Source organism: Grampus griseus (assembly GCF_964374135.1).
Source record: "Grampus griseus genome assembly, chromosome: 6".
Classification (NCBI taxonomy): domain Eukaryota; kingdom Metazoa; phylum Chordata; class Mammalia; order Artiodactyla; family Delphinidae; genus Grampus; species Grampus griseus.
In genome coordinates, this window is record NC_139000.1 from 70,161,435 (window position 1) to 70,233,523 (window position 72,089).

Consider the following 72,089-nt stretch of genomic DNA (forward strand, 5'->3'; position numbering starts at 1 on the left):
GAAACCTGGAGTAGCAATTCTCATATCAGACAAAATAGACTTTAAAATAAAGACTATTACAAGAGACAAAGAAGGACACTACATAATGATAAAGGGATCGATCCAAGAAGATATAACAATTGTAAATATTCATGCACCCAACATAGGAGCACCTCAATACATAAGGCAAATACTAACAGCCATAAAAGGGGAAATCGACAGTAACACATTCATAGAAGGAGACTTTAACACCCCACTTTCACCAATGGACAGATCATCCAAAATGAAAATAAATAAGGAAACACAAGCTTTAAATGATACATTAAAAAAGATGGACTTCATTGATATTTATAGGACATTCCATCCAAAAACAACAGAATACACTTTCTTCTCAAGTGCTCATGGAACATTCTCCAGGATAGATCACATCTTGGGTCACAAATCAAGCCTTGGTAAATTTAAGAAAATTGAAATTGTATCAAGTATCTTTTCCGACCACAAGGCTATGAGATTAGATATCAATTACAGGAAAAGATCTGTAAAAACTACAAACACATGGAGGCTAAACAATACACTACTTAATAACGAAGTGATCACTGAAGAAATCAAAGAGGAAATCAAAAAATACCTAGAAACAAATGACAATGGAGACACGATGACCCAAAACCTATGATATGCAGCAAAAGCAGTTCCAAGAGGGAAGTCTATAGCAATACAATCCTACCTTAAGAAACAGGAAACATCTCGAATAAACAACCTAACCTTGCACCTAAAGCAATTAGAAAAAGAAGAACAAAAAAACCCCAAAGTTAGCAGAAGGAAAGAAATCATAAAGACCAGATCAGAAATAAATGAAAAAGAAATGAAGGAAACGATAGCAAAGATCAATAAAACTAAAAGCTGGTTCTTTGAGAAGATAAACAACATTGATAAACCATTAGCCAGCCTCATCAAGAAAAAAAGGGAGAAGACTCAAATCAATAGAATTAGAAATGAAAAAGGAGAAGTAACAACTGACACTGCAGAAATACAAAAGATCATGAGAGATTACTACAAGCAACTCTATGCCAATAAAATGGACAACCTGGAATAAATGGACAAATTCTTAGAAATGCACAACCTGCCAAGACTGAATCAGGAAGAAATAGAAAATATGAACAGATCAATCACAAGCACTGAAATTGAAACTGTGATTAAAAATCTTCCAACAAACAAAAGCCCAGGACCAGATGGCTTCACAGGCTAATTCTATCAAACATTTAGAGAAAAGCTAACATCTATCCTTCTCAAATTCTTACAAAATATAGCAGAAGGAGGAACACTCCCAAACTCATTCTACGAGGCCACCATCACCTTGATACCAAAACCAGACAAAGATGTCACAAAGAAAGAAAACTACAGGCCAATATCACTGATGAACATAGATGCAAAAATCCTCAACAAAATACTAGCAAACAGAATCCAACAGCACATTAAAAGGATCGTATACCATGATCCAGTGGGGTTTATCCCAGGAATGCAAGGATTCTTCAATATACGCACATCAATCAACGTGATACACCATATTAACAAATTGAAGGAGAAAAACCATATGATCATCTCAATAGATGCAGAAAAAGCTTTTGACAAAATTCAACACCCATTTATGATAAAAACCCTACAGAAAGTAGGCATAGAGGGAACTTACCTCAACATAATAAAGGCTATATATGACAAACCCACAGCCAACATCGTCCTCAATGGTGAAAAACTGAAAGCATTTCCACTAAGATCAGGAACAAGACAAGGTTGCCCACTCTCACCACTCTTATTCAACATAGTTTTGGAAGTTTTAGCCACAGCAATCAGAGAAGAAAAGGAAATAAAAGGAATCCAAATCAGAAAAGAAGAAGTAAAGCTGTCACTGTTTGCAGATGACATGATACTATACATAGAGAATCCTAAAGATGCTACCAGAAAACTCCTAGAGCTAATCAATGAATTTGGTAAAGTAGCAGGATACAAAATTAATGCACAGAAGTCTCTGGCATTCCTATACACTAATGATGAAAAATCTGAAAGTGAAATCAAGAAAACACTCCCTTTTACCACTGCGACAAAAAGAATAAAATATCTAGGAATAAATCTACCTAAGGAGATAAAAGATCTGTATGCAGAAAATTATAAGACACTGGTGAAAGAAATTAAAGATGATACAAATAGATGGAGAGATATACCATGTTCTTGGATTGGAAGAATCAACATTGTGAAAAAGACTCTACTACCCAAAGCAATCTATAGATTCAATGCAATCCCTATCAAAGTACCACTGGCATTTTTCACAGAACTAGAACAAAAAATTACACAATTTGTATGGAAACATAAAAGACCCCGAATAGCCAAAGCAATCTTGAGAAAGAAAAACGGAGCTGTAGGAATCAGGCTTCCTGACTTCAGACTATACTACAAAGCTGCAGTAATCAAGACAGTATGGTACTGGCACAAAAACAGAAATATAGATCAATGGAACAGGATAGAAAGCCCAGAGATAAACCCACACACATATGGTCACTTTATTTTTGATAAAGGAGGCAATATAGTGTGGAGAAAGGACAGCCTCTTCAATAAGTGGTGCTTGGAAAACTGGACAGGTACATGTAAAAGTTTGAGATTAGATCACTCTCTAACACCATACACAAAAATAAGCTCAAAATGGATTAAAGACCTAAATGTAAGGCCAGAAACTATCAAACTCTTAAAGGAAAACATAGGCAGAACACTCTATGACATAAATCACAGCAAGATCCTTTTTGACCCACCTCCTAGAGAAATGGAAATAAAAACAAAAATAAACAAATGGGACCTAATGAAACTTCAAAGCTTTTGCACAGCAAAGGAAACCATTAATAAGACCAAAAGACAACCCGCAGAATGGGAGAAAATATTTGCAAATGAAGCAATGGACAAAGGATTAATCTCCAAAATTTACAAGCAGCTCATGTAGCTCAATAACAAAAAAACAAACTATCCAATCCAAAAATGGGCAGAAGACCTAAACAGACATTTCTCCAAAGAAGAAATACAGACTGCCAACAAACACATGAAAGAATGCTCAACATCATTAATCATTAGAGAAATACAAATCAAAACTACAATGAGATATCATCTCACACCAGTCAGAATGGCCATCATCAAAAAATCTAGAAACAATAAATGCTGGAGAGGGTGTGGAGAAAAGGGAACCCTCCTGCACTGCTGGTGGGAATGTGAATTGGTACAGCCTCTATGGAGAACAGTATGGAGGTTCCTTAAAAAACTACAAATAGAACTACCATATGACCCAGCAATCCCACTACTGGGCATATATCCTGAGAAAACCATAATTCAAAAAGAGTCATGTACCAAAATGTTCATTGCAGCTCTATTTACAATAGCCCGGAGATGGAAACCACCTAAATGTCCATCATCGGATGAATGGATAAAGAAGATGTGGCACATATATACAATGGAATATTACTCAGCCATAAAAAGAAACGAAATTGAGCTATTTGTAATGAGGTGGATAGACCTAGAGCCTGTCATACAGAGTGAAGTAAGTCAGAAAGAGAAAGACAAATACCATATGCTAACACATATATATGGAACTTAAGAAAAAAGAAAATGTCATGAAGAACCTAGCGGTAAGACAGGAATAAAAACACAGACCTACTAGAGAATGGACTTGAGGATATGGGGAGGGGGAAGGGTAAACTGTGACAAAGTGGGAGAGCGACATGGACATTTATACAATACCAAATGTAAAATAGATATCTATTGGGAAGCAGCCGCATAGCACAGGGAGATCAGCTCGGTGGTTTGTGACCACCTAGAGGGGTGGGATAGGGAGGGTGGGAGCTAGGGAGACGCAAGAGGGCAGAGATATGGCAACATATGTATATGTATAACTGATTCACTTTGTTATAAAGCAGAAACTAACACACCATTGTAAACCATTTATACTCCAATAAAGATTTTAAAAAAATAATAAAGAAGGTTAATATTTTGTCACATGTGAACAGTATATGAAATTCAAATTTAAGCATCCATAAGGTTGTACTGGAATACAGCCAGGCTCATTCAATCAGATATTGTTTATGTTTTTGAGTTTCACACACTCCTCAATTTTTGCCTCTTTGTAGGCAAGGTTTGCAGACCCTTTACCTGAGGGCTGTAACTTTGTTTTATTGTTTCTTACTGATAAGCGTTCAGACTCTGGTGGTTGATATCTTGCTTGTTAAGATAGATAAGTGACAATCTTTTTTCGAAGTTGAAGATGCAGGTGGTATCTGTTCACAGACATGATAACCCCGAAGGCTAGAGGTTTATTGCCTTGTAAAATATATACCAGTTTTGTATCTAATTTTTCCATCTTATTCTAACATTCTCTTTTCTGCTGTTGCAGCATCTTACATCCTCCGTTGAATCAGCTTTGTCATCCTGCTGGTTCCTTTATTAATGAGTTAAATACATCTCTGACATGTGCCAACTATTTATTTGTTTGAATGTTTTTAACTTTCTGAAAACTTAATTTGACATGTTCTTCTAAAATCGATTCTTTTATTAAGAAAACTCTACAGTGGTTGTTGTCAGTTCAAATTACCTACAGCAGGCCAGTCCCATGCTTCTAATATTTGTATGCTCTTTTCTCAAAATGCATAATGATGAAAACTGCTAGAGTCCCCTTGGAAGGGGGATCAATTTGTCTTGAACTCCATGCCCCATACACAAAGAACAAAATAGTGCCTTACAGTCAGCTGGTGGGTGGGTGCCTGTTTTCTGAGAAGTTAAAAAATTGTTTAAATTTTGTCTAGAAATGCTAATTTCTTCCCAGAAATGGCTTATAAATTACATCACTGAAAAAACCAGACCAGACTTGGGACACTGTTCCCTTCACAGACATCACAAGTTCAAGAGCAAATGCTTGAGCCCTGTCCTGAAATTTAAAGTAGAAAAGTCCAGAAGTCCAGTTTAGCCCTGTTAAAAAGAAAACTACAAGCCCAAAATGGCATCACTTGCTTGTGCTAAAAGCCCATGAAACCAAAATTAGACTCAATACTTAACCTAACCGCAGTTTCGACCTTCCTCAGAAATAGTTTGAAATTTTCTGATCAGCACCAATGAGGTAATCTGTCACAAGGGTCCTCTCCATCCATCTCTCCCTCCTCCCCTCCCCCACTACAGAGGAAGAAGAGGCAATATGCATGATAAAACCCTTGCTGGTCCTTTCCATCCAAAAAGATGTCCTGGCCTAAAAATAATCATTTCTTTTCTTTTGCTAATAGCTCCCTGCCCCATCCTTCTTCCTATAAAAACCTTCCATTGTGTACAACACTTCTGAGAGCGCTCTAGTTCTAGCTAGGTGGGATGCTGCCCTTATGAATTGCCTAATAAAGCTAGTCAGACTTCCAATTTACTCAGTTGAATTTTGTTTTTAACCCTTCCAGGTTTCCAACTCCTTCTTTGTCTAGGGGTCTTCTAATGCTTACAGGATTTAACTTGTTTACAGGGTCTAACTAACTCTCCGCAGGGAGGCAGTGCTGAGTAGAAACTGGACTTGCTGGTCACATTAAAGCACATAAGTTGGTCAAGATCCCCTAATTGTGAAGCAGCCATAAAACCCAAGTACCTGTGTCCCTGCAATGGTTCCCCTCTGAGTAGTGGGCTACCAACAATAGGACAAGCAGCAGACAGGCTCCTAGGAAACTACATTTGGGAGGAACTCCCAGCCTCCTGCTCTTTCAAAGGAGCACCCCAATCTTCTACTTTTATTCTTTGCTATTTCATTTTATGACTTAAAAGAAATAGAAGAAAAATTACATTGCAAGAAAATTTAAACCTAGAGCAAATGATAAGGAGAGAGTGAAAGTCTTTACTGTTTAAGTGAACAGTATACAGGAAGCACCCAGTGATGTTTTGAATGAAATTATGCTTGCATCGTGTTTCAGTGTTTTACTGCTATAGGGAAAGAGGAAAGTCTACCCTTCCACAGCCATTCTCCCACCCCCAGAGTAATCTGCAAAGTTTCTGTATATCAGAACATCACTGTCACCCAGCATTTTGTTGAAGAGTTTAATCCATCCAGGGAGTTTAAATTGGATTATCCCAGTAGAGAAGGGATGGGGATTTTGAGAGTAAGGGATTATCCCAGTGAAGGGCTGGTATAACGGGGGTGAGGGGTGGGGGGTGGGTGACCAGCCAGTGCTGAGTGACGAAGACATGAGTCTGGATTCTGAAATCTAGTTGGCTTGGATTTTGGCTGGTGTGGGTAAGGTTAAAGATGGCCCCGGCCCTGTTGACCCAGGCTGGGAGTTAGGTAATATTTTATCCCCTTGAAAGCCTGACCTCAAACAGCCAGAGTTTGTAGGTCAGAAAGGTTATCCAGCAGCACGTTACTCTGTTTATTTTCTTTTTGCCATCCCTGAGTCTTGGGTCAACCCCTCCCCTGCTCTGTCCCCCACGAATTAACAGAAAGGAGCAAACCCCCGGTTGGGTCACGGTGATAAGAAGAGCCAACCGCGCCCCGCCCCGCCCCGCGTTAGCAGCTGGAGGTAACCTTGGCGAAGAGCCTGTTCCCTCCTCTCCACGATTTTCCCTCCCGCGAGAACTTCTGCACCGAGAATGGGCCTGGTTTTACAGATAAGGCCGAGCTTGCAGCTGAGACGAGGCGGAGCCGGAGTGCTGCTCTTCCTTCTTTGTAGCGTTCTTGTGATGGTTAACGGAGCTGATTAAAGTGCAAAGCACAGAGTCTGGAACAACATAAGTACTCAATCAGCGGTCTCCATTATTCTCACTATCATGAGCCCGTTAGTTATAACTGGGGGTCGAAAAAAAATCAACGGAGAAACAGAAAGGTCTGCAAACGGGGCGGGACACTGGAACCTCAAATTGAGGTGGGGGGGTGGCGGGGGAGAGCCCACACCAGCAGCCAATCCAGCTGTCCCGGGGAGGAAGAGGAGGAGCCACAGCCGCCCCCGGGCCCTCGTTGGTCAACCCCGGGCCCACAGCCTGAAACCGCTTCGCTCCGCCGCTGCACGTCTCCACCCCGCCCGAGGCCGTCGCTCCTTCCTTGCGCAGCCATGGCCTCAGGTGCCACTCCCGCGGCCGTGAAGGTGAGATTAGTCGTTCCGGCTGCTGCGGTCCTCCGTGCCCTGTACGATCCCGCTCCCGCTCGGGGGGACCGCGCCTCTGGGCCGTGCGCCCAGCCAGTGCGCCCCCGCCGCGGCGGGGAGGGTCTGAGGCCGGTTAGCCCAGGGGCGGCGAGCGGGGGAGAGGGAACAATTGCAGAGTCGTCCCCCAACCTTTGGTCTCAGCTGCATCCGCAGCGCGCAGCGGGTAGGCAAGCACTTAAGAGAGAGGGACAGCGGACCGGTGCTGCGCCCGCGCCCAACCCTTCCCGAGCACCTTTCTGGGCAGATGCGTCTGGCAGGGGCTAGCGGGTGTGCCAGGTGGGTGGGTACCTGCAGCCGCTGAGACGGACTCCTTGAGCCCTGACCGACTTCAAAGCTTCCGCTCTGACTTGGCTCTCTGCCCGCGGCCCACGTGGGAAAACTGCATGCTTGCTCTTTTGCAAGCTTCCGGCTTTTTTGTGTGTTCTAAACTTAGGCCTTCTCTGCTTTAGGAACTCTTGAGAGTTTTTTACAACACCGAAATGGAGTATAGGAATGCTGGGCCACTCTCTGGAGGCCTCTGGCTTTAAACTGCTTTGCTGGCAACCTTGAAAGTTAGGGATCAGTTTCCTTGTGCCCTTGGTCCTCACAGGTCTCGGTACAAGGCATCATTGTGCAGTGGGAGCTTTGGCCGGAGGAGGGCACGAGTTCCGAGGATTGCAACAAGTTTCCCTGGGGCTTTGACGCACTTCTTCCTGGTTGATGTCTCGCAGGGAGAGACTGTAGAATTCCAGTCCACAGAAATAAACAGGATCAAAGTTAAGATCTCTTCCAGGCTGTTTATGATCAGCTAAAAACTCAGTTGACTTGTTTGGCTTTAGAAATTCTTGGCCGTGAGATAGGAAGGCCCGTCGCCTTCAAGTCTCTCTCTTGACTCCGCGTTTTGTGTTCAGTTCCCCCTGGAGAAGGCAAATCTCTGAGATCAGTGTGTAATCAACCAGAGTGATTAGCTTAGTAGGCCCTTGCAGCTTTCAGACACTTGATGTCAGGGGGTGGGTTGGGGAGAGTTGCAGTCACATTTAGATACTGTATTCCCTTTGCCATTTTGAAAAGAATCTTGCATTAAACAAATATTGTAGAATGCCTCTTCCTTATCAGTCATGGAGAACAAAGCAGAATTTTTATGAAGCTCTTTTTCATTTCAGTAAAATGGGAACATTACTGCAGGGTTTGCTGGGACGTTAGAATTGTATTGTCTTTCTAGCACATGGCTGAAACTTATTAAATGGTAGTGCTTCTGAGTGAGGGAGATGAGATTAATTTTGAACATCTTTTCTCCAAAAATTAAATTATGATAGGCCACAGTTTTCAGTGGGCAGGCAGGAAACTATTGCCTTTCCTTTACAGGAATACACTTAAAGTGACATTAAAAATAGAGAGCGGTGGTATTTAAAACAGTCTCACTTTAACCTGGTTTTGCATTCTCCCTACCACAGTTTCCCTGTAAGATTAGTGCAGTGCATTTAAGTGCAGAATGGGCACTGTGATCAGAGCCCTGATGTAAATATTGAATGATGTACATTTTTGTTCTTGGCCAGCTGCTGAATATAAAATTAATAGATACAAATAGTGCTAGGCCTGCCTGCTGATTTCTCTCTTTGGGGTTAGAACAGGTGATAATTTTGCTGTTGCAAATCCATGATTCCTACACCACTTCTGCCAGACTGCTGAGGCAACATCCTATATAGAAAACATGAACTGCTAGTGTCCAGAGCAAAATAAGCTAATGGAAACCATATCCTATCCCCAGATCATAAAATATAGAGCTGGAGTGTTCCTTAAGACCATATAACCACACAAACCTCTTTTTGTGGACATAAAGCTGAGGCCCAGAAAGGTCACCTAAGGAGTCCAGAATTATAGTTGGACCTAGGTAGTGATAGAATTGGCCTAGAGCCTGGCATTCCGCCAACTACATGTTGTGAGCCATTTCTGAATCTGACATGTGGTCCCTGTGCCCTGTTTTATTCTGTTGACAAAGGCCATGCAGCCTTAAGGAAGGGGGAGTGTAGAGTGTTTGCATGAAGCAAGCTGCTTGCCGAATGCCCAGTGGATACTCTCCCATAGTATTAGTAGCAGCCACTGTCTGGGAGGACCTCAGGGAGACAGTGTCCTCCGGCAACAGCCACGGGCAGTGGCATGCTTGGCCATGCAGAGGGCTGAACCGGATCTCTGGCATTCCGGAGGGCTCCTGTAATGGGCCATGGCTCCCCTAGGCAGCTGCCCAGCTTTTACTCTGAGGGATTAAAAATAACTCTTGTTTACATGGGTGCTATGACAAGGAGGGGATATGGTCCCATCACAGTTGGGTAGTGGGCTATAAACAAAATGGTATCAATATTAAGGGGGACGGGCAAGTCTAGACTGTGGAGAACAGGCCTTTGAAACTCTCCTTTTCGATGGCTGAGTGCGGCCAGCAAAGGCCTTCACACTGAAAGTCCTTGAGTGACCTTCAGAAACTGGTAGACAACCCACAGGCCCCAGTCAGAAACCAAATGACCAATGAGCCTTCATTTTTTGCCTAGAGACACAATGCCATTTGGGGTACGACAATTCCTCCCTTAGTATAACTGTCCTGAGCATTGTAGGACATAGAACACATCCTGGGTCCCCTCTCCCCACAAAATGCTGGTAGCACTCCCTCCAGTCATTGTGGCAGCCAGAAATTTCCCCGTGGATTTCCAGGCACCTCTCAGGAGAGCCTCAGCACTTGGTTGAGGACCCCTGGGCTGTAAATCCCTGAGACAGAGACCGCCTGGTGAGGAGATGAAGCAGCAGCCAGGTTGGTGTCCTGAGCAGCAGAGAAAAACAGAGATGGGGGCTTTTTTGCTGTTGTTACTTTGAGAAAGGGTGTGTGTGTGTGTGTGTGTGTGTGTGTGTGTGTGTGTGTGTGTGTGTGTGTGTGTGTGTGTGTGTGTGTGTGTGTGTGTGTGTGTGTGTGTGTGTGTGTGTCTGCTTTGTGTCTTCATTGTGTTGCGCGGGCTTCATCTTGAGGTGGCTCCTCTTGTGAGGCACGGGCTCTAGGCACACAGGTTTCAGTAGTTGTGGCACGTGGGCTCAGTAGTTGTGGCTCATGGGCTCTAGAGCTCAAGCTCAGTAGTTGTGGCGCATAGGCTTAGTTGCCCCGCGGCATGTGGGATCTTCCCAGACCAGGGATTGAACCCGTGTCCCCTACATTGGCAGGCGGATTCCTATCCCTTGCACCACCAGGGAAATCCCTGAGGAAGGTTTTTTGATTGTGATTATAATCATGGTATTCTAGTCTGTGCCTCAAAAGCATCTAAAGCAGTAGTTCTCAAAGCCTGTGCTGCATCTGCACCCTCCTGGGAATTTGTTAGAAATGCAAATTCTTGGGCCCTTCCCCAATCCTGCTGAATCTGAAATAGGGAGGTGGGCAGCAAATTGGATTTTCAAGAGCCTCAGTATATTCAGGTAGCCGCTAAAATGTGATAACCATTGGCCATGGAGCTTTGAAAAGGCTGGGCATCTGCATTTTTAACAAGTTCCTCAGGTGTTTCTTAGTGAACTAGTTTCCTTGGCTGCTCTCACAACCACCACAAACTGGATGGCATAGAACAACACAGGTGTAGTCGCTTAACAATTCTAGCAGTCACAAGTCCAGAATGAGTCCTATGGAGCTAAACTCAAGATGTCAATAGGGCAGGTCCTCTTGGAGGATCTAAGGGAGAATGTTTCCTTGCTTTTTCCGGCTTCTAGAGATCACCAGCGTTCCTTGGCTCTGGGCCCTACATTACATCGCCTTTTCTCCCCCTGCTTCCATCATCACATCGCCTTCTTCCTCATTCGACCTTATTAAAAGGACCCTTGTGATTACATTTAGGGTCCACCCAGATAATCCAGAATCATCCCCCCATCTCAAAATCATTAATCACACAGGTAACATGCACAGGTTCTCGTAATTAGAATGCTGACAGGCTCTCTTGCAGGAGCCATTATTCAGCCTATGATGCTCAGCTAGCCCAGATGTTAGAAATTGATGATCTGGGCCCTAGAGCAAGGGTGCTCAATTATGGCTACACATTAGAACCACCTGAGGAGCTTTAAGAAAAATAACAAGTCTGTCTTGCTCAATTAGAATATCTGGAATCTGGGACCTGGGCTTTGGTACTGAAAGCTCCCCTGGGGATTCTAGTATCCAGCAGCTGACCAGGAGCACCAGGAAGAATCCTATGTTCTTCTACAAGTGAAGGAGAGTGCTACAGAGTACAGTAAGCTTTGAGGAAAATCCTCCTCAAAAAGTCACTGACCACTTCCGGAAGTGAACTGTATCTTCAAAGAGGGTGTCTGCCCATTAGAATAATATCTTGACTTTGCAAGGAGAGGTTGGTTAAATAAAAACTACAGATGTTCTCAACCTGAAGTTATTTTGGATTAGCACTCCCCCCACCAAGACCTCATTTAATTTTAATTACCTCTTCAAAGACTCTATTTCCAAAAATAGTCAAATCCTGCCCTTTGATGATGGCTAATCATCAAAGAAAGGCAAACCAAAACCACAATGAGATCATCTCACACCTGTCAAAATGGCTATCATCAAAAAGTCTACAAATAACAAATGTTGATGGAAGCAACCTAAGTGCCCATGAGCAGATGAAAGGATAAAGAAGTGGTATATGTATACACAATGGAATATTAGCCATAAGAAAAGAATGAAATTCTCCACTTCATGGGGTGCTAGGTTTCTCCATGTAGTATAAAGTGATGGTGAGCGGCTGTTGAAACCAAGTGGGGTATGTGAAATCTCCTGTGGCTGGTACCAGGGGAAGTGGACACAGGGTAGGGGTTGGTGTGAACCCTTTTGGCATCGTTGGAAGTAACCATTCTGGCTGGGTAAGCCAACATTTAGATAAAATGCTTACACAGTCTCAGAGAGGAAGTCAAACCATCTCTTCTTTTTGAGGAGTTTGACTTGGTGGTCTGCAAGTGGAAAAGTGTGGGATGAATCAACTTGCTGTTAAAATCTAGCAATGGCCTTGATGGACCAGGGGGTCCTTATTTCAGAACTTTATCTTGTGTAGTGAAGAAGTCCTGGCTGGGCAGAATTGGCCCAGAAATTCCATCTCAGACCTTGAACACTTTTCCTAAGCATTCCTAGGACTGCTTGGACTGAGGGCGATGCCTCTGGCCTAGGAAGCCTGGTAAGTATGCATGAGATCATGCATGGACAGCCCCCTCCCTTCCAAGGTGGTTCACTCAGGTGCCCAGAGTTGCTGTTTCCATGCTTGCTCTGTGACCTTGGTCCAGAACTTGAACTCTGAGGATCAGTTTCTTCATAACATGGAGACAAATTTCTAATAGGTTGTGGTGTTTATCAAGGATTCCAGGGGATACTGGGAGGTAGTACATCATAGTGGTTGAGTATGAAAGACCTGGGTTCCAGTCCCAGCTTTGCTCTTTATAATTTGCTCTCTGGACAAATTTCTTTTAAGTTTTGTGTTTCTCTTTCCTCTTTTATAAAATGGGTGTTACACTATAGGGCCCATCTTACAGGGTGGTTGTGAAGATTAAATGAGGTAAGGCCCCTGGAGAACTTGGCCACAGTGCCTGTGACATGTAAATGCAAAGACACAGTTACTTTATCAAGGCAGGTACTGAGCTGACCATTTGAATTTAGAGGCTGGAGGGGAATGACAGGCCACTGGTGCTTGGGAGTTTCGTCCCATAGTTATACTTTACCATGGAGCCAGCAGGTGGCGACATTGCCATATCTTGGCACTGCTGGCCTCTGTCTGCAGCAAGAAAAAGGTTAGGGATTGAGTTCCCTGGTGTGGCTGTACTCAGTTGCTACACTTGTCCTGTGTCCCTTCCAAGATATGGGTTTTGAGAAACAGCTTGAGCCAGTTTGACTGGACGGGCTCTCCTGCAGATAACTCCAGTGCCAGAGAACACATCCTGGCCTTTCTGATGAGCTGTAACGGCTCTTGTTCTCACACTCAGTACTAAATATTCCTCACTGAGGGCTGAGTTAGCAGCTACCCAGTGCATGGTCATCATGCAGCCAGAGTGGTTTGGGCTGAAGCTTGGGGCTGCTGAGGGTGGGCTCCAGGGCACTGAACTTCAGCAAGACCCCAACTGGCATTTCTTATTCACTGCTGTGAGGCTGGGCTGGCTTGCCTGAACAGAGGGTGGTTTCAAAACCAAGTCTGGTTTGTTTTGTATGTACGAGTCTGAGTCCAGTGTTAGATCCAGAATGCGAGATGCCATGGCCCAGGGGAACGGCCAGAAACAGCCAAGTCAGAGTGGTAGTATTTTTTAAAAAAAAGGAAGCAAAAAAACACCAGACGTTTCCATGAGTAGTAGAGTCCCCAGAGGGTAGGCTGAGAGTAATTTCAAAGTCAGCAACTCAGTTCGGCGGTCTGAGGTGATGACATGGGCTGGACAGTTCATTGCACCCCCTACCCCATCCCAACTATGATCTGTGGTGCTTTGGCCTTACATGAAATGATAAAATAAAGACACCAGCTAGAGGATGGGTTAGGATTTCATAAAATAGTGCGATTTAAAAAATTTCTACTGAACTGAAATGAATTTAAACCCACTGACTTAAGTGAACACTTCTGTTGATTTGAAAACTGCAGTCCTGTATTGATTAGTCTTTACCTACAATGTTAAGTTGTAACAAAGAAAAATGTTGACTTGCTGTAGAATATGTAACCTGCCGTGGTTTCAACAATGTACCACAAGGTGGCAGCAACTTCAAAAACTGGTTTAGCCACCTGAGGAAGTCGTGAGATGCTTTCCAAGTACTAAATCATGTAACCTGCAGTTCTTTGTAAAAATCTTACTCAATCGCCCTTTTTCTTATTTCGTTGATTTATTTTTCTAGGAAATAGGGCCAGAGAGGTAACTATTTTCCCACATACTAGTATAAATCAACTGTGTAACCTGATCTCAAAATTATTTAATTCAGATGTTCAGTTAATTTTTAACTTTGGAGTTTTGTTCTCAAGGAGCTACTTCCGCTGAGTAGAAATTTTACTCAAGTGACAATAGATTTAAAGCTGTTCATTGAAAAAAAAAATGCTCAGGTGACTTTTTATTAGGTTTCTAGTTCATCTCTGTAGCCTGTTGCTGACAATTTAAATAGTATTTTTCCTTTAGGAAGTATCAACCAAGGGAAACCTTCCTAATGATTTCAGTTATTTCATTTTTAGTTAACAGTTTAGTTAATATATTTAGTTATCTTTGTAATTGTTTTTGTTCAAGTGTCTTAATCATCAAATTAGATTAACTCTATAGGGTAATATCAGGGTTTTTAGACTCATATTACTTCCTGAAGACGAGGACAATTAAGTTAATGTCTGAAAAATGCAATAAGACACTTGAAAATAATTTGGAACTACAGACCTTTGAATTACTTACTTACACTTACATGTATATGAATGACAGTTGGATTTCATAAATATAGAGGTTAACTTTTCATGCTATTCCAGATTCCTCTATCTGTGATCCCTTACAGCTCTGATTTTAGTGGCATAGGAAAGAAAATCTCTCGTTTCTTTATCAAGTGCGGTAATGAGGAGAAATCCTTACCAAATGGAAATGCTGAATATTTTCTATCCTAGTTGTTTTTTGAACATTTATTCCATCACGTATTTAGTAGAGATAATAAAATTGGTTAGAAAGTACTTTCTCCAACCATATTTACCTATTTTTAGGTTTGGCTTTATGATTTAAACTAGTTGAAGTACGTTTCCATGCTAATTTGTTATTTAGATAGTCAGCAAAAATGTGATTTAGTCCGAAAAGGTGACTCATGCTTTGGTTATTTCTGGAATATAGAAGGCTTTCGAATGTTTGCTGAATAAATGATTGCTTTTCAGGAATGTTCAGATTTTTAAAATAACTAGGGCTTACCAGGAATGGAGAAGAGCATATGAGTATGGATAAACGAATTTGCTTAAAATAGTGATTTTGTTTCTACTGCAAACTGATCAAATGTGATATCTTTTTATTGTCTCCTTCAGATTGGAATAATTGGTGGGACAGGCCTGGATGATCCAGAAATCTTAGAAGGAAGAACCGAAAAATATGTGGACACTCCATTTGGCAAGGTTAATATCCAGTTAGTGGAGACATACTAGCTTTTTTCTTTCTCCTTCCTGGCTTGATTTTTAAGTTAAAAATTTTTTTTAAATTGCTTTTGTCTTGGCAGCACAGGGCTGCCTGCCCCAGGCTGAGAGAGGCCAGGAGTTTCTGTTACTGGGCTCTGCCAACTGAGACAGTATCGCTGAGATTGCCTTGGACTTGACGACTGAGAACATGGCTTTTAAATGTGTACAAATAATTTCTTAATTATATCCCTAGAAGCCAGATGCCCATTTCAAACACAGGAACTGTACTCTCCAGATCACTGCATTCAAATCAGCTTCTAATTTGGGGCCTATCGGTCATACTACAGTCTGTAACAAATGGGAGGAGATATCTAATGGCCTTTTCTTAGTAAGCCCTGGCCCAAAGGGGGATTTCGGGGGGAATGAGAACACAACTGCATAACTGAATTGGAAATAAAACACTCCTCCTTTTCTATTAAAAGGAGGCTGTTTAGTTCTCCCAGCTAGGGTGAGGGTGTCTGCCTTCTCCTAACTCCATAGGGCTACTTCCAAATGCTGTGGTTCCTCTGATCCTCCTACGAAGATCCCTGTATTTGGCAATCCCAACCAAACCCTCCTTTTCAGCCAAGTCCTTAGATTTGATCCGGTATCCTCCAAGTCCTGCTGTCAGCTTGTTCACTTCTTAGCCTCATGTTTTCTTAACCTCCTAGGTTCTCAGACTTTTTCCTCCATTACCTGAGGTCATCTTGTGGCCATCTTAGACCTGGTTAACACAGCAAACGGTTCCAGTGCTGAGTTCTTAAATTCCCTGATAGGGGCCTCCTATTCCTTTTGCATTTCACTCTCACACCTGTTCTTGAACCTGCCAAATAGCCTTGACACATCTGTGTATGATCAGTGTGGCATCAGAGTCCCCAGGGGTGCTTGCTACAAATAGATCTTACTAAATGGTACCTACCCACGCACGCTTCTAAGTCTTACGAATCTCTGTACTGGTAGAGAGGGCTCAGTAAATATTGAGTGACTAAGTTGATCCATCAAATCGAGACTCTTTCACTTCTTTGAAATATACCCTCAGACCCCAAGTTTCTATGACTCCTACTACAGATGAACTATTGAAATGGCAGCTTTTTGATTGTTTCTATATGTGTTTTTAAATCACTGACTTGTAACCATTTTTCACTGTGTGCAGCCTTCTGATGCCTTAATTTTGGGGAAGATAAAGAATGTTGATTGCGTCCTCCTTGCAAGGTAACGTATTTCAAGCTTTTGAATGTTACTACTAAAGAACATTTTAAATTTAACTTAAATTATGAAAAGAGTCATGATGCAGGTATGAGTTTTTAATGTGTCGGTGGAGCCATAGCATCTGAGTCATCTTTATCGCTTACAGTTTCAGGGTAGGTTTTACTGACTTTGGAGATTAAAGATCTTGCCTATCCCCCCTTAGGTTGGGAAAAGGTTTAGAACAATCCAATGAGTGATGCAATGATTTGACTAAACGTGAAGCTCTGCTTTCAGTTCTAGCTGCAAGAGGAAATGTTTTCTTTTGTTCTTTTCTGTCTTTTATCTTCTAGTTAACAAGATCAAGAAAAACTGCTTCATTCATGACCCCTTGTGTAGTAATAGTTCTAGATTTGTGGGGAGTGGGTTTCGGGTCACTGAAGTGGGTTCTCGGTGGTGTCTACACCCTTATTGCCTTGACAAGGCTCGTGCTGTTCCCTAAAGAGAAGAGCAAGTCATTTTATCACACAGTTAGAAATTAGTCAGACTGCATGTATTAGCTTTCTATTGCTGCATAACAAATGACCACAGATTTAGCAGCCTGAAATAGCATACATCATCCCACAGTTTCCAGCTAACCCGAGTGTGGGCACAGCTCATCTGGGTCCTCTTCGGGGTCACACAAGTAAATATTGTGTCACATGGGTATATTTAAGTGCTTGTTCTTATCTGGAGCTCCAGGTCCTCGTTCAAGCTCATGTAGGAGTTGGCAGAACTCAGTTCCTCAGGGTTGAAGGACGGAGGCCGTCCACTCCTAGAGGCTGTCCATGTTCCCTGCTTTGTGGCCCTCCCCGTGGGCAACTCACAAGACAGCAGCTTACTGCTGCAAGGCCAGCAGGAGGGCCAGGTAGTGCATGCTGGCAGGCTGGGGCCTGATCATGGGAGTGACTCCCAGCACCTTCCGCTGTGTTCTGTTGGTTGGAAGCATCTCAGGTCCGCCCACAGTCGAGAAGGAAGGAATTATTCAGAGCATGAAAATGAAGACCACCCTAGGGTCTGTCTGCCACACTGCATTTTTGAAACGGAAGTGGCTTTGCTGAGTCCAGTAAAACTAAATTTTAGTTCTAGATGGTCGCATAGGGTTGATTTCAGGCAACCTTCTTTGTTGGTCTGTGGTCATTGCTGGAGAAACGCTTAATTTTTTCCAGACTGTAAGAGAAAATGGTTCGTGTTGTAGCCCCATGGTGAAGGTTTTATACTCTTGCCAGCTGAAATGAAGTGTGTCGGACTGTGAACCACTTTATGCAGTGGTTCTTAACTCCTTTTGATATGTGAATTTCTTTTGAAAATCTAATCAGAGATTTGGAGACCAGCCTTAGAAAAAATGCATGTACAGTAGTCCCCTCTTATCCACGGTTTCAGTTACCCATAGTCAACTGCGGTCCAAAAGTATTAAAAGGAAAAGTCTAGAAATAAACAATTCATAAGTTTTAAATCTTGTGCCATCCCACCCCCTCTGCTCGGGTCAGGAATCATCCCTTTGTCCAGCGTATCCACACTTTGTACACTACCCACCTGTTAGTATAGGAAAAAAACATAGCAGATATAGAGGTCAGTACTATACGCAGTTTCAAGCAGCCACAGGGGGGTCTTGTAACGCATTTCCTGTGGATAAGCGGGGACTACCATACTTTCTGGGCATTCATGGACTTCCACCTTCTGAGAGGTCGTTTATGACCTTGGGGTAAAAACCCTCATATGCTAATGCTTGTCTGCAATTATGTACAAATTATTTCCGTATTCTTAATTCTGTTGTTGGTGAAGAAGAGACATTAAAGTTTATTTCAAAATATCAATATGGAATGATACAAGGGATATTGGATAGCAACCCTGTGGTGCAGGGTTTTTTATTATCCATTTTACAGATCAAAAAAAAAAAATGGGGGGCTGAGAAAGCTGAGTGATTTTGATGAGGTCACACAGCTAGTAAGTGGCAGACCTAGGATTTGAACCCAGGCAGTTTTACTTCAAAGCCCAAACTTTTAATCATTATCGTACAAAGTGAGATTTTTGTGTGTTGTTACTTCCTTGAAAGCCTGTTTCTATATTATCACATGTGAAGACGACTGGTCTCTTGACACTTAGCCTTCCTGTGGCAGAACATTACCTGTGATGTTCATACTTTTTCAAGCAGCTCAGGATAATTTTAACTCTCTGTGAAATACTGCTTATAAATATACCCTCTAACGTGTGAATTTTTAAAAGTAATTTTAGAAATCAAGTTCCCGTTACTGGCTGTTTCCTGGCACACTGGGTGTGTGGGTGTGGGTGTGTGTGTGGGTGTGTGAGAGAGATAGGGGGAAAGAGTGTGTGTGTAAGTACTCAGTTTTTCATCCAACAGATTGAACTACTCATATGGCAAGTCCAGTTCTAGGCACCAGCAGGGAAGACAGATAAGGGCCTCACCGTCTCAGGGCTGATGCTAGTGGGAAGGATGGACACTGAGAAGGAAATATATAGTTTGAGTGGCCAATAGGTGCCAGAAAGAAAAATAAGGTCAAGGGGTAGTGATGTGATGGAGATGCAGTGGTCGTGGAAAGCACTCCTCTGGGGAGGTGATGTGGGAGCTAAGCAGCGAGGCCAGTGAGGCTGAGCCCCGGTGGGAAGGGATAAAGGTAAGGACTGACGTTGCTGTTTGTAGGCTGGGCCCAGATGATACGAGCGCCATGGCAGAGTGTTTGGATTTTGTTTGAAGCGTGACACGAAATCATTAGTGGTTGTGTTAAGTGTGCTGGGGCTGCCATAACAAGGTGCCACAGACTGAGTGGCAACAGAAATTTGTTTCCTCACAGTTCTGGAGGGTAGTGGTCAGAGATCAAGGGGTCAGCAGGGTTGGTTCCTTCTGAGGTTGGGAGGGAAGGATCTGTTCCGGGTCCCTCTCTTTGGCTTGTACCTGACTGTCTTCTCCCTGTATCTTCACATGTTCTTCTCTGTGTATGTCTGTGTCTTTTTATAAGGACGCCATTCGTGTTGGATTAGGACCCACTCTAATGACTTCATTTTAACTTAATTACCTCATTAAAGACCCTGTCTCCAGATATGGTCACATTCTGATGTACTGGGGGTTCGGATTTCAGCCTAAGAATTTGGAGGGGACATAATTCAGCCCATAACAGTAATGATGAGTGAGGTGATCCATTCTTGGACCATACCTGCTGATGTCATCATAAACAACTGGGAAATCTAATATTTTAAATGTTTCATTAATTTCTTTGGGTGATCAGGCAGAAAAGAATAAAGAGATGAGACTGGAAACTTGAGTTTCTATTTTGGGTGTTTCTTCCTTGGCACCTCTTGTTTTCTGTGTCATGGCTTATGAGATACCAGATGCCTCAGATTCTGGGGTGTTGGTGCCCCACAGGATAGACATGGCATATTTTCCTGGAGAGTGAATTCTAAGTAAGCTATTACCTACTCTTGATAGCAAAGTAAACTATGAAATGTAAATTGAGTCTGCACTTTATTTATTTTTATTTTCGGCTGTGTTGGGTCTCTGTTGCTGCGTGTGGGCTTTCTCTAGTTGCGGCAAGCAGGGCTACTCTTCGTTGTGGTGCACAGGCTTCTCATTGCGGTGGCTTCTCTTGTTGCGGAGCACGGGGTCTAGGCGCGTGGGCTTCAGTAGTTGTGGCACGTGGGCTCGGTAGTTTTGGCTCTTGGGCTGTAGAGTGCAGGGTCAGTAGTTGTGGCGCATGGGCTTAGTTGCTCCGCGGCATGTGGGGTCTTCCCGGACCAGGGCTCGAACCCATGTCTCCTGCACTGGTAGGCGGATTCTTAATCACTGCACCACCAGGGAAGTCCCGAGTCTGCACTTTAAAACCACATAGTTTATACCTGAAGTAGGCTGGTTATTGCCTGGCCTGTTCTCACTCTTCCTCTGCCAAGGAAAGCATTTTGGTGGGAAGGGCTGGAAGGCACTGCTGTAAATGAGTTTTCTTTTCCAAGAGTATTAAAAATGCCCTGCTCGGGCTTCCCTGGTGGCGCAGTGGTTGAGAGTCCGCCTGCCGATGCAGGGGACACGGGTTCGTGCCCCGGGTCCGGGAGGATCCCACATGCCGCGGAGCGGCTGGGCCCGTGAGCCATGGCCGCTGAGCCTGCGCGTCCGGAGCCTGTGCTCCGCAACGGGAGAGGCCACAGCAGTGAGAGGCCCGCGTACTGCAAAAAAAAAAAAGAAAAAAAAAAAAATGCCCTGCTCACTCCTCTACCATATTTAATATATTTACTCTCTTTCCTTAGGCATGGGAGGCAGCATACCATCATGCCTTCGAAAGTCAACTATCAGGCGAACATCTGGGCTCTGAAGGAGGAGGGCTGTACACATGTCATAGTGACCACAGCTTGCGGTTCCTTGAAGGAAGAGATTCAGCCTGGCGATATCGTCATTATTGATCAGTTCATTGACAGGTGAGCAGTCGTCTAAAATGCTCAGGCTCCTCCTGTACAATCGTTCTCAGCTCAAGTGGACAATGTGTGGGGACTTGTGGGAAAGGGGACACAGGCCCACGGATAGAAAATAGAAGAATCATCATGAACTCTCAAGTTCCTAATTCTCAGCTTCAACATTTATCAGTTTGTAACTTTAAAAGAACTTTTTAAAAAACAAATTAGTTAATATTTCCTTAGTATTAGATGTCTAGGCAGTGTTCTCTTTTTCCCTATTGTCTCACAGACTTTTTTTTTGTAGTTGGTTTGTTGAAATGAGGGTCCAGAGAAGGCTTTTTTTCTTTTTTGTCCTATAGTCTCCCCACATGCTGGATTTTACTGATTGCATCCTTAAGTCTCATTTAGTGTCTTCCCCTGTCCCCTGTGTTTACCGTAAACCAGTGCTTAACTCCGGAGGCCTGATTGGAACCAGGTTTGAATTCTTGGTGAGAATCTTTCTGCATCATATCAGGAGGCACGTAATGTCTGGTTGTCTTTTCGTGATGTTAAGATCAATAGTTGGTTCCTGAGCTAGGGATTTTCTGTTACTTAATGGCACAAGGAATCTATAATGTTCCTTTACCAAAATATTGAACAATAATGGACTGCCAAGATCCTGGGCTTTCTCTGCATTTAGAAGTAGTTGAAGAAGTCATAAGGAAAGGGGTGGTATCCTAGGGATCCCATCCTCCTGCTGCCCCCACCTCCCATTCCTGGGGGAAGTAACCACTTCCCAGAATGCTCTGGATGGAGACAGGTAACTGCAGTCTGCTACTTGAGCCAGAGCGGTGGGGAGAAGAACCACAGAGAGTAAACCACTTGGTAGCTCCTATCAGCGTCCCCCATCCATTCACCCCGACCATCACCTCAGTCCATCCTACTCTTCCAGTCTGTTAACTCTGGGCTCGCTGTACCCAACGCCTCTCCTACCTTGACTATTATGGAAGGAAGGTTTATTCAGTCCTGTTCTGTGTGTCTTCTGCTTTTCAGGTATTTAAATATTCCCTAGTCCATCAGAAGCATTGAATGTTACCTGATGAAATGAAGCTATTAGCTTGAACCAAATGAAATTGCCTGTTCTGTAAGCTAGAAATGGTTGAATATCAGTAATTTCATGTGGTTCAACCTAATAAATAATGAGGATAGACTAAAATCATTACATGCCCCTCCCCTTTCATTTTTCCTATCATTTTTCTGCACCTGACACTATATGTTTTTCATCTTCCCCTCTAGAATGTAAACCGTGTGAGGGCATGGACCCCATATGTCCTGTTTGCCACTTTATCCCCAACACCCACAATACTACCTGGCCTGTGGTTGCTCAGTCAGTATTTTTTGAGTGACTGAATGAACATGATTGTTCGAAGGGAGAGGGAGACTGGAGTTTGTGTTTAGGGGACATCCTGATCAAAATCTCTATGGCCGTCAAAGACATGTGTTTGGGGGTAATGACCTAAGAAAAGGGGTGCAATGTGGTTTTTTTAATAATGCAGTGCACAAAACTCTAGAATGATGTGGATTTATAAAGTATGGTAGATGGTACTGGAAGGAAAAGTTTGGCTTGGATACTAAGCCTGGGATTAATTTGTTACTTACGTGGTGTAACTGTACACTGTTGCATTTCCCAGATCTTTGTCTCACATGTAGTAAATGTAAATGTTTCACATACTGGCTCTCAAGAAAGCAGGTGGGGCACAAAGAGAATAGAAAGAGAACAGGCGTTGCCATCAGATCTGGTTTCTTTCTGCCTTGGCACTTATTAGCTGTGTGACCTTAAAATCTTCCAGTGTCTGTTTTCTTCTATGTGTCATGTCTATAACCTGCCTCCTTAGTCTTGCCTTGGGAGTTCTGAGTCCCTAGCGAGTGCCTTTTATGAATCTAGCCTGTGGTACCTGCCCAATAAATGCCTTTACTGTGAGTCTGGGCTGGAGTATGTCTGCTAGTCAACATCACTTGGTAAAAACAGAAAAAAAGGTCTGTTAAAAGGAGGATCCCCTAAGTAAGTAACATTTAGAATGAAATCTCAAATTTTGTATCAATTATATATTGCAACAATAACATTTTTGATATATTAAGTTACATAAGGTACTAAAACTCATTTTACCTGTTTCTCTTATACCGTTTTGATGTGGGTGCTAGAACATTTTAAATTACATATGTGCCTTGCATTATTTTGCTATTGGAGAGCATCTTCTAAGTGTTACTGCTGCTGTTTGAGCTATGTGGTTTCTGTTAACCAGGCTTGAGAATGTCTTACAGGAGAGGAGAATCCGAACTTTTTGTCTTGTGAGAAATGCCCTACATGTGTTGTACTGACAGCACTTTATTTTAACAGAGTAAATCCTGGTGTGTTAAGGCAGGCGTCTGAACCTCCACTTAGTCCTGTCATCAGGCATGAATGGTGAGCTGCAGGCTCTGCTGTTTACAGCCTCAGTGCCCATAGCTGTAACCACAGCCCCAGAATATTTGATAGGACTGCAGCATCCTGCAGAGGTGCACAGAGGATCAGAGCTGTGGGGGCAGGAGCACTGAACTCTAGAAGGGTCATCTTGGCTCTGTTTGGCCTCAGGCAGATCACTTTACCTATGTGGGCCATGGTCCTCTCTTCAAAATTACAGGTTGAATTCTATCACTTAAGCTCCCTTTTCCTTGCACTGTCCATGGGTTCTTCTCCAGGGATTGATCTGGAAACACATTTTTGCTTACTACTGCTATAACTTTTCCAGCACATCATCTTAGAAAAAATATCCTCATCCTAAAGTGTCTTCCAAGACTAGAGGGACTGTTTTAATCTCCCTGACATACATTTGTGATAAAGAATCAAAATGGAATGGTATGGCTATTCTTTTTTAATAGATGGCAGAACTAGAGCATCTTGCTTTCTTTGCCCTCAGTGCTCAGCATAGGGGGAAAAAACACCAACCTGGCTTGTCAACCATGCCGTGCATAACTTAGAAGTCATTAAGATTTAAGAGTGACAGGTAGCTTTGATTTTTATGGTTGTTTTTAAAATCATTAGATGCCTATAAGCTAAAAATGAAAAATACCCTTGAAGGTGTCTGACAGGCTGAAAGCTCTTTTAGGAAAATAAGATCATTCTCTTCTGAAAATCATTGGGTTTGCTCATGGTACATTCCAACCTGTGAAAACTTGAAAGCCTCGGCATGAGAAAAGGGGAATCCTGGGTGTGGCTGACCTGGAGAAATCAGGACAGCAGACAGGTGGGGAGAGGAGTTGGTTCCAGTATTTTTGGGTGTGTGTACTCAGTCCTTTCATCTGTTTCTCAAACATGCAAGGAAATAACCTTTGCTAATATTTAAAGTGAAAGTAATCTTTCATTTGTGATTAGGGCTGCTGTAGAAAGGAAAATGTATGTGGATCTAGAACTTAAATGCTGAAAGAATGTGTTCTCTGGTCATTTTCCCATGTGTGTTGCACAGTGACAGGTTTCCTGAATCTTCCCTTATCCTGGACCCCATGTGCAATATTCTTCACAAACCAAAAATTTTAAATAGTAATTTATACCAAGAATTTGTAAGAGGCTCGCCCACAGTAAGTGTCCTCAGTGCCTGCTTTGGGCCTCCTGATATACTGGGGGATTTTTGGTTTTTTTGTTGTTGTTGTTTTGTGTTTTTTTTGCAGTACGCGGGCTTCTCACTGTTGTGGCCTCTCTCATTTCGGAGCACAGGCTTCAGACGCACAGGCTCAGTGGCCATGGCTCACGGGCCCAGCCACTCCATGGCATGTGGGATCTTCCTGGCCCGGGGCACGAACCTGTGTCCCCTGCATCAGCAGGTGGACTCTCAACCACTGCGCCACCAGGGAAGCCCACTGGGTTTGATTAATCCCTTTCTTCTACTTGGTGGAGGTCCCCACCATCAGAGCCATAAGTCATTTGGCAATTCATGATAAAACATGGTTAAGAATGGGGCTTGTTCTGCTTCTTGACCATTATTAAACAGTCCATGTGAACTGGGGAGAGAATGTGTCTGTCTGACCTTTCATCTGTTTTAGGATTGTGAGGCTATTTCTACTTTAAAATGATCTTATAAGGGAGACACTCCCAAGATTCATAATTTGGGGTAGTTCTCCTGTGGTACAAACCTCTGCCCGTGTAGGGTACATCTGGCTCTCACAGTGTCTCTGGTGGGGAAGCAAGACTGCCTGAGTGACGGAGCGAAAAGACCTCATAGGGAATCCAAGTTGATTCCCTCCCCATAATCTGGCTTTGCACATGAAACAGAGACAGAAATCTGAAAGCTTAGCTACTCTCAGGGTTCCACTAAGGCTTTTCAAATTGTTTCTCTACTGTGCTTTATACCTGCCTGCATCCTTGTGTCTTCTGATCTCCTGTATCTATTTGCCACTGTCCAGGAAGCAGCTGGGACAGCCAGTGGCTTTACTTGCTCAGTGGTTCTGCTGTTACCTCCCTTCCTGCTGGTGGAAGCACCTCCCTCCTTTGAGCCCAGCAGGATCAGTGGTAGGTGTTTTATGAAGCTGGATCCTCCCTGCCTGTGGTTTGGTGAGGGCTCCGTATAAGACTAACCAAATTCTGAGACAAGACTTAGAAATTTAGAGGCATAACTATGCATTTACTTGGCTTTTGTTTTGTTTTTGCTTTTCAGCCTTGCAGGTAAAGACATAACCATCCCTCGCATCCCACCCCACTTTTAAGGCCTGACTTGGATGATACATTATAAAGTGGAGTATAGAAGTGATTTCTAATGAGATTTTTGCTATTATAGAGCAAGCAACACTGTTTCCCCTAGATGCTTTTTTCAAAGCATGAGGCATTTTGTTGTCTCTTCCTGTTTTCCTTCTGTTGCACATACCCTCCATTGTTGACCCAGTTGTTGTTAGATACTCCTAGAAATTCATTTGTCTGTGGGGGGTGGGGACTGATTATATGGCCTCTCTTCCACCCTAGACTAGTAACTTTCCGTGCCATGGAAGGTACACATGGGCAGGAGATTCTAGCAACTTCCACATATGACCTTTCTCCTTTCACCATCAATCCTGAGTATCATCATTGGAGGGAATTCAACTCACCTTATTTGTTTGTTTATTTTTAAAGAATTAGTTTTATTTATATATTTATTTTTGGTTGCGTTGGGTCTTCGTTGCTGTGCACAGGCTTTCTCTAGTTGTGTTGAGCAGGGGCTACTCTCTGTTGCGGCACGTGGGCTTCTCATTGAGGTGGCTTCTCTTGTTGTGGAGCACAGGCTCTAGGCATGCAGGCTTCAGTAATTGTGGCGCGTGGGCTTAGGTGCTCTGCAGAGTGTGGGATCTTCCCAGACCAGGGATTGAACTGGTGTCCCCTGCATTGGCAGGCAGATTCTTAACCACTGTGCCAACAGGGAAGTCCCTCACCATATTTATGAAAGGAACAATTAGATATGCAGAGTGTTTGGAAAGATGCCCACATTATATTAAGTTAAAAAAAGGGCTTCCCTGGTGGCACAGTGGTTGAGAGTCCGCCTGCCGATTCAGGGGACATGGGTTCGTGGCCTGGTCCAGGAAGATCCCACATGCCACGGAGCGGCTGGGCCCGCGAGCCATGGCCACTGAACCTGCGTGTCCGGAGCCTGGGCTCCGCAACGGGAGAGGCCACAACAGTGAGAGGCCCACATACCGCGAAAAAAAAAAAAAAAAGATGCATACTAGTAGGGTCCCTTAAACTGCTTCTGTCACTACCAGAAATATCTCAAGGTGAAGCTGGGTAACATCTGTAAGGATGAGAATAAGATTCTTTCTTTTTAATAGCGGCCTCTATCAGGAATGTTTAAGGTGTTTGGGGGTTTTTTGTTTTTTGTTTTTTTAACAGTGAGAAAAATATGGCCAAAAAATTAAGATTAAAAAAATGTAATGTAATGTAATTCCAGGATGTAATTCCTAATGCCAAGTATTTTCTGCAAAATGCTGTTAACACACTGGCCTGAGGCCCCTGGTTAGGTTCAACTAAAAGAATGTGGTGGAAGAAGCCCCAGCTTGGAAGTGAGGACATCCAAAATTGTATCCTGGCTCTGCCCCCAAATTCCTGTGTCACTTAGTGTCCTCATCTGCTAAATGAGGGTGTTGGATTGATTCCTAAGAGTTCTGATGCCCACCCTCTTAAGAGAATTATTTTCTCACTAGAATCGGGAGAGGTTGGGGGCTGGGATGAGCGTTGGCTGGTGATGCACACTTACTCATCAGGAAAGTCCCGCTGTAACCACAGGGGTAAGGGATGATGTCAGTTTATTTCCCTCTCCCAAAGACATAGCCCTGCCTTGGGCTTCCCCCAGGGTTTTACAGTACAAAGTTCTTAGCCATCCTTGGAAGGTAGGCCTAGAGGTTGAGGTGTGTAATGATGTCAGTTTCTCAGTCTTTCAGCCTCTTGGGCACGGGGTTTGTTCTTACCAATAGAAATGGAGGTTTATGATAAAGAATTATACAGGAAGCCTTTGCTTAGCTCTTTCTCCCATTCCTGTCAGCAGCTACTTTGAACCCTTTCTGTTCTCTCACAGCTTCCTGCCCATATCCTTCGCTCTTGGTTGAGAACATTGCCTCTTTACAAGAAAACAGATGGTATTAGGCACAAACTCGCCATCTTCCTTCACCCTCCCTTTCACCAGTTACTTGCATCCCTGTTCTTCTTTGTCATCTTGCTGCTGTCCTTGAAGTGGGAGCAGCTGTTCCCTGTGTGAGGTTAACTCTGTTCTGCAAACTACCTTCTCACCTTATATCCTGTTATTTAAAAAATGCTATAAGCTCCCAATGTTTGAGTTCCTACCAAGTACCACAAATCAATTAACCCTGTTTACCACATATATGGGTCGTTTCCTCAGTTTAAATTGAGGGAACTTAAGCTCAGAAATATTGGTCATTTGCTAATAAGTGGGACCTGTGGGGTTTGAATTAGGTTCATCTGCAAACCCTATGACCTCAACCACTCCTGACACATGGACTTCCAGCTCTGGCCTCCACCTTGAGATCCACACTGGCTCCTAGATACAGGACAAGGTCCCAAAGACACCTCACACTTTGTAATTCACACTTCATTTATTTTCCCCCTTGGTTGTCTTCTAACCCCACACCTTCCCCCGTCTCGAGCTCCCTCTTCTCCACTTGGTAAGTTGCTAAGTTGGTAATACCATCGCACTGCCATCTACCGGGTGATCGCTGCTGTGGATCTGTCACCCCTACATCCAGTCGGTCTCTAAGTCGTGCCCATGTGTGCCTTGAATCCACCCTGTCATCTGTCACCACTGCCCTCATCTGGGTTAGTTCTTAACATTTTTACTTCTCCCAGCTTGACTCCCCTCAAAGCTGGTTGCCATACTACTCCCAGAAAATATAACAGGAAGGAAGACACGGTCACAGGAGTGCTGGAAACCAAGCTCAAACAACTGCTACCCTCTGGGAGGGCTTGCCCCGCAATCTGTTACTGAGCATCAGCTCGTATGCAGACTTCTGAATAAGCAGCACGGTCCAGAGAAGGGCTGTCCCTGGGTAGAAGACCTCAGCTATTCAGCTCTTCCTGTAATTTGATGTAATTTTTTCCTAGTTCCTTTTGTCATTGATGGTAATGATCTTTGATGTGTACTTAAAACTATCTTGTCCCCTTTGTGGTGGTTTCTTCACTGCTTTTGTACTTTGCATCCCTGCTCATTTCCCTTTCCCCAGTGAAGTATTAATGTTTATTATCTGGTCATCTCTGGTCTTTTGAACATGAAGTCAAGTTATTTCTGAATAATTATGAAGGGAAAGAAAAATATTAAGTTCTTCCCACCTGTGAGATGCTGTCAGGCCCTGGATAATTAACGCACATACCTATTACTGGTAGAGATGGTTAGAATCGTAATAGAAGGCAATCTGACACATTACTAAAGTTTTCAATATGCATGCCTTTCCAACCAGCCTTTCCCTTTTGCAGCTTGCAGTGCTAAGAGTAAATGCACCAAACGATGCATTTTTCACTTAGGGGCACTCATGAGATAGACTGTTTGGGTAGACTTTAAGTGATATGGGTAGAATCATTTCCCCGAAACCAAGCTGTGTATGAGCAGCCCTTGGCCCCGCTTTGCCAGTAAATTAACCGCCTCGTGTTCCTGTGTGCTGAGGCTCGTGGACATGTGCTGTGCTCCAGAACCACCTTGGAAGTGTGCGGGTGTGTTTGCTTCTGCTGTGGGAAAAGTGTTTTCCCTCATCTTGTTTGCAACTCAGCACTTCCTCAAAGGAAAACTATTAACAAATGGCTGTCTTTGTGCCAATTCAAGGATCTTGATCCAGAAAGAACCTACTGGTCAGTCTTTCTCTGGGCTTTGTTCCCCCACTGTGTCTGAAAGTGCCCGGTATTCTCTCCCTGATGGCCTTGAACTCATTTCTCTTGCCAGTACACAACATCATTTTGTCTTCTTCACTCTTCCATACGCAGTTTGTTGTTTGTTTTGCTAACTTTTCTCATCACATATCCCCGTTTTGGGGGTACCCTTGACTTGAGACCCAAGTACGTCTGCTCTGAAGTTGGCAGACGACAGGTACAGAAGCAGATTTTCTACCAGCAGTAGTTACTCGGGCTGAGCACTTGCTTCATGTGTTCTTATTCAGTCTTCACACAGTATTTACCCTTCATACTTCCCTATTTAAAATATGAGAAGACTGATAAGGTGAACACAGGTCAGAGTGACTCTCTCCTGGAGGCACACAGCCAGCCAGGGAGCAGTAAAGCCAGTCAGTTGGGCAGTCCCTGAAGTCTACTTCCAGTGGATATATATCCCAGGCTGATGGTGGAGAGGGGGGTGAAATTAGCAGTCCCTTTGCCTCGCTAGGAGGCTTCACCAATTGAGGCAAGAGTTAGGGGCAGAGTTGCATTGCGTTAACTGTGTTAAACCATATGAGCACATGTATTAGCTTCCTATTGCTGCTGTAACAAGTTACCACAAACTTAGTGGCTTAAACAACACAAATTTATTATCTAGTTCTGCAGGTTAGGAGTCTAACATGGGTCTCAGTAGGCTAAAATCAAGGGCTGCATTCCTTTCTGGAGGCTTGGGAGAATCCCTTTCCTTGCTCTTTGCCACCTTCATTCCTTGGCTCCTGGCCCCCTTCCATCTTCAAAGCCAGCAATGGCGGGTCAAGTCCTTTTCATCACTAGTATTGACCCTTCTGCCTTCTTCCACATGTCAGGACTCCTGTGATGATACTGGGCCTACCTGGTTAATCCAGGATAATCTTTCTAAGTCCAGCTGGTTAGCAGTCTTAATTCCACCTGCAACCTCTGTTCCCCTCTGCCATGTAAGGTAACATATTCATATGTTCTGGGCATTAGGGTGTGGATATTCAGGGGTGTAGGGGGGCATTATTTTGTTTGCTGCCACATGCCACTTTCATAGCTTGGTAGGACAGAGCCGCCACCCCTAAACTCTCATCCTTGGTCTAGGTTGCTTCTGGAAGGTGTGTGATCCTTCCTGTTCTTCTCACCCACAGCCTAAAACACAGCTTCCCAATGGATCCAGCCAGTCTGACGTTGTCTAAGGCTAATTTTTTTCCTGTGGCCCAGGAAGAGATTCCAGTTCTATCTCTTGATGGGAGGAAGAAGAGATCTCATTAAGGGCCCCCTTTATCAGGGAAAGGTGCTCACCTAGGCACGGCTGCACACCTAGTTTCTGCCCTCAAGAAAAATCTGCAAGTGTCTTCCATTGATGAGCTCCTCCATGTGCTTGCTTCTGTTGCGCCTGTGTCCATCGGTAATGTGACCTGGGTGAATACTGTGGGCCGGATGCTGCATCTGTTCCCTCATTGATCCTCAGGGCAATAGTAGTAGCACTTTGCAACAATTACTGTTTATCCCCAAACGCACATTTGACATATAAATGGAGGAGTTATTGCATCACCCTATTGGGATGTAGCTACCAGAGGTTTTTTGCGGCCCTGTTTTAAACAAGGGTGTAAGTGGATGTTGCTAATACCTTATGAAGAAAGAACTCAGGGAGGTTTGCTCTACTTCCCTGAGGAAGTAATTTGCTCAAGGCCACACGAAAAATCAGTAACAGGATTGAAATCCAGGTACAAAACTACATTTTCTATATTTTCTTCATATCCGTCAGAAAGCTCCACTTGAGAGTAAACTACTGTTTTGTTTATAGAAGAGCTCTTTTGACTGGAAATTGGGAGTGAACAGGCAGGAACCCCCTTTAACACAGGCTCAATGAGGTAACAGTCCCCACCGTGTGGGACGTCCTTTGCTTCTTGCTACATTACAGAAGCTCTCACTTCTCCTTAAAAACTCTCAGGGGGAGGACAGGAGATCTTAAAATCACATATATTTTCATTTTAGAATTTCACTTGGGTGGTGTCCTTCACTTGTGATTGCAAACCCCATTGCTCTTGGTCTGAATTTCATTCAGCATAATCATGCCTCATTATTTTATGCAGCATAGGAGTACTTATAGTGATTTAAAATTAGATCATTACTTTTCCTTGAATATGTCACTGTTTGAGTTATGCAGAACACCACAAGTAGGTGGGCAGTCTGTGTGAAGAGATGTTTCTTATTGGCACTTTCCCTCCTGGGATCTTAACAGCATAACCCTGAACCTATTAGAAATACTGGTATTAAAGTCCCTATTTCTTCCTCGGGGCTACCCCTCCTGCAAGGTTGGGTGCTCTGAGGCCTCATTCTCAGCTACAGCTTCTCCTTGGTGCTGACTCCCAATTCAGTCTCTAGCCCAGACCTCAGTCCTGAGCTGCCGTGGGATATCTAGGCATCAGGGCTCACTTAATCCTTATAACACTCTTATAAATGGGTGGATGAACACTACATTTTGTAATTGGGAAATGAAGAATCAAGAAGATATGGTGGTTTGCTATAAGCCTTAGAGGTGGGAGTTAGGGAGCTTTGTTTAAAGAGAAAAATGTAAAATGTTCCAGTTGAGAGGGAATTAAAACTGTAGGCAGTTAGTATCACATGTATATAGCATAACATAAGGAATAACTAATACATATTATGTCTTAAGGTAAATGTTCAAAACAGAGAGAGGAGTAATTAGGCAAAGAAGGGATGGAGATAGAGAGGGACAGAGATAGATAAGATGGGGGTGTTACTGCATAGATGTCTATTGGGGTATAGCCACTGAAGGGTTTTGTGGCCCTGTTTTCACACTTAATCATGGTTGTAAGTAGGATTTTTGCTAATACTTGACTCATTGAAGGCTGAAACCAAGCCAAAGCTGGAATATGTGGAACCATTTTATTAGTCAGTTTTACAAAAAGAGAAAAGCCTCTGTTTATATAGGCTGGAAGAGTCATTTGACCTGTTCTTCAATGCCATCTGAAATTGCTTTGGGGTTAACTTAGCCTTTTCCTTAAGACCCGTATATGATAAGGGGTTGAGAGGAGCACAGACTGGGTTTTCATTCCTCCCAATCTCTGAGGCCTAATCTCTGAGCAAGGTGGCTTTGGTGCCAGCTAGTGTCACTGTTTAATATGTGATGGGGAGGAAGTAACAGGTTAACTTTGATAGGTGGACATGCCAGCTGTGTAAACTGAACCAGAATATTTCTCCATGCCGTCGCCTACCCTCCCACCCCCGGAAGCAGAAATGAAGTGATTTGCCTTCAGCTGTTGGTTTTCCCTTGCCGTGTCCCTCCCCTGCTCTCCCCTCTCTAGGGAAATGAGGACTTTCTTTTCTATATTACTCATGAGTTCAAGTTTAGAACAATATAATGGATATAGGAAGTGCTTTATTCTGAAAACTTTGAGAGAGAAGTTGCTGGGTGACTTGCCACTGGCTTAATTTTACCCTCTCTCCTACAGAGTCAAAAATGTTTTATCAGAAAGTTAACTTTAGAACTTTCATGAGACTTTAGAACTAATTCTGGCGGGTAGACGCATAAGCTTAAGTAAGGGAGCAAAGAGACAAATGATTCTGAAATGTGGAGCTGGATGAATGGCTGCTTTCTTCAGTGGGTCAAAGGCATGAAAAAATAAGGTTGAGGGCAGAGGGCAGGAATTACTCTCAATTTAGTGACAGGGCAATCAAATGCAAAGTTTGGACTGTGTTTGAACATGAAACTAATCAAGCAACGGTTTAAAAAAAGTTTTTTTTTTTTTTTGAGGACACCAGGGAAATTTGCACATGGTCTATATATTAGGCGATACTGAGGAATTAATGTCATTTTTATCAGCTGTGATAATGACATTGCCGTGGAAAATACTCCACATATTTTGGTCCTTCTGAAGTAGGGGTGAAGTGACAAAGTCTGGGATTTGCAACAGATGAAGCAAGTTTGACAAAATTTTGGAAACTCTTGAATCTAAGTGATATATATGGGGTTCACTATACAATCCTCTACATTTGAGATGATGGAAAATTTTCATATTGACTTCTTAAGTGTTTTACCTGGCCTCCTGAGCCCACAGTTGAGTTGCATCTACAGTTCAGTGTGGTTATCCTATCACAGCCACCAGACCACAGACACTTTAATTCCTGTTGGGAAGCACGTTGCCACCAACCCAGAGCCAAAAGAGCCAAATACCATCCAGAAGCTCTTTTTCTTGTTGTTGTTGTTGTTTTTTTTAAAAAAAAAAAAAGTTTCCTTCAGCTTATCCAGAACTATTGATTCTGGAGTGAAGACCAAGATATCGACCTAGATACAACTGATTACCAGCCCCTAGAGGGTGGGAAGGTGGCTTTTTAAAAACTACCCTTTTTTATTTTATTTTGTAGGACTACCAGAAGGCTTCAGACCTTCTACGACGGAAATCATTCCTGTGCCAGAGGAGTGTGTCATATTCCAATGGCTGAGCCGTTCTGCCCTAAAACAAGAGAGGTTCGTAATATTTCTGGAAGGTGCACCAGAATAAATCATGAGGGCTTGGGGTGGCATCTAGACGTAGAATTAACTGGCCAAGCATGTGGTCTCTCTTCCCCTCTCTAGCTTGCTGCTTACTCAAGGTTTTATGAAGAGTTGTTTCCCTTTGCTAATAATGTCTCCACTACTCTCAGTCATTTGTAAGATGAATCACTCAAAGTTGCAACCTACTTTTTCTTTTTTCTTAACTAAGTTTTGATTTTGCTGTCAGGATACCTTTTAAAATAATTTAGGGTAGCATAGTATGTCTAGAGTATACAATCTGGAACCAGATTTCTTATGATCAGGTCTTTACTCTTCAGCTTAATTGGTGTGTGTCTTTGGACCAAAACCTCGGGTTTGGTTTCCTCGTTTGTAAAATAAGGTGATGATAACATGTACCTCGTAGGACTGTGAGGGATAAAAGAGTTATTTACTTATAAAGTGCTTTGAGTGCTGCCTGTTAGTTATAAGACATCCAGTGACTGTTAACTGCTTTTATGAATTAAGTTATTAATAATCTGTAAATTGTTAGATTGGCATCATTTGCCTTTGAGGTGAGTTTGGCTGTTACTGTCCAGCTTCCTCTTCAGGATTATAGTAAGATCTCAGGACTAAAGGGGCAGCCCTACAAAAGCCAATGGTGATATAAAGTGAGGAATCACAGCCTTAGCTTTCAGAGAATAAAAATGGCTACCACAGTTCAAAAGTCCATCCATGGTATTTTTCTTATAACTCAAGATTTGAAAGTCAGGTGCAACCCAGCAGGTCAGAAGTTATTGTCAGAGACAAACTGCCTAGTAAAATCTACTTTATAAAATAACTTAGACGATACAGATACCTAAACATGTTAATCATTCAGGTGATTTTAACACCTGAATGTGGAAAGTAGTATATGTTCAGCTTTGTATAATCATGTAAAACTAGCTTCCTTACAGTTAAGAGCTAGGGCACCTTAACCTCACTCTGGTCTCAGAAATCTAGAATCCAAAGCCAGGCGTTGGAGCCATTTCAGATATATCACTGCATGTTGATTCTCTGTGACTTCTGTGAAAGCACCTTCTTTACTTCTTTAAAACAAAAAAAAGGGCAGGTTAACTTTTAAGTGTGAGTTTAGAATACATTTGACCCTTGAACAACGTGAGGGGTTGGGGCACTGACCTACCATGCACTTGAAAATCTGAGTATAACTTTACAGTTGGCCCTCCTTATCTGCAGTTCTGCATCCAAGGGTTCAGCGAACCACAGAGTGTATAGTATTGTAGTATGAATTTATTGGAAAAAATCCATGTATGAGTGGACTGCACAGTTCAAACCTATGTTGTTCAAGGATCAACTGTGTGTGTTCCTGGGTAGTTATCAGCAGAATATATCAGAACAATGTAAGTCTGAAACACAGATCTGTCCACAGAATAAATTTGCTCTCCAGAGGAAGGTAGATGTGTGCAATAACATTTCTGTCCACTTCAAAATGGGGGCAGCTTGGGAAGAAATAGACTAGGGAGAGAATATGCATGTTAGTAGGAAATCAGAGGTACTACTGCCCAGTGATTTGGGTACTAGGAGTAGAGGTGGGTAAGGGAAAAGTGCTAATGATGTATGCAGAGCACATGTAAATGTGGTGGCTGGATGATAGTTTCCAGTAATGCAGTTTGGCCTCCCTTGAGACTGAATTAATTCAGCTATTATTAGTCTAGTCAAGCTAAGGACCCTCACATAAAGACTTTAAAAGAGTGCTGGGGAGGGCAGTTTAAGAAAATGGGAAAATAACGTCTTCAGAGTATTACTTTATTCTTATATACCCTAAAAGAGATTTTAAAATATTGTCCAAAAAACGTAAAGAGTGGGTGGTGTTGCCCCTTCGTAATTATCACTTTAACTTTCAACATCATTGTGTACTTTCGTGTACCAATGACAGATTGTCAAGTGGCAAGCAAGGTACACTATGGTTGTACTATATCTTACCACTTGTGTTGAAATATGTGTATATAAAAGAGATAAATATGAAAATATTTATATGCAAATAGAGTGTTTCTGGAAAGTTGACCGAAGAACTGGTAACAGTGGTTTCCCATGGGGAAACTGGGTCGCTAGTACACAGGTAGAAGAAATACTTGTCACAGAATAATATCCTTTTGTACTGTTTACGTTTTTGTACCATGTGCAAGTATTACCTATTCCAAAAATAGTACTTCTAGTCGAAAGGTAATCTGAAACACATTCTTCTAAAGTCCTGACACAGTAAAGAGACCTCTCAGCCTGTAGTTTATATTTCTGGCACCTTACGGTGGCGTTATCTGTTTGTGTGGGAGTGCAGAGTACTTGCCCAGGTGGCAAGGGCCCAGGGTCTGTCACTGCCTGGCCCACCCAGGCCGATAAGCCTCTACTTCCTCCTCCCCATCGTGGCACCCACCACCCAGGGTGATGGTGAAGACGTACAAGGCACATTGCCACTGGCCTGCGATAGTTGTGATCTTCCTTCACACATCTCTAGAAGCACTCTGAAGTTTGGCCGAGACATACAGCTCAGTTATTTGGGATTTTTAAAGACATTTAATGAAGACAGGACTGGGCTGGTTATATCTTAATTTTGAAAGTGGGGGGGGACATCAGGGGAAAGAGTGATTTAATAAGCCCTTGTATTTATACCTGTACTCCTTAAGGAAAAGTTTTTATTTAGCAGAATCTTATTTTCAGCATGTATAGGAAAAATAAACATGATGTAGCATCAGCTAGTCATCTAGGGCTTGTCATGGTTCTAAATTTGGAGTTGCCGAAGCTCTTGTTAAAATTCTTTCTCGTCTTGCCATAGCATAATGTGTTATTTTTAAGGAAATAGGTTAATTTGCTTATGTGGTTCAGACATGTGCAGGCAAGACTTTGGCCTAGATTGGAGCCTTCTATTGACTTTGAGTCACTCCATCTTATATATGGTATTATAGGAAACTTGACAAATTATTTGGGAAATGTGTAGAAGCTGCCAGTGTTAATAATTAGAAGACCAGTTAAGCATTTAGCTTCCTTGCTATATATATTCCTTAGCTCATTTAATATTCACAGTATCGGGGCTTCCCTGGTGGCACAGTGGTTAAGAATCCGCCTGCCAGTGCAGGGGACACAGGTTCGAGCCCTGGTCTGGGAAGATCCCATATGCTGCGGAGCAACTAAGCCCGTGTGCCACAACTACTGAGCCTGTGAGCCACAACTACTGAAGCCCCCGCGCCTAGAGCCCATCCTCCGCAACAAGAGAAGCCACTGCAATGAGAAGCCCACGCACCGTAACAAAGATAAGCCCCCCTGGCTGCAACTAGAGAAAGCCCACATGCAGCAATGAAGACCCAAAACAGCCAATAAATAAATAAATTCTTAAAAAAAAAAAAAAAAACTTCTCAGTATCTCTGAGTTATATAATATTATTCCCATTTTACAGATGAAAAAACTAGGATGTACATAAGGGTAAGTGAATTCTTGGCAGTGCTTTAAGAGTTAAGTTTAAAAGACTAATTTTTTTTTAATTAAAAAGGAATGTTGAAGCACAGGCTTAGAAAATAATGAAATTAGATTAGACATACATTATTAGACACTAAAAAAAGTGATCAAACTTTTAAATAATGTTTCTAAACTCATATGTGGCCTTGTCTCTAAAGGGATGCCAAGATAAGTTTATCTCTGGATAGAAGAAATCAGCACAGCCCCATTCTGTATTTTACTGTATGTCTTTAGAGAGGCAATAGGCAAAAGAGATTATGAAATCACTTTCTACCCCCAAAAAGCTTTCACAAAAGCCCTCAGGTTTTGTATAAAAGACCAGTGAGAATGAGTTTCTCAGGAGCTTGAAAACAGTTCACTCTGCACATCTCTGAGATGTGAATGAGGAAGGCACCTTAGTGTAGACTTGGAGGTTAAGAGCTCAGGCTCAAGCCCCCATTCACAATCCATGATAGTCTCTTAAGGTTGTTAAGAAGTGAGATTAAAGCATGTAAACAAATGCCTGGTGTGTAGAAAAACCTCACTGTTTGCTCTTGTAGCTGTGAGCTAGGGGCTGGGGCAGGACAGAGCACTATGTAAGGATAAGGGTCTAGGAAACACCCTTCTGTGATTTCCTAGGTTCTCTTTGAGGGCCTACAGGTACTAGGTATTTATAGTAACAATCTTTTAAACAATCAGAGGAAAAATAAATTAAGCTGACCTTCTGTTTGTATGTTCGTATGTTTTGAGTTTGGTTCTTTGCATTCTAGGTCCTCATAGAGACCGCTAAGAAGCTAGGACTCCGGTGCCACTCAAAAGGGACAATGATCACAATTGAGGGACCTCGTTTTAGCTCCCGGGCAGAAAGTGTCATGTTCCAAACCTGGGGTGCGGATGTCATCAACATGACCACAGTTCCAGAGGTGATTCTTGCTAAGGAGGCTGGAATTTGCTACGCAAGTATCGCCATGGCAACAGATTATGATTGCTGGAAGGAGCATGAGGAAGTAGTAAGTGAAATTCTCTTTGGAACTTGTATGGCCTGGGTTTCCACGTGCTGTGTGAGCCAGTAAGAGAGTGTCTTAACTCTTTGTTTATATTACATTAGTTGCAGAAAGTGCCATTCTACCAGGTTTTAAAGTCAGCTTTTTATACACTGTCATTAGGTATTAACAGATTTTTTTCTGTAGTTCTCACTGGAAGAACAGAAATCTTCATAGAGAATAAAAAGACACTTTTATCCAAGGATCAACAGGGGAACAGTACATTGTAAACATGTATGTGTGTTGGGAATTATATTGAGACTTGGCCCTTACTTTAAGGATAAAGACTTGGTTATAAGTTCTGTATGCTATGCTACTGTTTATTATGTAGGGTGAGAACCCTACTATTACGTACCTCTTCCTGGTAAAAGGACTCTGTATTCATGTCTGTCTGTATTCCTGTTTGTCTCACCTACCTTGGCTGGGTACTGTGCTTGGTATAATAATACGACAGCAGACAGACAAGTCCATAAGGAGCCAACATTCTGGGTTTTGTGGGGCTGGGTAGAGGCCAAGCAAACCAATGTGAGAAGGCTCAGGGTTATAAAGAAATAGTGTGATAAGGTACAGAAGTACATATCAAATTGGCCCAACCAAATACTTGAAATCCAGGAAGGCTTCCTGGTTTAAGTGTGATGGGAAAGATGGCCGTGCCTGAGTTGAGTGGAGAGGAGAGGAGGGAGAAGAGGGAGGCAGGGCCACATAGGCTGTGTAAGGATTTCAGATGGGAGGTCAATGAAGGGTTTTGGCAGGAAAGACAGCAAGATCCAGCTGGTATTTGAGGACACTGGGCCACTGAGGTCAGGCTTCCAAAACAAATATTTTCTTTGTGGAAAACTTTGAACATCTACAAAAGTAGAGTCTAGTATAATGAACTCCCAGTTACCATCACTGAGCTTTCCACAGTTATCAGCCATGTCAAATCTTGTTTTATTTATATGCCCCTACCCACTTTTCTCTCCCCTACCCTAATTATTTTGAAGTAAATTTTTCTAAAAGGTCTCTCTTTTAAAATAATTTTTTAAAACCACACCATTGTTGTATGAAAAAATATTGATATTAATTCCTTAATATAATCAAATGTCCAGATTTGTCACATTTTCCCTCGTTTTATAATTTTTAACTGTTCAAATCAGGATCCCTTATAATCCACACATTGCATTTGAACGATGTGCCTCTTAAATCTTTTACTGTAATATTCTCCTCCCTTTTCATTCCTTGCATTTTACTTGAAAAAACCAGATCATTTGTCTTGTCATTTATCTCATTTTAAAAAGAGAAAGTGATAAAACTACAGCCAAGAAATTTTGAAGGAAGAAGTGCTGGGGTGGCGGTTCTGAACACACTTAGGGAAGGTGACATCTTCTCCAAAGGGACCTTACCACCATCTCAGGCTGCTTGTTTCACCATCCAATTTCATGTAAAATGGAGTAAGATATTCTAGCTGCCTGTCCATCCGTGGGTATGGATTTTGGGTCATAGATGAACACAGATTCTTTGCATGAATGTCTTATCCTGACTCCGCAGTGTAATAAACCGTTGCTGACAGCTAGGATGTTTGTTATGTAAGAGATTTGCAAATCCTGACTCAACAAAGTCTCTGACTTGGCAGCTTTGGTCACCTAAGGGACAGCTCAGCCTCATGATGTTGAGAAGCTGCTTCCAATTAATAGGAGACTCCAGCCTCTGCCACTCCGCAAGAGCAGATTGCTTCCTGCCTGTGGCTTTCTGCTCGGTCTAGTAACATTTGTCCCCCATGCAGAGCGAATGGTACTTTCGTTTAGTAGCCCACATGAGGTTTGGAAAACAGTCAGTTGGAGCTACTTCAGTTAAAAGCAAAAAAAAAAAAAACCAACAAACCTAAGCTCTTTGTAAGTGGTAAGGCACGAAAGCAAATAATATTAAATGCCACCAGGAAAACACAGACAAAGATGGCATCATCTCAGTCAGCTATGTGTGTCATTGTGCTTTAAACCAGATGTGTAGCCTGGCATGGCAAAAAGGTTTTAGAGTTGCCTAAACCCTTCTTCAAATTCCTGTTGTTCTTTTTACTTGTAATACTGGTTGAGTTATTTAACCTGTTCGCATGGGTGGGGGTTGTGTAGTTACATTTCTGACCTTGCAGATTATTAGGAGATTTATTAGGAGATGAGATTATTAGGAGAATTAAGCCATATGATAAATGTAGCGCATCTAGTATAGTGCTGGCTCCTGAGAGGGTGGTCATCAGATGGTAGGTGTGATGGAATGGGGGAGGGGGATAGTTTCTGAAGAAAACTTCTCTGAGATTTAAGCTGGATGTTGAACAGAAGGTTAGAATTTATTGTGAGGAAGTTAGTAGAAAGGACATTTTGGGTGAAGAACAACAGCAGAAACAAAGAGAAAAAGGAGATCAGAATCTATATTAGTCACAAAGTGTGAGGAAAAGAGTAAAATACAAGGTAAATCTCTTGGATGCTTCATGACCCTGCATTTGAAGATTCATAGCTGGCCAGGCACCCAGCTAGCTGGTCACCACCTTGTGCTGTGATCCCCTCGCACAGTGATGGGACTCCCCTCTGCTACAGTGCTCATCATTTTGTTCTAAACACATCTCAATGTTGTGGGAGGGGTTTGGACTTGATACTTCAGGAAACAGAAATGTGTAATCACTGTGCCCTGCCCCTGAATCTTGGGTTTCTTCTAAGCATAGTGAAACATGACAAGTACTCTTTCTGATCATCTGTTTTACACGTAACTTTTTTCAGCTTTCTTATTAAACAACTTTACTCAGAAACAATGGTAATGAACGTCCACGAATCCAACATCCAGCTTCAATCAGAAACATAACAACTTAAGGCCAATCATATTTCATCTATACTCTGATCCATAATTTTATCCATAAACATTTTAGGAAACATTTAACATAACCACATTACTGTTATCGCATTCCAACAATAATTGCTTAATACATCCAGGCAAAGTTCAATTTTCTAGTTATCTCAAATAGCATAAGTGATTTTTTTCTTCCAGGTATTTTTAAAAGATCAGGTAGGAACTCAAGAAGATGTTCTGTGAAAAGCAGGTCATTTGTCCTGTAGAGTTTCCCACCATCCGAACTGGTGAAATCATCTCCTGAGGGTGGTTTATCCAATTTCTCAGTGCTCTGTTATTTTCTGTAAATTTGCAGTAGGATCTAGAGATTTGATCATATTCGGTCATCATAATCCACAAGGAAGCTCATTAAAGTGGACTGTTTCTTTGTTTGGTTTGGGTTTTTTGGTTCTGTGATGTTAACAGCCCATCCATTAATTCACTGGGACTGTAAAATGGTTGATGCTTTGATTCCATCATTTTTCTTTATTAGCTGGAAGACTTCTCTAAAGAGAAATGTGCTTATCTTCTGATTTATCCAGTATAGCAACAGTTTTTAAAACTGGAATCCATTCTATGGACATGAGAGGAGCCACAATCTTTTTAGGCCATGCTAACACATTATTTATCTGAGAAACTTTCTTGGATGCCATACTGAAAACCAGTAGTGCTTTTCAGAGATGTCATTGGGTTTCTCCAAGAGCTCTCCCTGATACATGCAGAGCTTGCGCTCAGGGGATTGAAACTGGGGTAAACTGACTTTAACAGATCAGGTAGGAACTCAAGAAGATGTTCTGTGAAAAGCAGTGGAATTTTAAATTGCTGTTAACATCCCGTGTTGTTGTTTCTCTAGGTTTCTGTGGACCGGGTCTTAAAGACCCTGAAAGAAAATGCCAATAAAGCCAAAAGTTTACTTCTCACTACCATACCTCAGATAGGATCCACGGAATGGTCAGAAACCCTCCATAACATTAGGGTAAGTATCCTCAGCCATCTGTAAGCAGACACTTCCATAGGCCCTCAGCTGCCTTTTTCTCTTAATTTGCATTTCACCCTTAGTCCATCTTCTTATGTATTTTATACTAGACTAGATGTTTTCTACAAGTTTTCATGCCATTTACTACTACTAACCATAAATGGAATAGATACACATTTTGGCTGGTAATGCAAGAGCACTGGAAGTTAAGGTGGGGAGAGTTTTATTATCTAGTCTACCAGGTTCTTAACATTGTCCTGCTTTGCAGTATATCCCTAAGTTTTACTTCAGAAGATCAGTAGTATTTGCTCTGTACATGGATTACACTGCAGACAAGGCTGTTTTCTCTTTGGCAGATCCATGCAAAGTGTTGGCAGCCTTTAAAGCCAAAACACTGACAACAGCAATACTGAAATGGTGCCAGGGAATGTCTACTTACAGTTAATGCTGTGTCAAACTAAGACAGTAATTAATGATAAACAAGTGATGGGTTGCACATTGGTAGCTCTTCAATTCTAGTATTAATTCCCAGAATATAATTTGAACTGACTGCTGAGCTCAGAGATGTGTGGTTTTTATCTGGACATCTTGAGACTCTCTTGATTAACCACCTTGGATAAGAAGTTGCCTGAAATTGATCAGATGTTACATTCACCTAGTAGCCAGTATATCCTAAGGTCTCCTAGAACACATCTGTACTCTTAGGTCTTAAGAAAAGTAGTTGAGAGAGGATTCGAAAAGTTGATAAAAGCCCTCTCTACCTGAATTACTACCGAGGAGCCCTGGAATGAGAGCCACTGTTTTAGTATGACAAGGACACTATGTGGTAGTAAATGATTGCCAATTGCTGGGCATGGAGGTGCCAAGATTTGTAGTGTTTGCTGATTGCTGTGGTATAAATGCTCTTGCACGGCCGACTTCAAGCTACTAACATGAAGCCACTGGTAAGCTGGGAAGTGATGTACATAATCAGGTTTTTACAAGCTGGTACAAGCAGGCTCCAGCACACCACTGTAATAATATGCCTCTCAGCCTTGAGGACTGGCAAAGTCAGGAATATTGACATTTGTAATCTGTCTTCCCTACTAGACTTTAAATCCATAAGGAGCAGGAAACACATCCATTGGTTTCAGCCTATATACCCAGGAGATAAATGTTCTTTAATGAGTAAATGTTAAGCCCTTCCCCCCATGAAGTATTTCATCATAATTGAAATACAGGCAGCCCTTATTATAAGGATAAAGAAAAGGGGAACAGAAAACAAATTCTAAGAATTGGAGAATGTCACTTTAAACTAGAAACAGTTACATTTAGCTAAACATAATGAGTGTAATGTGATAGAGCAGCATGACTTTGGCTTGTCTAAATAAACACACTGTTGATTGGCAGGAAATGTGACTCTACTTTTGCTGCTGCTGAGGGTATAACCTGCAAGATGGGATGGTGTGTTTTGGGTTTGTTTTTTTTCGTTTTTTTTTTTAGGTTTCTGACCCCATTTTGACCATAGTCCCTTGAACTTAAAGATAATTTGTCAAGCAATAAATTTATTATTTCAGCTGCATTTTTAAGTAAAGATGTATGGATAGTAGAAATTGGTGTTCTTTCTGTGACGCTTCTGAAAGTATGTGTAAAATTGTGTGTTTCTGTATGTATGCATTTTTTAAGAGGGTCAATATGTGTAGAAAAGAGAAAATGAAGAATTGCTGCTCTAGACAAAATTAAGAATCATGGCCTCCATTCTATAGCATTAAGGAACACCATACTAATAATCCCTTATTCCAGGGCAGTATTTTCAGCTCTCTCAACACTGAAGTGTGTATCATTAATTCACTACACTTAGTGAGCACCCACTGTATGTCAAGATATGTAAGACGCTGTAATGAAGAAGCTCCGATTCTATTTGGTGATACTAACGTAGAAATTTCAATGACATTTTTCAGTGGAATAAGGCAAATGATGGAGGTTGCATAAACAACAATCCAGGCTAGAGGTTGGTGTATAAAATATGTCCTAGTGGATGTGAAGGCGGATGGAGATAAGTGAGAATCAGAACAGTCCTCTGAGATAAACATTCTGAACCTCACCTTACATGAAAGAAGAATGAAGAACTAAAAGTTAGGAGTTACACTCAAAGTCCCATAATTTGTGCCTGCTTTCTTTCAGAAAATGGCCCAGTTTTCTGTTATGTTACCAAGACATTAAAATAGCATGGCTGCCCAGAAGACAAGGTAACCCTCTAACTCCAATCATTTGGGGAATTCCTGCTTGAGAAAACACAGAAGAGATATGCAGCTTCTGTGCCCTTGCCCCCTAAGGAAGAACAAGTGATAAGACAAGACATTGCTCACATCAGAGATGCCTTCTAAAAGACTTGGACTGCTTCAAATAACAGAAGGAAAGCAAATAACCAGAAAACGTGGGGAAATATTTACACATTAGAAAAAAAGAAGACACCTTTCACCATTCCCCCAAATTTGTAACAGTAAAGGTAAGCAGTAACATTCCTATGTTGCCAAGGAATGTGAAGAAATAGCTCTTAGACTATTTATTGATGTGACTGTGAATTGGTATAATCTTTTTGGAGGGCATTTTGGTAAAATGTATCACAAAGCTTAAAAAATACCCTTTGTGCTGGTTACTTTACTCCTAGGAATTTATCTTTAAGAAATTATCAGAGATACATACAAATAATTATGTATAAAGAAGGATGTAGAACATAGTTTTAATAGCAGATATTCAAAACAATCTGAATATCCAACAACTGGAGGTAATCATGGTTAAGCTCTAATTAGATTGTGAAGCAGCCAACTGAACACCATGGTTTCACATAATATTTAACGTACTAAGGAAATTGTTGCTGTATAATATGAAATGGGGATATAGAAGCATTTTACAGTACTAATTTTGTTTTAAATATTTACAAAGAATAGAAAGATATATACTCTTTTGTTATTATATTTGGGGGGAGGGATATTGGATAAATTTTTAATTTTCTTTATATTTTTCCATATCTTCACATTTTTCTACAATGAATATAATCAAATAGTGAAGTTTTAAAAATAAAAATGGGGGCTCCCCTGGTGGCGCAGTGGTTGAGAGTCTGCCTGCCGATGCAGGGGACACAGGTTCGTGCCCCGGTCCGGGAAGATCCCACATGCCGCAGAGCGGCTGGGCCCGTGAGCCATGGCCGCTGAGCCTGCGCGTCCGGAGCCTGTGCTCTGCAGTGGGAGAGGCCACAACAGTGAGAGGCCCACGTACCGCAAAAAAAATAAATAAATAAATAAAATAAAAACTAAAAAAAATAAAATAAAAATGGGCTTAGAAAAACCCAGTTCTTGAAAACACACTGTTTCTGGTAATGCAGCAAAAGTTAAAATGGCAATACTAAGAGGAGTTCTGTTTGAGTTCAATCTTTATTTTTGTTAACAAAGATAATTAATGACTGTATAGTCAGAACAATACTTGGGTTTGCAACAATGTGAGAAAAGCTGGGTGTTTAATATGGAGCTAATCTTAAATTATTTAAGAGACTGTATACACACATTATAGTGTGTCAGATATTCTTTAAATTGACATTTGATTTTTTGTTTCTACTCCTTTTTATGATTTGATGAATTATTTTCCATGAGTTGGTGATTTTTGTTTTTTAATAAAGAAAATGGAAGCTTCTTATTGTTTTTTATTGTCAATTTTTTAGGAATGTGGTTTGTTTTCTTATCACAGGGAGATCATACTTCCCTCAAAATTACTCCTTCTCACTGTGGTCTGTTACTGGGTCCTTTAGTGACGTATCTCGTCTGTTTAAAGAGATTGTAGAATGAATGTGTTTGTGTCTAAGAAACTGTCTTCAAGATAATAAGCTGCTAATTGTAAACAATAAACTAGTTACCCACCCTTCAGCATTAATACTAAGCTGTCTGGGTTACATGTGAGTATGGCTCTTGGATTCTCAGATGCAGTGGTTTCAACTCTGCATACGAGGGAGCCACAGAGGACCTGATGGGTCTGAACCTAAGGTTCTCTGGCTCTCTACCCCATGATTGTTTTCACTACCCTGTAATATATGCTATGCCTTACTTTCCTTCATTTTTGGTAGGTGTCTGAGGATGTCAACGCCAAAATGTGGGCATTTTTCTTGTTGCCTTCCCAAAGTACAGTGCTTCCCAAGTTAAAGAAGTTCTTCCAGTAGCCTTTTCTTGCAGCCTCATTTTTAGACTTCTCAAATGGAGTACATGGTACTCTTGTTTTGTTACCCATCATTCACTCCTTAAACAAAGCCAATAATATAATTTTCCTCCTACCTCATTCTTGAGGACTTTGCTGACCATTTCTTCCCAGAACACTTCCACTTCTATGATTCTTCACTCCTTTTCTTAGCTACAAAAATAAGTGAACACTGTGATCAGTTTTGAGCATTTCGAAGTTTCCCCAGTGGATTATGGGCATAATGGAAAAGTTCTAGCTTAGTGACTTAGCCCCTTGGAAGAGTGCTGAGTTACTAATTAGTACATCTGCATCTATTTAGAAATGTGTATTGGCATTGTGACCTGCTTATTTTTGTTCTGCATTGTTGTTCATGATTTTGACAATTAGATAACCAGAACAGTTCATATTCAGTGTTAACCAAAAAGAGTGGAGAAGGCTGGAACAGCAGGCTTACATTTGAGACCTGAAAATACTTCGCAAATTAGCCTCAGTGCATCCCAGAGTTGTTCATAATAGGCCAAAGCTTAAGAACGGCTAAAATTCTCAGTGGTGTGGGGCGGGGCGGGGGGGGGGTCTAAATAAGGTACATTAATTCAAATAAATAACATCTTTATGTGCCAGTATAAAACAATGTCGGTGATAAAAGTGGAAACCAGAGAAATACGTGAAGTAAAATAATGCAGTTTGTGTGGGTGTGTGGATAGCATATTTATGCTTATGTCCACAGAGTTTCTGGAAAGAAGCTGAGTGATAACCTCTGAGGTACAAGCCAAGGGACCTACTGTCTACCTCGTACCTTTCTGTACTCTTTGGACTTTTTACCATAGGCATCTTATCTACTCTTGGTTTATTCATTTTGAGGCATGGAGAATAGGGGAGGCCTTGCTCTATAGCAGTTTATATAAAATAACCTCTTTAACCTGACATTGAATTCTGCGAGGTCATGTCCGGGACAGCGTGTCTACTTCTGGGCACAACACTTTCAGGGGAACTCTGACCACCTGAAAAGCACCGAAAGAAGCGTATGGGAACTGGGAAGACCATGCCACATACATAATGGTTAAAGGGACTGAATATGTCTAACTATTTAAGAGAAAATCTTATGTGAGCATTTCAAATATTTTTAAAGGGCTGTTCAGTTCTGGACTAACCTCTCTCACTACTGATAAGCCTCCATAAAAGCAGGAAACATCTTTTTTACTTATTATGGGATCCTTTGTTCCTTGTACTTAGCACAAGATCAGTGAATATCTGCGTAAGTGAAAATCTGATCCTATTTTTCCTACATAAAACCTCCATCAGCTCTTCATACACCTCCTCCTCCGTCTTCACTTTCAGCGAGTGACTTCAGTTCTCTCTTCACTGACAAAACTGAAGCATCAGCAGACAACTTCCAGGCATACCCCCATTACCCTCCCCCAAGCTCTCCCCTCTGTTGTCTTTTCTGACAATACACATATTAGCAGCACCTGGAAGGCTTCTTAAGCCAGACTGCATGATCCCACCCTAGAGTTTCTTTTTTAGAAGTCATCAGTCTGGGACATAGTAATCTGAGGTTTGTAGCCATCTTGAAATTGTGCACACATTTCAGTACTGGTGTCTCAGTCCCCCTTTCTGTGTTTTGCATCTTCCAGCCTCTGCTGAGCTTGTTGATTGCTGCTCCCAACATAATCCATTCCACTGGTGGACAGGGGATGGTTAGAAAGAATTCTTTTTCTTAAATTTTGAATTGAAGTTAATCTACCTGTAACTTTCATTTGTCCCTCTCTGGAACTACTAGGGAGCCATCTAATCTCTTCCACACAACACAATTCTAATATTGGATGACAGCCTGTCCTTCCAAGAGACGTTTTGCCTGAACATCTTTAGTTCTTTTTCTTTTCCAGTGTTACTGAGATATAATTGACATTCAATATTGTAAGTATAAGATAGCATAATGACATATGTATATATTGCAAACTGATTAGTTAACATCCATCACCTCATACAGTTACAGAAAAAAAAATGTTTTTCCTTGTGATGGGAACTTTTAGGATCTGCTCCCTTAGCATCTTTCAAATATACCATAAAGCGTTATTAACTATAGTCATCATATTGTACATTACATCCCTGGTACTAACTTACAACTGGAAGTTTGTACATTTAACCAACTCCACCTAATTCCCCTACCCTCCACCTCCTGCCTCTGGCAACCACAAATCCGATATCTGTTTGTATGAGTTTAGTGTTCTGTTTTATTTTAGATTCCACATATAAATGAGATGAATAGTATTTGTCTTTCTCTATCTGACTTATTTCACTTACCATAATGCCCTCAAGGTCCATCAGTATTGTTACAAATGCAGGATTTCCTTCTCTTTATGGCTGTACCGTATTCCACTGTTTATATACATACCACATTTTCTTTATTCATCCATCAATGGGTACATAGTTTGTTTCCATGTCTTGGCTGTTATGAATAATACTGCAATGAACATGGGGGTGCAGATAGCTCTTCAACATGGTGATTTTGTTTAATTTTTTTGAGAACCTCCATACTGTTTTTCATAGTGGCTATATCAATTTACATTCCCACCAACCTTGCACAAAGGTTCTCTTCTCTCCACATCCTTGCCAGCGTTTCTTATCTCTTTTTTTTTTTTTTTTCTGATAGCCATTCTGACAAGCGTGATGTGTTATCTCATTGTGGCTTTGCACTGCCCTAATGTTGAGGACCTTTTCATGTACCTTTTGGTCATCTGAATATCTTGGGGAACTGTCTATTCAGGTCTGTTGCCAATTTTTCAGTTAGATTATTATTATTATTATTATTATTTGCTATTCAGTTATACGGGTTTTTATATATTTTGAATGTTAACCCCTTATCAGATACATGATTTGCAAATATTTTCTGCCATTCTGTAAGCTACCGTTTCATTTTGTTGATCGTCTCTTTTGACTTCCAGAAGCTTTTAACTTGGATGTGGTCCCACTTGTTTATTGTTCATTTTGTTGTTTGTGCTTTAACTGTCATATCCAAAAAATCATTGCCAAGACCCATGTCAACAAATGTCTTTCCTGTGTTTTCTTCTAGGAGGTTTGTGGTTTCAGGTCTTACATTTAGGTCTTTAATTCATTTCAATTTAATTTTTGTGAGTGGTGTAGGTATAAAATAGGGCTTCAGAGTTTCTGATTCAAGAGGTCTGGGATAGGGCCTAATAATGTACATTTCTAATAAGTTCCAGGTGACCACACTTTGAAAACTGCTATCATAGATGTTTTTCCCTGCTCATCCACTTACTAGATCTTGTAACATCACTCTGGCACTTGCCCCTTTCTCCATAATCAAACTGCCCCTCATTACTGGATCACTGCATCTCAATGCACAAATTTGCTGTTATTTCTGCTATTAAAAAAATACTTCTTGACCACAGTTCTCTCTACTCTTTGTCTTAATGCTTTGACTTTCATTGAAATATAACCTCTTGAAGAGCTATCTATTTTCACTGCCTCCAATTCATCTTCATTCTTTTTTTAAAAAATAAATTTATTTATTATGTATTTTTGGCTGCATTATGTCTTCGTTGCCGCACACAGGCTTTCTCTAGCTGTGGCGAGCGGGAGCTAGTCTTCGTTGTGGCGCACGGGCTTCTCTTGTTCCAGAGCATGGGCTCTAGGTGAACAGGCTTAGTTGATCTGCAGCATGTGGGATCTTCCCAGACCAGGGATCGAAGCCATGTGCCCTGCATTGGCAGGTCTTAACCACTTTGCCATCAGGGAAGTCCCATCTTCATTGTTTCTTCAGCCCACTCCAAATCAAATTTTGCCAGCATCTCACTTCCAATACCACAAAAATTATACTCAAGGTCACTTGTATTAAAGCTATTGGTCAATTCTCAGACTTCACCCTTCTCCTGTCAGCAGCATTTGATACATTTTATCCCTTCCTGCTCTTTAATAAACTTTCTTCATGTAGCTTCCAAAGACACCACACTCGGCTTTTCTTCTACCTCAACAGCTGCTATTCAGTCTTCTTTGCTGGTTCCTCCTCTTCTCCCTGATCTCAATCTTTGGATTTTGTATCTTCACTCATTCCTTGGTGACCATTTCTCATCTTCCCCCCAAATCTGCTCTCCCAGCACAGTTGTTGGCAGTTTCATTCATCCAGTTCCTCAGACCAAAAACATGGAGTCATCCTGGCCTCTTCAAAACCCACATTCACACCAGGAAAACCTTATTCACTCTACCATCAAAACATATCCAGAAACTGACTATTTCTCACGATATCTACTGCTTCTACCCTGCTCTGAGCTGCTCTCATTTCTCACCTGAATACTGAAATAACCTTCTAACTGGTCTTCCAGCTTCTACCCTTTTCCATGGGAGCAGCACCTGTCTCTCTCTGACTTCCTCTCTTACTAACACCCTCTAACTCACTCTGCTCCATACCACCAACCTTGCTTTTCCTACAACACACCAGGCCTTCTCCTTGAGTACTTGCTTGGTGTCCCTTCTTCCTGGAAAACTCTTGCCCCAGATAACCACGTGGCTCACACTAGCACCTTCTTCAAATCACTGTTCAAAATATGCCTCAGTGGGTCAACCCCAACCATCCTACTTTAACGGAAAGCAAGAATCCTCACTCTACACGCCCAGCACTCCTGAGAACAATTACCTGGCTCAACTTTTTTTTTTCCCCATAGCTCTTAACATTCCCAACATACTCTAGTATGTTATTTGTGTTTGCTTCTTCGCTGACCCTCCTGCTTTCTCTAAAATGTAAACTCTGCAGGAATTTTGTCATTCACTGATACACATCCCAAATGGCCGGAACAGTGTCTGGCACTTAGTAGCCTTTCAGCCAATACTTTTGAATGTACGGTTTCGCCTTCCTTATCACAAGCGCTGCATGTTCTAACATGTTATGGCTTACTCCAGCCTCTTCTCTCACTTCCCATATCTCATGGCAGTCTAGATCAGAGCTATCCTATAGAAATATAATGTGCACCAATATATAATTGCAAATCTTCTAGGAGTCACATTTAAAAAGTAAAAAGAGATAACTGAGGAGCTGTTCAGCAGCAGCTGCTGCCTCCTGCCTTCCTTTGCCACCGCCACCCCACAGCATAGCAGAAGAGACAGACCCTGGCACTGTAAGTGTGGACAGCCAGCCCTCAGCCCCAGCAGCTAGTTCACTGCCTCCAGCCCAACGATTCTGAAAACCATTCCTCACTGGAAAGAAAAATCCCTTTTGAGAGGAGACAAGAAGGTGGAGTAGAAGGAAGTGAGCTCACCTCTTCTTATGGAAACACCAAAATCACAACTAACTGCTGAACAACCACTGACAAAAAAAATGCTGGAACCTACCCAAAAAAATACTCTACATCCAAAGACAAAGAAGAAGTCACAACAAGATGGTAGACAGGGTGCAACTGCGATAAAATCAAATCCCTACACACTGGGTGCATGACCCACAAACTGGAAAATAATTATACCACAGAAGTTCTTCCACAGGACTGAAAGTTCTGAGCCCCCACATCAGCCTCCCCAGCCTGGGGCTCTAGCAATGGGAGGAGGAGCCCCCAGAGAATCTAGCTTTGAAGGCCAGTGAGGTTTAATCACAGGATTCCACAGGACCGGGGGAAACAGAAACTCCACTCTTATAGGGTGCACGCATGGTCACGTGCACACCAGGACCAAGGGAAAAAAGTGGTAACCTCATCAGAGACTGGGCCAGACTTACCTGCTAGTATTAGAGGGTCTCCTGTGGAGGTGGAGGGTAGCTGTGGCTCGCTGCAGGGACAAGGACACTGGCGGCAGTAGTTCTGGGGAGTACTCATTGGCGTGAGCCCTCTTGGAGGCCACCATTTTCTCACCAAGACTGGGCCCCACCCAACAGCCTGTAGGCTCCAGTGCTGGGATGCCTCAGGCCAAAATACCAACAGGATGGGAATACAGCCCAACCCATCAGCAGACAGGCTGCTTAAAGTGTTCCTGAGCACACAGCTTCCTGCTAAACGCACTCCCTGACACAGCCCTGCCCACCAGAGGGACAAGACCCTGCTCCACTCACCAGTGAGCAGGAACCTGTCCCTCCCATTAGGAAGCCTGCACAACAAGCCTCTCAGACAGCCTCATCCACCAGGGGATAGCCATTAAAAGAAAGAACTACAACCCTGCAGCCTGTGGAACACAATCTGCAATCACAGAAAGTTAGACAAAATGAGATGGCAGAGGAATATGTCCCAGATAAAGGAACAAGGTAAAACCCCAAAAGGACAACTAAGTGAAATGGAGATAGGCAATCTACCTGAAAAAGAATTCCGAGTAATGATAGTAAAGATGATCCAGGATCTCAGAAATAGAATGGAGGCACAGATGGAGAAGATACAAGAAATGTTTAACAAAGACCTAGAAGAACTAAAGAAGAAACAAATAGAGATGAATAATACAATAACTGAAATGAAAACTACACTAGAAGGAATGAATAGAATAACTGAGACAGAAGAACGGATAAGTGATCTGGAAGAGAGTGGTGTCTTTATTCTGCTGCGGAACAAAGTAAAGGAAAAAGAAAGAAAAGAAATGAAAACAGTCTAAGAGACCTCTGGGACAACAGTAAATGCACCAACATTTGCATTATAGGTGTCCCAGAAGGAGAACAAAGAGAGAAAGGGCCTGAGAAAATATTTGAAGAAACAGTAGCTGAAAACTTCCCCAACACAGGAAAGGAAACACTCACCCAGTTTAGGAAGTGCAGAGAGTCCCAGGCAGGATAAATCCAGGAAGGAACATACCGAAACATGTGACAATCAAATTGACCAAGATTAAAGACGAAAAAAATATTAAAATCAACAAATAACATACAGGGGAACTCCCGTAAGGTTATCGGCTGATTTCTCAGCAGAAACTGCAGGCCAGAAAGGCACAATATATTTAAAGTGAAGAAAGTGAAGAAACTACAACCAAGAATACCCAGCAAGGCTATCATTCAGATTCGACAGGAAAATCAAAAGCTTTACAGACAAGCAAAACCTAAGAGAATTCAGCACACCAGACCAGCTTTGCAACAAATGCTAAAGGGAATTCTCTAGGCAGAAAAGAAAAGGCCAAAGCTAGAAACAAAATTATGAATGGAAAAGCTCACCAGTAATGGCAAACTTACAGTAGAGATAGGAAATCATCTGCAGACAAATATGATATCAAAATCAGCAATTGTGAGGGGAGCACAAATGCAATAAACTGGAAATGCATTTGAAATTAAAACACCAGCAACTTAAGACAATCTTGTTCATATACAGACTGCTGTATCAAAACCTCATGGTAACTGCAAACTGAAAATCTACAGTAGATACACACACAAAAAAAGAAAAAGGAATCCAAACACAACACTAAAGATAGTCAAATCACAAGAGAAGAGAACAAAAGAGGATGGGAAGAAAAAAGACCTATAAAAACAAATCCAAAACAATTAACAAAATGACAGTAAGAACACACATATCGATAATTACATTAAATGTAAATGAATTAAATGCTCCAACCAAATGACACAGACCAGCTGAATGGATACAAAAACAAGACCCATATATATTCTGTCTAAAAGAGACCCACTTCAGATCTAGAGACATACAGACTGAAAGTTAGGGGATGGAAAAAGTTATTCCATGCAAATGGAAGTCAAAAGAAAGCTGGAGTAGCAATACTCATATCAGACAAATAGACTTTAAAATACTGTTACAAGAGACCATTACAAGAGACAAAGAAGGACACTACATAATGATCAAGGGATTAATCTAAGAAGAAGATACAACAATTGTATATATATATATGTACCCAACACAGGAGCACCTCAATACATAAGGCAAATACTAACAGCTATAAAAGGAGAAATCAACAGTAACACAATAATAGTGGGGGACTTTTAACACCCCACTATTATCAGTGGATAAATATCCAGACAGAAAATAAGGAAACACAGGCCTTAAATTATATATTAGACCAGATGGACTTAACTGATATTTATAGAGCTTTCCATCCAAAAGCAGCAGAATACACATTCTTCTCAAATGCACATGGAATATTCTCCAGGATTGATCACATGCTGGGCCACAAAGTGAGCCTTGGTCAATTTAAGAAAACTGAAATCATACCAAGCATCTTTTCCAACCACAATGAGATTAGAAATCAACTACAAGAAAAAAACTTTAAAAAACAACAAAACACGTGGAGGCTAAAAATTATGCTACTAAACAATCAATGGATCACTGAAGAAATCAAAGAGGAAATCAAAAAATATCTAGAGACAAATGAAAATGAAAGCACAACGATCCAAAACCTATGGGATGCAGCAAAAGCAATTCTAAGAGGAAAGTTTACAGCAATATAATCTTACCTCAGGAAACAAGAATAACCTAAAATAACCGAAACTTACACCTAAATCAACTAGAGAAAGAAGAACAAACAAAACCCAAAGTTAGTAGAAGGAACAAAATCATAAAAATCAGAGCAGAAATAAATGAAATAGAGGCAAAGAAAACAATACAAAAGATGAATGAAACTAAAAGCTGGTTCTTTGAAAAGATAAACAAAATTGATAAACCTTTAGCCAGACTCATCAAGAAAAAGAGGGAGAGGGCTCAAATCAATAAAATTAGAACTGAAAAAGAAGTTAAAGCTGTCACCACAGAATACAAAGGATCATAAGAGACTACTACAAGCAACTAAGTGCCAATAAAATGGACCTAGAAGAAATGGACAAATTCTTAGGTACAATCTCCTAAGACTGAACCAGGAATAAATAGAAAATATGAACAGACCAATCACAAGTACTGACATTGAAACTGATTTTAAAATTCTCAATAAACAGAAGTCCAGGACCAGATGGCTTCACAGGCAAATTCTATCAAACATTTAGAGAATAGTTAACACCTATCTTTCTGAAACTCTTCCAAAAATTTGCAGAGGAAGGAACACTCCCAAACTCATTCTATGAGGGAACCATCACCCTGATAACAAAACCAAACAAAGATATCACACAAAAAAAGAAAATTACAGGCCAATATCACTGATGAACACAGACACAAAAATCCTCAACAAAATACTAGAAAACTGAATCCAACAATACATTAAAAGGATCACACACCATGATCAAGTAGGATTAAAATCAGGAACAAGACAAGGATGTCCACTCTTGCCACTTGTATTCAACATAGTTTTGGAAGTCCTAGCCACGGCAATCAGAGAAGAAAAAGCAATAAAGGGAATCCACATTGGAAAAGCAGACGTAAAACTGTCACTGTTTGCAGATGACATGATACTATACATAGAAAATCCTAAAGATGCTACCAGAAAACTACCAGAGCTCATCAATGAATTTGGTAAAGCCGCAGGATACAAAATTAATACACAGAAATCTGTTGTATTTCTATACACTAACAACAAAAGATCAGAAAGGGAAATTAAAGAAGCAATCCCATTTACCATTGCATCAAAAAGAATAAAACACCTAGGAATAAACCTACCTGAGGAGATAAAAGACCTATACTCCAAAAACTATTACAATTCAGATGAAAGAAATCAAAGATGACACAGATAGAAAAATATACCTTGTTCTTGGATTGGAAGAATCAATATTGTCTAAATCACTATACTACCCAAAGCAATCTACAGATTCAATGCAATCCCTATCAAATTACCAATGGCATTTTTCATAGAACTAGAAAAAAAATTTTTTAATTCGTATGGAGACACACAAGACCCCGAAGAGCCAAAGTAATCTTGAGAAAGAAAAACAGAGCTGGAGGAATCAGGCTCGCTGACTGCAAACTATACTACAAAGCTACAGTTATCAAAACAGTATGGTCCTGGCACAAAAACAGAAATATAGATCAATGGAACAGACAGAAAGCCCAGAAATAAACCCACGCACCTATGGTCAATTAATGTACAACAAAGTAGGCAAGTCTATACAATGGAGAAAAGACAGTTTCTTCAATAAATGGTACTGGGAAAACTGGACAGCCTCATGTACAAAAATGAAATTAGAACACTCTTTAACACCATACCCAAAAATAAACTCAAAATGGATTAAAGACCTAAGTGTTAGACCCGATACTCTAAAACCCTTCGAGGAAAACGTAGGCAGAACACTCTTTGACATAAATCACAGCAATATCTTTGTTTTGATCCATCTACTGGAGTAATAGAAATAAAAACCAAAATAAACAAATGGGACCTAATTAAACTCAAAAGCTTTTGCACAGCAAAGGAAACCATAAACAAAATGAAAAGACAACACACAGAATGGGAGAAAATATTTACAAACACTGCTACCAACAGGGGATTAATCTCCAAAATTTACAAACAGCTCATCGGGCCCAATATCAAAAAAAGAAACCATGCCATCAAAAAATGGGCAGGAGACCTAAATAGACATTTCTCCAAAGAAGACATACAGATGGCCAAGAGGCACATGAAATGCTGCTCAACATCACTAATTATTAGAGAAATGCAAATCAAAACTACAATGAGATGTCACTTCACACCAGTCAGAATGGCCATCATAGTAAAGTCTAGAAACAACAAATGCTGGAGAGGGTGTGGAGAAAGGGAACCCCTCCTACACTGTTGGTGGGAATGTAATTGGTACAGCCACTATGAAGAACAGTATGGAGGCTCCTTAAGAAACTAAAAATAGAGCTACCATATGATACAGCAATCCCACTCCTGGGCATATATCCAGAGAAAAATATGGTTTGAAAGGTTACATGCACCCCAGTGTTCATTGCAGCACTGTTTACAATAGCCAAGACATGGAAGCAACCTAAATGTCCATTGACAGATGAATGGATAAAGAAGAAGTGGTACATATATACAATGTATTATTACTCGGCCATTAGGAAGAAGGAAATAAGGCCATTTGCAGCAACATGGATGCACCTGGAGACTATCATGTTAAGTGAGAAAGACAAATAGTATGTGATATCGCTTATATGCAGAATCTAAATAAAAATGACACAAATGAACTTATTACAAAACTGAAACAGACTCACAGACTTAGTGAAAGAACTTATGGTTACTGGGGTAGGGAGGGTGTGGAGGGAGGGACAGACTGGGAGTTTGGGATTGACATGTACACACTGCTATATTTAAAATAGATAACCAACAAGGACCTATTGTATAGTACAGGAAACCCTGCTCAATACTCTGTAATAACCTAAATGGGAGAATTTGAAAAAGAATAGATACCCGTATATGTATAACAATCACTTTGCTGTACACAAACTAACACAACATTGTTAATCAACTATACTCCAATAGGAAATAAAATTTTTTTCAAAAAGTAAAAAGAAACAGGTGAAATTAATTTACTTAACCTAATATATCCAAAATATTATGTCAACATATAATTAATATTAAGAAGTTATGAAATTTTACACATTCTTTTACAAATACTAAACCTTTGGAATCTGGTGTGTATTTTATACCAACTTTACACCACAATTTGGATTCTAAATTGTCATCAGAAATATTCGATCTGTATTTAAATTTAATAAAATTTACTTTCAGAAAGTAGGTTCACAGGTTGTTAGTTGTTCCAAGTATACTGAAGCAGATGTTAATTTTTAAGCTTAAGTTAATAAAATTAAATAAAACTAAAATTCAGTGTCTCAGTCGCATTTGCTATATTTCAAGTGTTCAACAGCTGCATGTGACAAAGGGCTACCATAGTGGACAGAGCAGTTCTTGGCCTTGCAGCTCCAAGCAGTCTGCGCCCCCTCTTGCCTCTGGCCCTTTTCAACTGCAGTCTCTCCACCTGGAAGAGGGTCCTCTTTGCTCCATCACCACCCCTCTTCATTTGGCTCATTTGCTGTCTGTCTCTCCTCTGTGTTCCACAAACACCCTGTTCTATTACAGTACGTTGTCACACTGTTATTATGGATTGGCCACAAAGTTCATTCGGGTTTTTCCTTAACATCTTAAGGAAAAGCCCAAACGAACTTTGTGGCCAACCCAATATAATTGTCTGATTCAATGTCTATTTAGCGTAGTGACTTACACATGAGAGTTACTATGTATAATTGTTAAATAAATGTATAAGCCCATGACATTTCTGCCTACTGAAATTTCAGTCATCCCTTCATTTCTAGTTCAAATCACTTCTCCCTAGGAACTCTAGGCAGACCAGCCCACAGTAAACAGTCTCTCCTTTGTACTCCCAAACTACTTGAAGTCCATATTACTCACAGACCATTTATTAGAATGGTTTTACTTATGTACAAATTCTACTCCCCCAACTAGATAACGAACACTGGAAGAGCAGGAATTCTGGAAAAGAAAATTACCTACATATTAGGTGTTCACAAAATTATTAAATGTATTGCCTGGTTTGAATCTTGTGTCTGGTAATTGCATTTTCCTGGATAATCCAATGAAACTTTTTTTTCTTGTTTTAACTATGATGTTAAAGCCTACTTTCTTTCAGGGACTTCCCTGGTGGTCCAGTGGCTAAGACTCTGCGCTCCCAATGCAGGGGGCCTGGGTTCAACCTCTGGTCAGGTAATTAGATCCCACATGCTGCAACTAAGAGTTTGCATGCTGCAACTAAAAGATCGTAGATCCCGAGAGTCACAACTAAGACCGTAGAAGATCGTAGATCCCGAGAGTCACAACTAAGACCCGACGCAGCCAAATAAATTAATTTAAAAAATAAACCCTCCTTTCTTTCCACCTTTTGACTGGATTTTAAAAGCAATATTTCATAAAGAAAAACTACTTTCTGAATGACTCCATCTACATGTATATGTAGTAAATCATTCATCAAAATATCTTTTGTCTCACAAACTTCTTCATTTATCTGGAATTGGTCAGATCTGATTCATTGTCTAGTCTATCAGTACAGGGTATGTGTCCATCTCTCTGAAGATAAAAGTAATCAATCATTCATCAAAATGTTGTTATATACCAACCTTGTTCATTTCATTTATCAGTGATGAGCTAGATCCTAAATAATCAATTAAGAACAAAGCTTATTTCTCCCTTTTGCAAAAAGGTATCCTTCAGTCGTCAGGCTAAAGGGGAAAAGAGCAAACCAAACTATAAAACTGCTGCCAAATCTGCTCTGTGTGATTTACTGCAAGCATTAAAAATCTCTTCTCTGTTTCTCTACCAGATTGGAAAAGAGAAGAAAGACGAGTGGGTTCAGTTATCATAAATAAATCAGAGCTTCTCAGCTTCTCACATGTTTTATCAACATAGTCCTAATTAAGAACAAATTTGCCTAATTAAGAGGCAAAGCGGGACCTGCCTGTGGGTAGATATGAGCCTGGAGACCCACTCCCTGTAATTGTTCCATTCATGATAACGATCATGGTGTTCTGGCATGACAGAAGCCAAAAGTCTACACTTTCCAGGAGAATGAATGAATGTAGAAATCTTATTTTGGTGCCTCAATTAGTATTAATAGAGCCCTTTTCCCCATTCTCTCCTATTTTCCCAACTAATGCCCCCTTGTTATCTTAGCAGAGGTGGGGATTAATCAGGGTATAATATAGTTGAAAAACACCTAGGGTGGAGGGAATTAGGAATTCTGGGTATTGAATTTTGAGTTGGCAAAAAAATTATATAACGTTCTGTTGCCTTGACAATTATTTACATCTTTCAGGGGTTGTTCATCTTGTCATGTACTTTGTCTTCCCAAGGACATTATAGGTTTCTATAAATTGTGGAGTGATTTAGGTGCCACTCCCAAAAGCCTGGCACATGCCTTACACTTAATGAGCAACCAATTAATTGTTATTGGTTTTACCTCAATCAGTAGTTTAAACTGAACAGACTTGGAAATTGAACAACTAATCATATCAATAAGATCCTGAAAAAATGGTTTTTGAAAAAGAACAAACACTGAAACACATAAGTATTTCAGAATTCAGCATATAACTGAAAAAAAGATATGCTTGATTTCATAGGTATTTTGTTGTAGAGCACATTTCTTCACAATAAAAAAAAAAGCATCTGAATGCTTTCTTTTAAGGGAAAATGAACAGGAAATTGTCAGTGTTTTCAAACCATGCCCTCAGTTTCACAGATGATCCAAAATTAAAAAGTCTACACATCAGAAAGTGATGATGCACTCGTTAACTACTCTTTTTGGCCTCACTTTAGTTTACAAATTCCCTCCCTGTAATAATCAAGATTACAAAGCCAAAGTAGTAAGTAATAGGAAAGTCAATTCCAAATATATGCAAAAATACAAAAAACAGTAATTAACTTTATCCATCACCCATCTTCAAGAATTATCATCTCATAGCCAATTTGTTTCTTCTATACTCCTACCCACTATTCTCCTCTCATGTTCTTTTGAAGCATTTCACATATATAATTTCATCCCTGAATATTTCACTGTTACTTCTAAAGGATAAGTATTTTGAAGACAGCCACAACACTGCTAGTACACATAAAAATGAATAAAAATTCCTTAATGTCAACTATGCACAGAATACTCAAAAGTTCAAATGTTTCATAAATGCCATTTTTTTACACATTGTTTATTTGAATCAGGAGGCAGTTAAAGTCCACACATTGCAATCCGTTGATATGTAGTTTATGTTTCTTTTAAATCGCTGTGTTTACTCTCCCTCTCTTGCTGGTCCTTTCACTCTTCCTTTCTCCCCTCTTCCAATCTTTCATATGCACTCTTTCTCCTTACAGTTTATTTGAAGAAACCCAGTTGTTTGTCCTTGAGAGATTTATATAATCCAGATTTTTGTAACTGCATCCCCATAGCATAATTTAATATAATCCTCGATCCTCTGTACTTCCTCTAAATTGCTAAGTTGAATCTAGACAGGTTTTTTTTTCAAAGCTACTTCAGAGGAGGTGGCGTGCTCTTCCATCAAGGGCCACATAATGTCTCATCTGTCTTGGATTTAGCACCCTCAGCTTTTAATGCCTCTATCCATCAATTTAATATGAGTTTCTAAAAAAATGATATTCTAATTCAAAGTTACCTCCATTTAAATACATGAAAAGACAGATGACAGCCTCCTTATTTTAAGATTGAAAACATCTTAGTTTACACAGACAGAGCATTTCATAAAATTTAACAGTCATTCATGCCAAACAAGCTTAGTAAACAAGAAATCAAAATTCCTTAGAATTTAAGAACGGGTCAGATATACACTATAAAATACACATTGGATAAATGATTAAGAACAAAGCCATAGGAAAAGAAAACAAGAAAAAAATGACTCTAACATACAAGGCAGATTTAATTTAAAAAATACTAAATAGTACTGAAGGAAATTTGAAATATAATCAATAAAATTAGAAACTCAAAAGAGAGTTATATAGAGTTGGAGAGATAATTCATGAGCTGGATTATGAACTAAAAGGGAAACCCAGGATGTACGGAGAAAGAGATGGAAAATATGACAGCATGAAACATAAAGTGTAGCAGAAATTCTAACAAAGATCTTATTAAAGAGAATGCATTTTCCAGAAAGAGGAAATAAAGAGAGTGGGTGGTGTGACTCTGATCTCCAGCTTTACAGCATGAGGAACTCTGTGGATTCACTCACCAGTGAAACTAGTGAAAATTATTTTAAAACAACCAGTTAAAACCTCTGGACATGGCTGAAGGACATATACAGCAAATATAGAAACACACATTCAAGAAAATTTTCTACAATTTAAGAATATTGAGAGTCTCTGGTATTTGAACTGAGATCTGCTTCCTCCTTCCTCCCTCCTCCCTCCTAACTCAGCAAGAGGGAAACTTTACTCCAGACTGGATACAGCCAAGAACGCAGGGATCCAGCTCTCAGTTTGAGGGATACAATCCCAGGACAGGCAGTATGTTAGTATTTCTTTTCCTACCCCCACCTATCTGTTACTGAGGCTAAGTTATGGGCAAGTGTAGGTGAGAGGTGGCTCTCTCTTCCTCTGCCCAGCCCCCAAGAAGGCTGTATCCTGGGTGTGGTGCTGATGAGAATATTGAGCCCCAGTCATCATTCTCCTGGTTTGCAAAGCGGTGATTCTGTGCTGCAAGAGTCAAACAAAAAGATCTGAAGGTATCGTCCCCTCCCCACCACCACTGAGCACTCAGCTCCTAAATTGGGAGTGTCACTGACAGAGAAGCTTGCCATTGTCCCCTCTTCCACCTCCATAGCCATAACTCAGAGATTTTGCCTTGAGGGAGAGCAGGTCATAAACCAGGGAGCTATTCTCTTCCAAAAGGAACTGACTTCATTTGCAACAGAGTGTGGAGAAGTTCAAGCCTACCGGTGCTCTCAACTTTAGTAGAGGTTGTGGTAAGGGCAATTGGGGTATTGGTAGAATCACTGGACATAAAAGCTAAACTGTAAACTGGCTAGTTTGTGTGAGAGAATCTGGGAAGGACATAGCTGGGCAGAGACTGCCTGAAGTCAGAAAAAAATCTCAACAGACTTCCAGAACTATCCCTTCAAAGGATTCTGAATTTCACTGGTTCAGCTGGTGAGCAATTTGCGCACCAGGGCATTGTTGAAAGTAATTAAACAATCACCTAGCAATTAGTAGAGTTCAACATCTGGCTAAGGTAAGGGACAGAGTCAGCCAAAGAGAACCCAAAAAAAACCCACTGTTAACCCAGGGTGACTGTAGACATAACCCAAGAATATGCTCCCTGAGGAGCAATATCAGAACTTACCAGTGCAAGAGAGAAATAGACTCTACTAAAATAGTACAGCCAGTTACTTGACCAATAAGCTAGCAAATAACAATAACAAGCTCCAGAGGGAGGCACCAGTACCCAAAGTTACTACAATGTATTATCTAAAATATCTAATTTCCAACAAAAATTAGTCATACAAGGAAACAGGAGAGTATAACCCATACACTGGGGAAAAAAATCAGGCAACAGAAACTGCCTGTGAGAGCAACTAGATATCAAATTTAACAAAATCTTCAAAGCAGCCATTATAAATATGTTCAAAGAACTAAAGGAAACCATGATTAAAGAGCAAAAAAGGCATTATGAAATGTGGCAGCAAGTAGAGATCATCAATAAACAGGAATTATAATAAAGAACAGAATGGCAATTCTAGAGTTGAAAATTACAATAACTGAAGTGAAAAATTCACTAAAAGGGCCAATAGTAGATTTGAATTAGCAGAAGTAATAATAAACAAATCTAAAAAAAGAGCAATAAAGATTATGCAACCTGAAGAATAGAGAGAAAGAATGAAGAAAAAATGAACAAAACTTCAAAGAAGTGTGGGACACTATTAAGTGCTGCAATATTTGAAGAAATAATGGCTGACAACTTCTCAAATCTGTTGAAAAACAATAATCTACACATCCAGGAAGCTCAACAAACTCCAGGTAGGAAAACACAAAGAGATCCACAAACTGAAACATCATAGTAAAAATAGTGAAAACCAAAGATAAGGAGAAAATCTTTACAGAAGAAAAAAAATGACTTATCACTGCAAGGGAATCCCAATAGGATTAAAATCTGACTTCTCAGCGGAAACAATGGAGGCCAGAAGGCAGTGGAATAATATATTCAGAGTGTTCAAAGAAACTATTAACTAAGAATGCTGTATTCAGCAAATCTATCTTTAAAAAATAAAAGCAAATTAAAGATACTCCCAGATAAATAAAAACAGAGAACCTGTTACTAGCAGCAGACCCTCCTTACAAGAAATTTTAAAGGAAATTAATCAGACTGAAAGTAAGTGACCCCAAATAGTCATAATTCAATTATTGTGAAAAAGCAAAGAGCACCAGTAAAGGTAATTATGAAATTATAAAAATAGCATAAATGCATATTTTACTCCTTTCTTCTACTCAATTTAAAAAGCAATTGTATAAAACATCATGTATATAATATATTCTTGGGCCTATAACATATAAAATTGTAATATATTTGCTGATAACAGCGCAAAGTACATAGTAGCAAAGCTGTATTGGGCTAAATAAGGAAATAACTCCAGATGGTAACTTGAATCTGCAAGAATAAATGAAAAGAACCAGAAATGATAAATAAAAAGGTTAATATAACAAAAATAATAAATATATACTTGCTCTTTCTCCTCTCAGCTAAGCTAGTCTAAAAGACAAAATTATATAAAGTAATAATTATAACGATGTATTATTGGGTTTGTAACATTTATAGATGTAACATGTATAGCAATATTAACAGAAAACATAGGAAAGGGAATAGAGCTATGTAAGAGTAATTTTTCTAAATCTCACTGGAATTAAGTTAATATAAATGTGAAGTGGATTCTGATAAGTTAAGATGTATATTATAAGCCCTAGAGCAACCATTAAGAAAGTTACTTTAAAAACATACAGTGCAAAAACAATGGGTTTTGAAATTAAAATGCTATATTAGATAATATTAATTCAATGTAAAAGAAAGCAGTAAAGGAGGAACAGAGGAACAAAAAAGACATAACACACATAGAAAACACAAAGTAAAATGGCAAATATAAATCCAAGTACAGGCATACCTAGAAGATATTGCAGGTTTGGTTCTAGACCACCATAATAAAACAAACATCACAACACAGCAAGTCACAAGGATTTTGTGGTTTCCCATTGTATATAAAAGTTATATTTACACTATAATGTACTCTATTAAGTATGCAATAGCATTATGTCTGAAAAAACAATGTACAACCTTAATTTTAAATAATTTATTGCACACAATATTGTAAGTCAAATAATTTATTGCACACAATATTGTAAGTCAACTATACTCCAATAACTTTTTAAAAACTAAATAGGGACTTCCCTGGTGGCACAGTGGATAAGACTCCGTGCTCCCAATGCAAGGGGCCCAGGTTCGATCCCTGATCAGGGAACTAGATCCCACATGCATGCTGCAACTAACAGTTCACATGCCACCAACTAAGGAGCTGCAGAGTTGCAACTAAGGAGCTGGTGAGTTGCAACTAAGGAGCTGGCGAGCTGCAACTAAGGAGCCTGCCTGCCGCAACTAAGACCCCACACAACCAAATAAGTAAATACATAAATAAATAATAAAGTGAATATGTGTGTTTTCTTAATAAATAAATAAAAATAAAAACACTTTGTTGCTAAAAAATGCTAACCATCATCTGAGCCTTCAGCAAGTTGTAGTAACATCAAAGGTTACTCACTATAGCTCACCATAAGAAATATAATAATAATGAAAAAGTTTGAAATATTGCAAAAATAACCAAAATATGACACAGAGACATGAAGTGAGCAAATGCTGTTGGAAAAATGGCGCCAAGAGATTTGCTCAATGCCACAAACCTTCCTTTGTAAAACAACACAATATCTGCAAAGTGCAATAAAGTGAAGCACAATAAAACCAATTATGCCTATATCAATAATCACATTAAATGTAACTACATTAAACAATTCAAAGGCAGACATTGTCAGACTGGATTAAAAACAAGATCCAACTATATGCTATCTACAGAAGAGACATTTTAGATTCAAAATACAAACAGATTCTAAGTTAAGGGATGGAAAAAGATATATTATACAAACAGTAACCACAAGAAACCTGGAGTGGCTATACTGATGTCAGAAAAAATACACATAAAAAAAATGTTGCTAGGGCTTCCCTGGTGGCGCAGTGGTTGAGAGTCTGCCTGCCGATGCAGGGGACACGGGTTCGTGCCCCGGTCTGGGAGGATCCCACGTGCTGTGAAGCGGCTGGGCCCGTGAGCCGTGGCTGCTGGGCCTGCGCGTCCGGAGCCTGTGCTCTGCAACAGGAGAGGCCACAACAGTGAGAGGCCCACGTACCGCAAAAATAAAATCAAATAAGTTGTTGCTAGGGCTTCCCTGGTGGCGCAGTGGTTGAGAGTCCGCCTGCCAATGCAGGGGACACGGGTTTGTGCCCCAGTCTGGGAAGATCCCACATGCCACGTAGCAGCTGGGCCTGTGAGCCATGGCCGCTGAGCCTGTGCGTCTGGAGCCTGTGCTCCGCAACGGGAGAGGCCACAACAGTGAGAGGCCCGCGTACCGCAAAAAAAAAAAAAAATGTTGCTAGACGTAGAGTGACATTTTATAATGATTAAAGAGTCAATCCATGAGGAAGACATAACAATTATAAGCAAATGTGCACCTAATAGAACATAAAAACATATGAAGCAAAACTGAAAATGAAGGGAGAAAGAGATAAGTCAATAATAATAGTTTGGGACTTCCCTGGTGGTCCAGGGGTTAAAAATCCACCTCCCAATGCAGGGGACGTGGGTTTGATCCCTGGTGGGGGAAATAAGATCCCAAATGCTGCGGGGCAACTAAACCAGTGCACCACAACTACTGACCACACGGGCCACAACTAGAGAGCCCGTGTGCCGCAACTACAGAGCACATGCGCTGCAATGAGGATCCCGCACACTACAGTGGAGGATCCCACATGCCACAACAAAGATCTGCATACAACAACTAAGACCTGACGCAGCCAAAATTAAAAAATAAGTATTTTTTAAAAAGCAATAATAGTTTAAGATTTCAACACTACACTTTCAATAAAAGATAGAACAATGAGCTAGAAGATCAACAAGGAAATAGAAGATTTGGACAACACTATAAACCAACCATTTACAGAATATTCATACAACACTCCACAAAACAGGAACGGAATATACATTCTTTCCAAGTATACATGGGACATTCTCTAGGACAGACCATAGACCATAAAACAAACCTCAATGAATTTAAAGTGCAGAAGACAGAAATAATAAAAAGATTGTCTTAATGAAGAAGACAGGATAGAAATAATTAAAAGATTAAAAGGATAGACATGATACTAAAATATGCTTTCCAACACTAGAAATCAATAGCAATAAAAACTGGAAAATTCAGAAATGTATGGGAATTAAACAATATACTCCTAAATAATCAATGCATCAAAGAAGAAATCAAAAAGGAACTCTAAAAGTACTCCAAAATGAATAAAAATGAAGACACATACCAAAACTTAAGGGATGCAGCAAAAGCAGTGCTCACAAAGACATTTATAGCTGTAAATACTTATTTTGCAAAAAAAATAACATTTCAAACCAATAACCTAAACTTCTATTTTAAGATACTGGAAAAAGAAAAGTGAAATAAACCTAAAGCAAGAAGAAAAGAATAGCAGCTTAGAGTGGAAATTAATGAAATAGAGGATAGAAAAATAATAAAGAAAATCACTTAAACAGAAAGCTGATTCTCTAAAAAAAATTGACAAAACTTTAGCTTCATTAATCAAGACAAAAGAGGTGAGTCTCAAATTACTAGAATTAGAAATGAAATGAAAGAAGGGACACTCCTAATGATCTTACAGAAATAATAAGGACTGTAAAACAAATACTAAAAACAACTGTATGCTAACAAATTTGATAACCTAGCTAAAACAGGCAAAGTACTAGAAACATACAAACTACTAAAATGAACTCAAAAAGAAAAAGACAATCTGAATAGACCTATAACAAATGAAGATATTAAATTACAAATCAAAACACTACCCAAAATGATCATTTCAACAGATGCAGAAGAAGCTTTGAAAATATTCAATAACATTTTATGATAAAATTCTCAACAAATTAGGAATAGACAGAAAATACCTTAACATAATAAAGACCATACACAAAAAGCCCACAATTAATATCATACTGAACAGTGAAAACCAGACAGCTTTCCCTGAAACTAAAAGATCAGGAACAAGGCAAGATACCCATTCTTCTTACCTCTATACAACATTGTACTATGAGTCCTAGCCACAGCAATTACACACACACACACACACACAGAGAGAGAGAGAGAGAGAGAGAGAGAGAGAGAGAGAGAAAGGGGGGGCATCCAAACTGGACAGCAAGAGGTAAAATTATTTCTGTTTGCAGATGAGACAATGTGATATGTAGAAAACCTTAGACTAAAAAATACACACACACACACGACCAAAAAGAAAAAAAATCTGCAGAATAAATTAATTCAGAAAAGTTGGAGATTGGTTCAAGATGGTGGAGTAGAAGGATGAGCGCTCACTCCCTCTCGCGCGAGGACCGGAATCACAACTAACTGCTGAACAGCCATCGACAGGAAGCCACTGGAAGTCACCAAAAAAGATACCCCACATCCAAGGACAAAGGAGAAACCGCAATGAAATGGTAGGAGGGGCAAAAACACAATAAAATCAAATCCCATAATTGCTGAGTTGGTGACTCACAAACTGGAGAACACTTATACCACAGAAGTCCACCCACTGGAGTGAAGGTTCTGAGCCCCACGTCAGGCTTCCCAACCTGGGGGTCCGGCAATGGGAGGAGGAATTCCCAGAGAATCAGACTTTAAAGGCAAGCGGGATTTGATTGCAGGACTTTGACAGGACTGGGGAAAACAGAGACTCCACTCTTGGAGAGCACACACAAAGTAGTATGCACATCAGGACCCAAGGGAAGGAGCAGTGACCCCACAGGAGACTGAACCAGACCTACCTGCTAGAGTTGGAAGGTCTCCTGCAGGGACGAGGGGTGGCTGTGGCTCAACATGGGGACAAGGAAATTGGCAGCAGACGTTCTGGGAAGTACTCCTTGGCATGACCCCCTTCCCAGAGTCTGACATTAGCATCACCAAAGAGCAGGGTAGGCTCCAGTGCTGGGTTGCCTCAGGCCAAACAACCAACAGGGAGAGAACCCAGCCCCACCCATCAGCAGACAAGCAGATTAAAGTTTTTCTGAGCTCTGCCCAACACAGCAACAGCCAGCTCTACCCACCACCTGTTCCTCCCATCAGGAAGTTTACACAAGCCTCTTAGACAGCCTATTCCACCAGAGGGTAGACAGCAGAAGCAAGAAGAACTACAATCCTGCAGGCTGTGGAACGAAAACCACATTCACAGAAACACAGACAAAATGAAAAGGCAGAGGACTAGGTACCAGATGAAGGAACAAGATAAAACCCCAGAAAAACAATTAAATGAAGTGAAGATAGGCAACCTTCCAGAAAAAAAATTAAGAATAATGATAGTGAAGATGATCCAGGACCTCGGAAAAAGAATGGAGGCAAAGATCAAGAAGATGCAAGAAATGTTTAATAAAGACCTAGAAGAATTAAAGAACAAACAGATATGAACAATACAATAACTGAAATGAAAAATACACTAGAAGGAATCAATAGCAGAATAACTGAGGCAGAAGAACCGATAAGTGACCTGGAAGACAGAATGGTGGAATTCACTACCGTGGAACAGAATAAAGAAAAAAGAATGAAAAGAAATGAAGACGCCTAAGAGACCTCTGGGACAACATTAAACGCACCAATATTCGCATTATTGGGGACCCAGAAGGAGAAGATAGAGGAAAAGTACCCAAGAAAATATTAGAAGAGATTATAGTCAAAAACTTTCCTAACATGGGAAAGAAAATAGCCACCCAAGTCCAGGAAGCGCAGAGAGTCCCATACAGGATAACCCAAGGAGAAACATGCTGAGACACATAGTAATCAAACTGACAAAAATTAAACACAAAGAAAAAAATTAAAAGCAACAAAGGAAAAATGACAAATAATGTACAAGGGAACTCCCATAAGGTTAACAGCTGATTTCTCAGCAGAAACTCTACAAGCCAGAAGGGAGTGTCACTATATATTTAAAGTGATGAAAGGGAAGAAACTACAACCAAGATTATTCTACCCAGCAAGGATCACATTCCGATTCAACAGGGAAATCAAAAGCTTTACAGGCAAGCAAAAGCTAAGAGAATTCAACACCACCAAACCAGCTCTACAATAAATGCTAAAGGAAATTCTCTAAGGGGGAAACAAGAGAAGAAAAGGACCTACAAAAACAAACCCAGTTTTCTGCTCGTGGACGCCGCCGAGTAAGCATCGTTGACGTCTCCCCCCACCCTCCACTGCCGTTATGTCTAAGTCAGAGTCACCCAAAGAGCCCGAACAGCTGCGGAAGCTCTTCATCGGAGGTTTGAGCTTTGAAACAACCGATGAGAGTCTGAGGAGCCATTTTGAGCAGTGGGGAACGCTCACAGATTGTGTGGTAATGAGGGATCCAAACACCAAACGCTCCAGAGGCTTCGGGTTTGTCACATATGCCACTGTGGAGGAGGTGGATGCGGCCATGAAGGCAAGGCCACACAAGGTGGATGGAAGAGTTGTGGAACCAAAGAGGGCCGTCTCAAGAGAAGATTCTCAAAGACCTGGTGCCCACTTAACTGTGAAAAAGATTTTTGTTGGTGGCATTAAAGAAGATACTGAAGAACATCATCTAAGAGATTATTTTGAACAGTATGGGAAAATTGAAGTGATTGAAATCATGACTGACCGAGGCAGTGGCAAAAAGAGAGGCTTTGCTTTTGTAACCTTTGATGATCATGACTCTGTAGACAAGATTGTCATTCAGAAATACCACACTGAGAACGGCCACAACTGTGAAGTAAGGAAAGCCCTATCTAAGCAAGAGATGGCTAGTGCTTCATCCAGCCAAAGAGGTCGAAGTGGTTCTGGAAACTTTGGTGGTGGTCGTGGAGGTGGTTTTGGTGGGAATGACAACTTTGGTTGTGGAGGAAACTTCAGCGGTCGAGGTGGCTTTGGTGGCAGCCGCGGTGGTGGTGGATATGGTGGCAGTGGGGATGGCTATAATGGATTTGGTAATGATGGAAGCAATTTTGGAGGTGGTGGAAGCTACAACGATTTTGGCAGCTACAACGATCAGTCTTCAAATTTTGGACCCATGAAAGAAGGAAACTTTGGAGGCAGAAGTTCTGGCCCCTATGGTGGTGGAGGCCAATACTTTGCCAAACCCCGAAACCAAGGTGGCTATGGTGGTTCCAGCAGCAGCAGTAGCTATGGCAGTGGCAGAAGGTTTTGATTACTGCCAGGAAACAACGCTTAGCAGGAGAGGAGAGCCAGAGAAGTGACAGGGAAGCTACAGGTTACAACAGATTTGTGAGCTCAGCCAAGCACAGTGGTGGCAGGGCCTAGCTGCTACAAAGAAGACATGTTTTAGACAATACTCATGTGTATGGGCAAAAAAACTCGAGGACTGTATTTGTGACTAATTGTATAACAGGTTATTTTAGTTTCTGTTCTGTGGAAAGTGTAAAGCATTCCAACAAAGGGTTTTAATGTAGATTTTTTTTTTTTTGCACCCATGCTGTTGATTACTAAATGTAATAGTCTGATCGTGACGCTGAATAAATGTGTCTTTTTTTTAACAACAACAACAAAAAAAAAACCCAAAATAATTTAAAAAATGGTAATAGGAACATACATATCTATAATCACCTTAAATGTGAATGGATTAAATGCTCCAACTGAAAGACACAGACTGGCTGAATGGATACAAAAACAAGACCCGTATATATGCTGTCTACAAGAGACCCACTTCAGACCTAGGGACACATACAGACTGAAAGTGAGGGGATGGAAAAAGAGATTCCATGCAAATGGAAATCAAAAGAAAGCTGAAGTAGCAGTACTCATATCAGATAAAGTAGACTTTAAAATAAAGAATGTTACAAGAGACAAAGAAGGACACTACATAATGATAAAGGGATCAATCCAAGAAGATATAACAATTATAAATATATATGCACCCAACACAGGAGCACCTCAATACATAAGGCAATTGCTAACAGCTATAAAAGAGGAAATTGACAGTAACACAATAAGAGTGGGGGACTTTAACACCTCACTTACACCAATGGACAGATCATCCAAACAGAAAATTAATAAGGAAAAACAAGCTTTAAATGACACAGAAGACCAGATAGATTTAATTGATACTTATAGGACATTCCATCCAA

General features: G+C 40.9%; 2 protein-coding genes across 2 annotated transcripts; both read left to right on the top strand.

Annotated features, from left to right (window-relative positions):
• The first annotated feature begins 6,976 nt into the window (after positions 1–6,976).
• Positions 6,977–45,783, top strand: MTAP (methylthioadenosine phosphorylase). The gene is made up of 8 exons (XM_082655828.1): positions 6,977–7,106; positions 15,152–15,238; positions 16,431–16,489; positions 20,756–20,923; positions 33,651–33,753; positions 38,013–38,252; positions 41,992–42,114; positions 44,278–45,783. Exons 1-8 carry the CDS (start codon positions 7,074–7,076, stop codon positions 44,314–44,316), a joined length of 852 nt encoding a protein of 283 aa, XP_082511954.1. The 5' UTR covers positions 6,977–7,073; the 3' UTR covers positions 44,317–45,783.
• A 24,357-nt stretch (positions 45,784–70,140) lies between these two features.
• LOC309824384 (heterogeneous nuclear ribonucleoprotein A1-like) lies at positions 70,141–71,209 on the top strand. The gene has a single exon (XM_082657255.1). The coding sequence runs from the start codon at positions 70,190–70,192 to the stop codon at positions 71,150–71,152; it is 963 nt and encodes a 320-aa protein (XP_082513381.1). The 5' UTR covers positions 70,141–70,189; the 3' UTR covers positions 71,153–71,209.
• Positions 71,210–72,089: the final 880 nt, after the last annotated feature.

What these genes read in the sequence shown, in the direction of transcription:
- MTAP (XM_082655828.1), top strand. Translation starts at nt 7,074, where the DNA reads ATGGCCTCAGGTGCCACTCCCGCGGCCGTGAAG. An exon ending in CCACTCCCGCGGCCGTGAAG is followed by an intron (nt 7,107 to 15,151) that starts GTGAGATTAGTC and finishes TGTCTCCTTCAG; the next exon opens with ATTGGAATAATTGGTGGGAC. An exon ending in GGAAGGAGCATGAGGAAGTA is followed by an intron (nt 38,253 to 41,991) that starts GTAAGTGAAATT and finishes TTGTTTCTCTAG; the next exon opens with GTTTCTGTGGACCGGGTCTT.
- LOC309824384 (XM_082657255.1), top strand. Translation starts at nt 70,190, where the DNA reads ATGTCTAAGTCAGAGTCACCCAAAGAGCCCGAACAGCTGCGGAAGCTC.